General features: G+C 32.8%; 7 protein-coding genes across 9 annotated transcripts in view; 4 read left to right on the top strand and 3 right to left on the bottom strand.

Annotated features, from left to right (window-relative positions):
• LOC126825588 (nucleolar complex protein 4 homolog) overlaps window positions 1-7321 on the top strand; it is a 13321-nt gene extending 6000 nt beyond the window's left edge. Inside the window, exons 6-14 of the mRNA XM_050555252.2 lie at window positions 482-599; window positions 1637-1722; window positions 2115-2226; window positions 2922-2982; window positions 3241-3351; window positions 4294-4457; window positions 6095-6177; window positions 6691-6804; window positions 7176-7321. Of these exons, the coding sequence (XP_050411209.1) occupies window positions 482-599; window positions 1637-1722; window positions 2115-2226; window positions 2922-2982; window positions 3241-3351; window positions 4294-4457; window positions 6095-6177; window positions 6691-6804; window positions 7176-7298 (972 nt within the window). The 3' untranslated portion in view covers window positions 7299-7321. The remainder of the gene's footprint in view (window positions 1-481; window positions 600-1636; window positions 1723-2114; window positions 2227-2921; window positions 2983-3240; window positions 3352-4293; window positions 4458-6094; window positions 6178-6690; window positions 6805-7175) is intronic.
• A 1047-nt stretch (window positions 7322-8368) lies between these two features.
• On the bottom strand, window positions 8369-11120 carry LOC126823504 (succinate dehydrogenase assembly factor 2, mitochondrial). Its single transcript, XM_050552386.2, has 4 exons — window positions 10975-11120; window positions 9452-9642; window positions 9130-9239; window positions 8369-8650 (listed from the first exon to the last, which is right to left on the bottom strand). The coding sequence occupies exons 1-4, from the start codon at window positions 11029-11031 to the stop codon at window positions 8538-8540; spliced, it is 471 nt and encodes a 156-aa protein (XP_050408343.1). The 5' UTR covers window positions 11032-11120; the 3' UTR covers window positions 8369-8537.
• Window positions 11121-12743: 1623 nt separating this feature from the next.
• On the top strand, window positions 12744-15087 carry LOC126823842 (septin-2B). Its single transcript, XM_050552866.2, has one exon. It carries the CDS (start codon window positions 12779-12781, stop codon window positions 13880-13882), a length of 1104 nt encoding a protein of 367 aa, XP_050408823.1. The 5' UTR covers window positions 12744-12778; the 3' UTR covers window positions 13883-15087.
• An 822-nt stretch (window positions 15088-15909) lies between these two features.
• LOC126823460 (cilia- and flagella-associated protein 251) lies at window positions 15910-34094 on the bottom strand. The gene is made up of 25 exons (XM_050552321.1): window positions 33507-34094; window positions 32756-33225; window positions 32352-32498; window positions 31766-31869; window positions 30604-30712; window positions 30134-30292; window positions 29537-29705; window positions 28991-29081; window positions 28523-28591; window positions 28061-28129; window positions 27668-27797; window positions 27293-27348; window positions 26849-26908; window positions 26557-26636; window positions 26144-26283; window positions 24885-25055; window positions 24244-24387; window positions 23814-23896; window positions 23071-23221; window positions 22281-22372; window positions 20041-20169; window positions 19257-19362; window positions 18874-18964; window positions 17789-17923; window positions 15910-16811 (listed from the first exon to the last, which is right to left on the bottom strand). The coding sequence occupies exons 1-25, from the start codon at window positions 33985-33987 to the stop codon at window positions 16600-16602; spliced, it is 3648 nt and encodes a 1215-aa protein (XP_050408278.1). The 5' UTR covers window positions 33988-34094; the 3' UTR covers window positions 15910-16599.
• A 182-nt stretch (window positions 34095-34276) lies between these two features.
• LOC126823461 (N-acetylglucosaminyl-phosphatidylinositol de-N-acetylase) lies at window positions 34277-39995 on the top strand. 3 transcript variants are annotated; one of them, XM_050552323.2, is made up of 7 exons: window positions 34277-34634; window positions 35904-36003; window positions 36199-36289; window positions 36807-36874; window positions 38308-38339; window positions 38641-38783; window positions 39881-39995. In XM_050552323.2, the coding sequence occupies exons 1-7, from the start codon at window positions 34370-34372 to the stop codon at window positions 39986-39988; spliced, it is 807 nt and encodes a 268-aa protein (XP_050408280.1). In that variant the 5' UTR covers window positions 34277-34369; the 3' UTR covers window positions 39989-39995. The 3 variants fall into 3 exon arrangements, 2 of the variants coding, with proteins under 2 accessions (XP_050408280.1, XP_050408281.1); XM_050552324.2 differs by lacking the exon at window positions 34277-34634 and adding an exon at window positions 34668-34821; XR_008788453.1 differs by lacking the exon at window positions 34277-34634 and adding an exon at window positions 34853-35116.
• Window positions 39996-42089: 2094 nt separating this feature from the next.
• On the top strand, window positions 42090-69009 carry LOC126823459 (protein rogdi homolog). The gene is made up of 11 exons (XM_050552319.2): window positions 42090-42136; window positions 45546-45617; window positions 53162-53198; window positions 54114-54162; window positions 56326-56383; window positions 57439-57528; window positions 58690-58785; window positions 59677-59775; window positions 62007-62138; window positions 63259-63342; window positions 64101-69009. Exons 1-11 carry the CDS (start codon window positions 42104-42106, stop codon window positions 64134-64136), a joined length of 786 nt encoding a protein of 261 aa, XP_050408276.1. The 5' UTR covers window positions 42090-42103; the 3' UTR covers window positions 64137-69009.
• A 2173-nt stretch (window positions 69010-71182) lies between these two features.
• The window catches only part of LOC126824301 (WSCD family member CG9164), an 8465-nt gene continuing 7558 nt past the window's right edge, over window positions 71183-72089 (bottom strand). The window contains exon 3 of the mRNA XM_050553499.2: window positions 71183-71620. Within this exon, the coding sequence (XP_050409456.1) occupies window positions 71280-71620 (341 nt within the window). The 3' untranslated portion in view covers window positions 71183-71279. The remainder of the gene's footprint in view (window positions 71621-72089) is intronic.

Here is a 72089-nt window from a genome sequence, read left to right as displayed (position 1 = left end):
ACTGGGTCAGTGGTTTGAACAACACCACTAATAGAAAATGATAAGTTAAATGTTGGCTATTTAGTCTCACATCAAAATCCATCTGTATCAATATTTTATTATTCCATTGGCACGGCAGGTATATCGAGATATCTATCAGCGGGTTATTCGTTTGGAAACAAGAGTGGAAATTAAAGCCATTTGTAGGGTCATGAACTGTAGTCTTTTATGATAAAGTCTTGCTCTAGGCATTAGCCATTGCCTCTCTCTTATTTCATGAGAAATTGGTCTTGATTATCTCAAAATGAGCTAAGTAAAATGTTAACAAGACAATAACGATAATTTCTTTTCATTTCAAAACCATTCTCATAAATTCTGGAAATTTGTATATCTAATTGTTGTGTCTGTTTGTACTCTCATTGTTTATATGTGAAATTATCTTGCATTTTCAATTAAAGGAAAAAAATAAATTCTTTGTTCAATTATAATTAATCTGTTACAGGAAGTGAGTGATACATATGTCAAAAATGTTTTTAGTCTGCTAGAGAATCTCACCTTTAATTCGAAACCTAGGAAGATGTTACCAGGTGGAGAGCCACGCTGGTTGGCCAAATTACCAGGTTTGTTGACTGAATACATGACCATCAGAGCTTTATTAGAACACCTGTGTATTGACACCTGTTATATATCGTATCACATTTTATACTGAACAATTCTAAATGACACTTTATGATACAGAGAGATTTTTCCTTCTTGTTTATTATTAAAGATGCATTATGTAAGATGCAGATAAAGAGTTGGCAATCAGTCAAATTGCTTTATTCTGAGAAAAGATAAGAATATTTGAAGTTTTGACAAGAATATCATAGTCTCAATTGTCATTGCTACAATAATAAACAAAGTTTTGATTTTCCATTTTAACTGTAACCAATTAAAGGTTGTAGATTGTCTAATCCAGATAATATCCCAAGTCATCCGATAGTATAGAGAGTTGATTATCAGCTTGTCATGTGAATGAATGTATCTATACTAATATTTGTGACTGTCGTTTGTCTGTCTGTCCGGGGTTGGCGGCTACACTAGGTCTGCTCCGTGTCTGAAATTTGAGGTATAGGGGTAGCTTGGACCGGGGAGTAACATAGGCCAGGTGGCGTTAGTCTACCACTTCCGGTTTCGGGGTTATGACCCCCGAGCGAAGCCGGGCATTCTTCTAGTAAATAATAAATTTGAAGCCAAAATAAAGACCTGAAATATGCATATTTAGCTCTTACATAAAACATATTTAAATGCTATTAGGTGGTAGATAAACTTTAGTTATTTTTATAGATTCACCATCAGTATGGTCAGATACTATATCTCAATTCATACTGATCACTTGAGTCCCTTCCCCCATCCATTAGAAATTTCAGCAAATTTGCAAGTCTGAACATTTCAAGATTTGTCCTTGTAATATGACTATATAAAAAGTTTGTAAGCCCAACTACTGTAATTCTTTTTTTTTCATTTCAAGTACCTTCTTCATTAGCCTGGATGAAGCGGACATGTAGGACGTTATACCCCAATTCGTTTCGTTTTATTTCTGCATCAAACTTCTGTTGTAGAAATACACATCAACAAATGTTTAATATCATTTGAGTTGTCTTATCTGTTATTCCAGAAAATGAAGATGTTTTGAAATCAAGATCTGTAGATGAACAAAAGAAATTATTCTCCACCGTTTGGTTAAAATTCCTACGATTTAAAGTAAGTCTTTAATTATTGATGTTTGTAAGTTTGTGATATGTTTCATTGTTCTGGTAATAGTGCTAACATGTACCATATTTGAAGTTATAATTCTATACAAATGAGGGCGCTGACTACAACATATTCTGACCAAGCATGCCAGTTCTGTTACTTAGAATAAAACTGAAAAAGCCTTTATGAACAACTATTGTCACCAGGGCCAGATTTACCAACAGGCGTAGTAGCCCATTGGCCCAATGGTATCTGGGGGCCCAGTACCACTGAATCGAATTTGTCATGCAACATGTCAGTGTATAACCTTGTATTAAGTATTTATTCATATTTCTTTTAGGTCAGGAAGGTCCATTTGATGATAATGGTTTATTTTATATTTGTATATGTGTTACTTTCAGTTAAACACTAGTATGTATAAACGAGTACTAATGATGATGCATGATAAAGTCATCCCTAATATAACCAGTCCACTCTTTCTCTGTGATTTCTTAACAGATTCCTATAATATAGGTGAGTTGAAAACAATTATTTTTATTATGTGTGAGAGAGAGAATAGAGAAAACAAATGGGGGTTAACATCCATTTGACACAAATTATGTCATTTCGGGACTAACATATGCTTTAATTTTATTTCAATAATACACTTTCCCGTAGGAGTCTTTAGCTGTGGAAGGAAACCAGAGCCCCCTGAGAAAACCCACAAGGTTGGACAGACGACCCTTTTCCTCATCATGAAAAAGGAAGAAATCAAAACCATGCCACTTGACTCAATGATAGATCTTATGATCTAAAGTGCACACATTAGTTTATCTATGCTGTCAAATTGTAGTTTCAGCTTATTGTAATGAGAGGGGCACAGTGACTCAATGACAGTTACTCAGTGAATAAGACATTGGCTCGCTAACCTAGAGTTCCCATGGTTGATCCAGGTGTTAGCCGATAAAGTTCATCAGGATTTTCAAGCATGGTTCCCCCTTTTCAGTGTGTAGGACAGAGGGCCTGGCAGGGGACAACGTATAATGGTTTGGATAGGACGTAAAAACAAGATCCTGTGTACACGTTGGCGTGCAGGTAAAAGATCCCGTGTCAGTTGGAATTCGATATAAGAGTAGGTCTAGTTTCCCCAGGTCTTTGCTGCAGGATCGAGGGTTTGGCAAGGAACAATGATTAACAAATATTTCTTTATCTTACTTTGTGTATTTTAGGTGGTGCAATAAGTTTGTTGGCTTTAAACAGTATTTTCATACTAATAAATAACTACAACTTGTAAGTATCTCGTTTTTAATCTCTTTATTTAGAAAGTGAAGTATTACTATATGATTGATTAAAACTCACCAGAAAAGTCTTAATATCTCTTTGTAATAAAAGATAAAGATTTTTATAAATACATGGTTTAAGATGAGTTTGAACAGAATCCATGTGGAAATTCTCAAAAATGATAAAAATAATGGACCTAATCATTCTTGTTCTCAGTCGACTGTAAACAATTATTATACCCTGTATGATAAAATATGAATATTTCAGAGATTATCCAGATTTTTATAAGAAGTTGTATGCATTATTTGATCCCATCATTTTTCATGCTAAATACAGAGCTCGATTCTTTCATCTTGCAGATCTGTTTTTGTCATCAACGTAAGTAAAAATAGATTACAATTGAAACTTGTAGATTTGCAATACCAATAGCTCATTTTTCTTCATAAAAATAACAAAATTTGTTAATTAAATATTACCATTTAAAAATCCTTACAGACCTAGAGAATCCAAACATCTCAAAATATCATCTGACCTGTACAGATTTTCTAAAATGCCAAAATTTAACTTGTCACACATCAAATATTCAGAAAGATAAAATCGAGTTGTTAAAAAAAATAATGTAATTTTAAAGCTCAGTTCTTGTTAATAATTGTTGATCCTTCCTCCATCTTCTTTTGGGGGGGGGGATGGCTGAATGGTTAGCATGTGCACGTTGTATCATAAGGTCTGTCATTGAATCAACTGGCATGGTTTCGAATCCCCGGTTGTATGTAACAAGGAGTAGAGTCGTCTGTCCAACCTTGTGGGTTTTCTCCGGGTCCTCCAGTTTCTTCCCACTGCTAAAGACCCCTACGTGCAAGCAAAGTATTGAAATAAAATTGAGCTATATGTTAGTCCCAAAATGACCTAGTTTGTGTTGGGTGGACGTTAAACTCCATTTCTCTCTCCATCTTCTTTAGCTCAGTAGGTGCAGAAAAGTAAGATGTTAAACCCCATTTAATTTCGTTTGATCATTTCCTATAAGCTATTGGGATGATCGATTGTTAGTTCTGAATTGACAGAATTGCAGTCTAGTGACAAGGAGTTTAGTCCTGTCAACTGAGGTAGTGTGAGTAGAATCGTAACGTAATCAACCACAACGAACATGTTTCAGCTATTGAGGTATTTTCTTATTTAGTGCATGTGTTTTAGCCTAAAATACCATTTCACTCGATTGTCACAATTCGTGAGATTGAGAAAATTCAATTCCAGAACATTCAATTGAGTATATCCCATATATGAATTCATTAATTTTTACACATGCTCATTTTCTCATTTTAGACATTTGCCAGCCTACCTCGTTGCAGCATTTGCTAAGAAATTAGCCAGATTATGTTTAACTGGTCCAGCCAGTGGAATACGAATAGCTATCACCTTTATACTCAATCTGCTAAAAAGACATCCAAATTGTCAGGTTTTACTTGGGCGATTAGATGGTCCATCTGGTATGTAATAAATTATTTTATCTGTTAGCTTGACTTTTATGAATGGTAATAATGTTATTTGGGAAGGAATGAGATGTTCAATATTTAAAAAAAAAAACAGCTATGCATTCCAAATATCATACATTTATTGTCGCTCCTAAAAACTCACGCTCCAGGCAATGTATACTTCATCTCTCCAAAAAACATCTGGTCAGTGTGTCAAATTTTTAAAATTTTGTGACATCTGCAACAAATTACCCCAAGATAACTACTTTATTAGTGGTAGAACTGGTAAGACATTTTCCTGTCGCACTAGCTATAATTGTTTAATAGAAATATAGTCTACCTAATAAGTATTAACGTTCTCCCTTTGTAAAACAAAAATAGCTAGGAGAAAGCAAACATGCCTTTCCAAAAAGAATAAAGGAACACTATGCAGATATTAGACACAACAGTTCAAAACCGGTCGCAATACACTTCAATTTAAATAGACATACGAGTAGAAATCTCATGATTCAAATTTTAGAGCTTTTTAAGACTGACCCAGTTAATGGCAAGAACTTCATGGATTATGGCCCCTGATTGTACAAAAAATCATGTTTTTAGCCTGTGAACACTCTAGAGGATACAATTTTTATCTGATTTTGATGAAACTTGAAATATAGGTATATAATCCTACGATCTTGGTTCCATTCGATATTCACGCTTATCGGACGACAACTTCCTGGATTATGGCCCCTAATTTAGCGTGTGGTCCCCCCTAGAGGTCACAATTTTTATCTGATTTTAAAAAAACGTTTGAATATATCACCAATACATCAATATTATGGTTGAAAATTAGACCGAAACTCACAGATAAAATGGACGCTCCCTGTATGCAAATACTGTTAAAGTATGTAATATCAAGGTTGTGGACCATCTAGAGATCACAATTTTTATCCAATTTTGATGAAACTTAAAACATATGTTTATATCCTGAATTATGGCAATTTTACTTTGTGGACCCTCTAGAGATCACAGTTTTGATCTGATTTTGATGAAACTTAAAATATGTTTATATTCCAAAGATCTCAGTTCATTTGGATATTCGGACATATCAGACCATAACTTCCTGGATTATGCCCCCTGATTGTACAAAAAATCACATTATTAGCTTGTGGATGTCACAATTTTTATCAGATTTTAAAAAACGTTTAAATATATCATGTTCCACCAAAATGAAGGTTGAGTTCGAAACGAAACTGCCCGACAAAATGGATGCTCCATGTACGCAAATTGAGTAAAAGCATGTAATACGAAGGTGGTTGTTGACCCTCTAGATGTCACGATCTTTGTCCAATTTTGATAAAACTTAAAATGTATTTTTATATCTCAGTCCCTTTCGATACTCGCACATTTCAGACTAATACTTCTTGGATTATGGCCTCGATTGTACGAACAATCATGTGGTGTTTTTTTTTTAGCTTGTTCTCTATCCATCTCTTGCAAAATGTGGGCGTATCTTGCCTGGCAACTGCTGGTTCTGTTTTGGTGTTGTATTGCAGTATTCTCGAACCTGTATTTAACAAAATACTACATGAATTATTCTATATACCTGTCCTATTAAACTAATTAATAATACATGTGCATTACAAATTATTATTGGGGGTTTTCTTCAGAAATACCAAATGATCCGTATATATTTGAAGAAACTGATCCAGCTAAATGTAAAGCTATGGAGAGTTATTTGTGGGAAATTAAGGTAAATCTAAATTTTGGATGGTTGATATTGAAACCTTAATTTCTTGTGTATTTCAACTGAATTATATTATAATGTAAAACTAAATAAATCTTCTAAATTCACATTAACCCGTTAAGTGCGTAGGTCATTATATAACGTCCTGGACAACTGCTACTCATTGTGTGTGGGGCGTAATATAACGCCTTGGAGGTATTTCCCCCAACCTATTCTTAGAACATAGTTCATCACTTGGGGGAATCCCTTGGGAATTCCCCTACGATTGAGGCATGTATAGGACGTTATATTACTTCCGGGACAACTGCCACTCACTATGTGTATGGCGTAATATAACGCCTTAGAGGTATTTTTCCAAACCTATTTTAAGAACATAGTACATAGTTCTTCGTCACTTCGTCAAATTAATTACACAATAGGGAGTAGTTAACGTTTTAAAATATATTTCCAGTTTTATTCTTATGTATCCCTATAAATTATTATTAATACCTAAATCCAATATATATTTATTTTTTTCAGACACTTCAAACTCACTACTGTCCAGAAGTTGTTCTAGCAGCAAATAAAATAAATCACCAACTAGGTCAACAAGAAGAACTTTTGGGTGATGTTTTAGATCTCACAACAGATGAGGTACATATTTAACAACCTTATTTAGATTTTCAAGACTGGTCAAAAAATTATATGTTTGGAAAGTATTTGAATCAAAATGGTTTCAAATTTAAGAAATTTTGCAATGGATAGCTTAATGATACGATTTAGTGCCAAAGGGTCCCCGCCCTCTTCATTTACTTTAATCCTTAATGTAGACAAAGTCTCCCCTTCTCTTTATCACATATCTTGCTTTTAGTTATTTTATCTTTTTGGGGGGGGGGGGGCAATTTTTCCAAATTATGTGTTGGTTTTCAGTGTTTCACCCATTTGTCATACGTGTCGTGTAGCCACTATTTTCATTTGCTATTTTTTTTAAAACAAATTTTATAAAAACATATTTTTGTTTTCAGTTGATCGAGAAAGAATGTAAAAGAAGAAAGAAGGAAACAGCAATTAATTTTATACCTCCTACAGGATTATTTCAATCACAAAATGACAAATTTTCTTCATGTTGGACTCATATTGAATCTTAATTAAATTCCTTTTGTGTGTTTAATTTGATGTCTTTTTCTGTTCTCAACAGATAACAATGGCACAACATTGTTTACATTAGAATATCCAATATGCTTTCTAATTTGGGGGGTTGTCATTAAGTCAAAATCTATGGTTTCGATCCCATGCTTGTATGTGACAAGGTGTTTGGTTGCCTTCCTAACTATAATTTTTATTTCTAAAGACTCCTACGTACAACCAAATTACATTTATATGGAACTCTTTGAATTGACTGAAATGAAATGGTGTTTAACATCCTTGTTTTCTGCACCAACTGGGAATATAATATGACAGTGTACTATGAGGCAGTATGACCTACTGTTATTTTGAATTCCAAATGTCAAAAGTTCTTTTATGTACATGCCAATGTGTACACAGGCCCTTGGTTTTTTTTATCCCATCTGAACGATTAGATGCTGTTCCTTTCCAGGCACCACTGACAAGGGGAAACCACACTGAAAAATCCCAGCAAGCTTTCTCGGCCACCACCGGGAAGTAACCGCAGATCTTCTGGTTAGTGAGCCAGTGCCTTACTCAATTAGCCATCTTGCTCCCTTGGATTGACTGGAATTCAGTTAAATGTAAAGCAAAGATGTGGTAATGAGAACTACGTATGGTAAATCCATTAAATGTGATGCTTAAAAGATCTCTTTTGTGAATTCAAAGTACCCCACCCACATTATGGTGGTCTTTAAAATGTAGCCAAGCAAATGGTGACACAGGTTGAAAATTGTCTGAAGATTTTTTGGCATCTTATTTTCAATGCAACAATTCATAGCCTAAAAAGGCAGTACCAACCTACATAAAAAATGAAACAAGTAGACCTTGTCATCAGCATCTAATTCCTTGCACATTAAAAATTAAGTCAAATTTGTTTCCAAGGGTACACAAAAATTTGACAAATTTCCAATTAGAAAATGGCCCAACTACTTTAATAAGTTTCATAAAAATATCTTGAAAGATTTATGAGACACGTTCCGGAAACAAAAATGGCACGGAAGCAGCTTGGTCCAGTATCCCTCCCTTAACATTATTCAGTATGCAATAATAATAAATCTATTATACTATTTATTTACATCTTATAACAATCTTTATATTACATTTACATACAAAATTCTCAGTCACAATTATTGACATTTCTAAGTAACATTCACAGTTTCTCACAGTTTAAATATTAAGTCCAAAACACCTTAAATAGTTTGGTGCCTCACATGCATTTATTATGTGTAAAGAGCTGGTTGATGAAGACGAAGATCTTTATCTTTATTTTGAGTATGTTCTTTTAACATATCCATAACATGGTGATTATATTCATCAGGAGTTGGTTTAGCTCCTGAAACAATTAAAACAAGGCATGTAGCTTAGATTAAACCACAGTAGGTTTCATGACTTTTTATTGGCACTGAATAAGCTGAAAATCTAAAAGAGTTCTGATGCCCATACAAAATTCTAAACTTATCTACATAAAGTCGAAAATATTCACATTAAGACAGGACATTGCTCCTACCATTCCCATAATTAATAAATAACTTCAACTTGTATTTAGAGTATGGTATGAAAATCTATAGCTAGTTAAAGGTGTTAAAGTCAATATATTGAGCACGTAAAAGGACAGTTAAAGGCTTTTCACCTTAATTAAAAGTCACCATTTGACTTCAATCAACTTCAGTTAATTGAATCCATGAATAAGTGAGATTTTGTGGATATGGTTTAACCTCATGGCAACTTTGATTTAAATTAGATAAAACTGTATACATGTATATTAAAAGTGGGTGTATATTAAAAGTTAAAATGTACAATTTATAAGCTTACCTGTTACCCAGTAATATATTTCCCAGTCATTAGTAGGTTTATTGATTAATCTATCATACATAATTAATTGATCTTCATCTAATTTATCCAGATATTTAGAGGCAAAAGAACTGCAAAATAAATTTAGAGAATTAAAATCTTTTGCAGCTAAAGCATTTTCTGGACAAGCTTTTCCTTGAATACGGTCAAAAAATTTGACATCGTACCACTTCTTATTTATTTTATAAGTTCATATTTCAGTCTATCTGCATTTATTTCTGTGTATGTACATACCAAAGCTCGACTTTGACAATGGAAAACTAACTTAACAAATATATGCTACCTCAATAACAGACCATTTTCGGTCATCCCTCTCTTTCTGCTTTGATAAAGTAATCTTGCTCTCTTTAATTCTGTAGTTTCTCCTGACTTTTCTTGATAAACTGGAATTGGTGGTTCTGTGTCATCAGGAGTATAAATTCCACTGGATAATCTGGTAACTATGGGGACTGCCTTATATAACTGGTGTTTCACCTGGAAGGGTTCAGAAATTGTCAATAGGGCCTATATTCTTAAACAGGCACTGTCACTTTCATAATGGTATTGGCACAGTCTAGTCTTAGAAACAGCATAGGCTTGTACTGCACGAATGATGCAGTTGAATTACCAGATAAAAATTTGGCTCCTAGTTCTTGAAGAATCGAATAGTTCCTGCTAAAGCGTGGCTATGTTGAGTTTTTATGCGTATGGCTCACAGGTCCCATTTTACAAGGCACGTAAATTTACATACACGTTCAACAGGGTTGTATAAAATAATGTTCCATTTTCGTGCATAACTTATGATGGGTACTTTGTGAAACCTGAGCCGTGTGTTACAATAAGAGATTATCCTAGTACAGCCAAAACAAATTAATTTTTAGCTCATCATGGTCTAAATAAATAAACTTACAAATTTTGAACCAAAAGATTTTGAGAAAAGCAGACAAGTACTAGTACGGTAGGACTTTTTGTTTTAAAATTATTATTTTTTCAAAAAAAATGAGAGCAAAGTTTATATTAGGTTTTTCCCGAAGAAAATAAATACAAACTGGTCTGGCCGAAATAAAAGTCCACAAGAACCATAGAATTACGATGCATGCCATTGATGGTAATGATAGCACTGATGATAAATTCCAAAAGAAAACAGATTTCTTCAATAAAAAATGAAATGTAGATTTGATTAGATCCAATGTATCGATTTATTTACTTTAAAGGAGCTAAATCGCTAATACTTTTTACCTAGAAATTGACCCAAATGGGTCGCAACGAATATAATAATGTAATCGGATTGTATATTACCTGATTTACATTCAATTGTTTCCGTTTTGACTCTAATTTCAAATCAGTTATTTCCAGTGAAATACGGCATGAGTCTCAACCATGACAATTTATAGCGTCTGGTTATTCAATTCTTTTGTGCATGCTCTCCAGATAAGATATACGGTCATCGTTTGACATAAGTTGTTGCATATGTCTAGCCTCGTTCTTTCTGGTCACTTGTTGCAAGTGACGCTGAAACGCACTATGTTTATTTTGTCTTGAATTGACAAATAATTCATGTTTTTAATGTGTAAGATTTTGATGATATTGAGTTAGAGACTTAGCTACTTTAAGATACCTTTACAATCTACATTAAATTTTAAATTCATGATTCATATTGTTATTGTAAATAAATAACCATACATATCAACATAAATTATAGACTTATCCTGGCCTCATAAATAAACAGAATTTGTTCACCAGATTATTAATTTTTATATTAAAATATAAAAATAAGAGTAAAGAATAGAATATGGCATCCTGTAATATGTGTGTAAATCTACTTACTAACGAAAATTTTACTGGATTTGATGAATTTAAAACACGAAAGAAAACATTTGCCATGGTTAGATATGCCTATTGGAAATCAGATTTTGTTGTATAACTTTTCTGCAAGATTTGTCTCCCTTTTATTATCTTTGATTTGAAGGTCGAAACGGTATGAATAATGGAACGATTTATGGTATCATTGTATTTTTATAGATCTGTAAGGAACTGTCGATTACATGTTGACAATTTAGCGTGTATTACCTACAATTAATCACCAGAAACACCCAGTTTAATTACAGTCGGTGTTTTATTACCGACAAAATTACGACATTATACATTGAGTTACCTCCCTTTAACATTTTTTATCGCTCAGTCCCATTCCTTCGCATAAGACAATAAACATGAACACGATTGTTTGTAACGATGCTAGATGCTGCATTGGAAAGAAATATAGAATAATTGTGACAGGAATTCATTCATACGAAAATAATGACGATCTGGTATAGATTTAATGTGCTGTTTTAACCAAATTATGTAAACCGTTTATGACGTTATTTATTTGTGACGCTTATCGTTTGTTAATTGATTAGTCGGATTGATAGCGGTAAGTCGTAATTTTCACTTAATAATTATTAATTATTGATTGAGCCTTGTGTTAAATAGCCTTTAACAGCATTACACAGAAGTACGATGACCCAGGAGGCTCATTCGAAATTTAAAATAAGAATGTGTTAAACTCGGACCAATTTCCAAATAGGATATTATCGTCGATTCTCTGCAAGCAATTCGACCACTGCCTTTTGCTTTTATAAATATTATGTAGATGGTCAAGGGGTATCTTTAGTTTAAAAGATTGCGCTTTAAAGATACATTCTCACGAAAGTATTTATCAAGTGGTTATTTCCAATACATTACAAGTATGGCAAATTTGGTATATATGGAAAGTATAAACGCCCTATCTTACTAGACAAATACTGGATTACCCGAAAAACACCCATGGGGCAAGCACTGGGCAAAAATGTCAGGGTATCACTGCTGATCAATGTGGTTCATTAGGTGAATGTCTTGACTATTAACATTTCCCACTAAAGCTAAGCAGAGCATAAGCAGTTTCATTGGTCGATGCTTGGGACACGATAACCTTGATTCTATCTGATAGAGTGTGACGAAACTCGCGTACAATTGATAATCATCGATACAATTGAAAAAGATAGTGTGCAATTAATTAATATGTGTCATCTATTTATTTCGGGATTTCGGTGGGGGACATCAGCCTCACTGTTGGCTTGTATAATCTACTATTGTAAACGTACTATAACAAACTCTAATCGTACAAGGTAACAGAACACAAATACGACTAAGGAATCTACAGGAATACATCTTCAAAGAGATCATCAAATCCCTATTTGTCACCTGTTATAATTCGCTTTGAAAAAAATTGCAAAATCAAGATGTCATTTTTCCAAGTTCAAAATCTGAACGCCAAAGTTGAACAAAGGCAGCTGCCCCCCACCCCCAACACTATGGAATAGAAGTACTGCGTACCGTATTACTGGCCGACGTTTCGACTAGGCTTTTCTAGTCATTATCAAGCAAGGATAAAATATAATATATAACGAGACAATACTTGGTTAATGCTGACCAAGCAGAGATACCCATTGAAACAATTTAAATTTAGTGCAATTAATAAACGCGGAAAATGCAATTCATGATACATCGGTGGCCCGGACAAGCCTTCGTAGTTTTATTGGTAATGTGGAAAATATTTGGTCTGGATGTTAGCTGCTATAGCCCTGAACACTCAGGCAGCGTGGAAGAAAAGATGGCGGACTCGAGACAATTTGTGAACCCAGAACAACCCGGCTATGTTGGATTTGCTAATCTTCCTAATCAAGTTCACAGAAAATCGGTGAAGAAAGGGTTCGAGTTCACATTAATGGTTGTTGGTGAATCAGGTTTAGGCAAATCTACCCTAGTCAACAGCTTGTTTTTAACCGATCTTTATCCAGAAAGGCACATTCCAACAGCCTCTGATAAGATCAAGCAGACCGTGAAGATTGATGCCTCAACTGTAGAGATTGAAGAACGGGGTGTAAAACTTAGATTAACAGTTGTAGATACTCCAGGCTTTGGGGATCCTTTAAACTCTGAAGATTGTTTTAAACCCATAATTCAGTATATTGATGATCAATTTGAGAGGTATTTGAATGATGAGAGTGGCCTCAACAGAAGACATATCGTTGATAACCGAGTTCACTGTTGTTTTTATTTCATTAATCCATCTGGTCATGGCATGAAACCCCTTGACATCGCCTTCATGCGAGCAGTACATCATAAAGTCAATATCGTACCCGTCATAGCCAAAGCTGATACACTCACCAAACAGGAAGTTTTTAGTCTGAAGAGGAAGATATTGGATCAAATTGACGAATATGGCATCAATATTTACACTCTTCCTGATTGTGATTCTGATGAAGATGAAGACTATAAGGAACAATGCACACAGTTAAAAGGAGCAGTACCATTTGCTGTTATTGGTGCTAATACTGTCATCGAGGTGAAGGGTCGTAAAGTGAGAGGTCGAATGTATCCTTGGGGTGTCGTGGAAGTTGAGAATCCAGATCATTGCGATTTTATCAAACTTAGAACAATGTTGATCACGCACATGCAAGACCTTCAAGAAGTCACCCAAGAAATTCATTATGAAAATTACAGAGCTGAAAAATTGGCAACAGGTGGACCCATGAAGAAACCAAGTCGCCCTCGAAGACCAGACAGCCAAGATACGGATAAAGAAAGGGAGCTTCGAGATAAAGATGCCGAGATCCAAAGAATGCAACAGATGTTGGCTAAAATGCAGCAAGAGATGTCAGTGAAAAAGGCTGCTCAAAATGGTGACGGTAAATCTCACGATGTGCAAGTTTAATGCAGTATGGTGCTCATATTGTGTAGTGGTTATTTGACTTGATTAATGAGTAAACATAGTTTTCTGACACAGTGGACCATTAGTGAAAATGCCTTGAATTTATGTCATAGCATGAACCAATCAACCGTTTTTGTGTTAAAAAACTAAAAATTGATGTGGTTTTTTTCATTTACAGACATTCAATTAATTATTAATTTTGAATTAACTAAATAATGGCTAAGAGTAAGATAAAAGGATGTGTAGCTTTCATAAACATACTTTTCAATTTTAGCTTTATAAACATAGCCAAATGTAAATATTTTATTGTTGCCAACAACAAAATATTTACATAGGTCAATCTTGTCAAAGGAAGTTTTTTTTTAATAAAACAGGAAAAATCTCTATAAAATAATCATCTCTCAGTCTATATTTTATAAATCTGCAATCAGATTTTCTGTGAGGATCTGTAATAGGTTAGGTTTTTTGATTTTGTATATATATATTTAATTGTTTTTTTGTTTAACAACCCATCTACAATATCATTTTTCACTGCCCGTTTAATACAGCTTCATGATTAATCATTACATTATTATTTAATTTGAAATACTCAAATATAAAGTGCTCAGCATCCATCTTGCATTTACAACCCAAGAAAATTTTTTTTAATTTAGTTCTGGGATTATAGTAGATTATTTATTGGTTGTTTTTTTCTTCCTATGTATTGTCTTTTTCAACATTTGTATATTAAACTTGTCATGTAAAAAAAATACCCCAAATATTTAAATCAGAATCACATAACTGTGTGATTTGGTTTTAATCGAATAGGGCCTATTCAGCTTTTAAGTTCCCTAATAATAGTACAAGTAAACTTTTAAAATGGTGCCAATATCAAGTCCTGCATTAGCATTACCCTAATAAATGCCTTTTTGTATACTATATTGATAAACTAATGTCCAAGTGTATTATTTTCTAATTTACAAGTACTTGTTTTAGTACAGTTAGTATAGTGTCCCGTAGTGTAAAAGTTGAAACGTGTAAAAATTTGTACATTATTTTTCCTATCTTTTTTACTCATAAATTTATTGCGTCTTAGTGCTGAGTCTTTTGCTTAGTGATTATAGGTTGAGTTCTTTATACTTATTGCATGTGTTACTGTACGTTAGGTTAGTGATCAATTGTAGTAACAATTATTTACGCATGAAATAAAATTATCTTATGAATCGTTATAGATTTTTATATAATCAATATTTTGTTCAGGCTATCTGAATGGGATTGGGGAACCTATGTAAAAAAAACCCTGCTTATTATTTTGTTCCATCTTGGTCGTATTCCAGTAGTGTGCAGTTACTCGGTATTGCTATCAGGTTACATTTAGTAATAGCAATAGTACAGTTATTACAAGATACTAACTTTTCCCTATAGTTGATTTATTGGTACATACAAGCCAGAACCCAATCTGACTAGTTGTTCAGATGGGATGCAAATGCGAGGTCTACTCATATGTATACACATTGGCATTTACATAAAAACCCTTGAAAGTTGAAATTCAATCGGGTGGGAACACCACTGTCCACAGTCCATGCAATCTTCTATTTCCTGGTATTTTGCAAGTGACCATTGAAAAAAAAAAAAAAAAATTGTATGTTAGTTTCAAACTGATCAAAATATTGTGCCAACAATAAACAATTCTATTCCTTTCTTCTTTAAACAACATGCCATTGCCTCGTTTTAGGTATACAACTTAGAAAAGATTGATGGGGTTGGAGACCACATATTAAATGGCTAATTTAGTTATTAATCAAATCCAATCCCTGGTAATGAAAAGCTTGATAAAGCCTTTAGGGTAATCGGTTGATGAGTCACTTAAGATGACCTACATGTTTTCATAAATAATATAACTTTGAGTAATTGGTTATTAATAACCAATATATTCTCAAATTGTATAAAAAAAAAATTGATATCAAGTTCGGGGAAACTGGACTATTAAAGTTTCATACAAGCAATAACCCAGTTGAAAACAATTTGGAAAACAAACATAATTTTGGGTCCTTTAATAATGTAATTTATACATTAATATACTATAATAATATATCATTTTTACAATAAATATTATATAAGAAAATATATACAAAATATCACAGTCCTCAGGATAAAATTTATTAGTACATATACATATCCCATTCAAGGTTCTAAACAAACTGAATATACAGTACATGATAATATTTAAATGAATTCATAAGTAATGAAAATATGTTCGTAAAAACAATGAAACTTCTTTAAAATTACTTTATGTAATATTTAGTGTTGAAATAAAATCAGTCTGGGGAATGTTTCAGAAGATGATTTAACCATTTAAAAAAATATACATGTATTTCTAACCATGGTTCACGAACACTTAATTTATTTAAAGCACCATTAGGTGTAATCCATAGAACTGTGTCTTATATTACTTATAATTTTTATAAAACAATCAATGCCATGCAGGTCTCTAAAGAATGGTTTTAGATGTACCGGTACCTGAAAATATGTCACACACTACTGAACCCGTACTCCAACATTTTTAGCTTTGTGTATTAAAAGTATCAATAAAAACATTTAAAAATGAAATATGTGCCAGACATAATGACAGGCACCAGAGGGATTGTGCCTGACAGCCTATATTTATGCCTATTTCTAGACTTGCCATTCAAAGAATATGAAATTAACCCTGTTAGTTATCTCAGTAGTATAATTGTTGTTCATTGATCAGATACAGCATCGGTGTACATTGAGAATCCTAGTATTTGTTTAGAGAACATGTCTGCTGTAATTTGATGAGGTAAATTCTGATCTATTAATTCACCAGCTTCAACAGGATCTATATTATGTAATTCACTGCTTCCACCTTCTAAATTATGTCCCAACAATGTACTTAAATATTCTGCTAATTCATACTCGGTCATGTGTTCACCTGTAAAATAAATAGGAGAATATTTCAGATAATTAAGTGAAGTTTTCATTGAAAATAATGCTGATTTGATAAGGATTCTCAGAGATAAAAAAAACCTAACAATCTCATCGAAAATAATACTGATAAGGATTTCTTAGATATATAATATTGAGAATCTGAATGTCGCATTCAGAACTTGTGATGATGATAATTTGAGTCTAAAATGAAATTGTTGATTACATTGCATTTTGTAAGTTATATTGTATTGTGCGATGATATCATGTCTTCAAAAGAGAGAGAGAGAGAAATGGGGTTTAACGTCCACTCGACACAAACTAGGTCATTTCGGGATCAACAAATGGTTTAATTTTATTTCAATAATTCGCTTGCGCATAGGGGTCTTTAGCAGTGGGAGGAAACCGGAGGACCAGGAGAAAACCCACGAGGTTGGACAGACGACCCTACTCCTTGTCACGTACAACCGAAGATTTGAAACCACGCCAGTTGACTCAATGACAGGCTTTATGATACAGCACGCACGTGCTAACCATTCGGCCATCCAACCCCCCGCCTTCAAAAGGCATTTAGTGAAAGTATTATAATTTACATGTATATAATATAGACATCTTTATGAATAACATTCACTAAGTTTATTAACTGCAATGATTAACTTTCAATGAGGGTACTCTCAACATTATCAAGCAAGAGATGATGGTCTTAGTTACAGGCTTCAATCAAAATGAAAACAAACTAACATTAAGGAAATATTACCCAAATTGTATCATACAGTGCTACAAAGAAATCTCAATGGCAGCACATTGAAGAAAAACCTATTGTAAATAACAATTTTAAATAGGCAAGTTCTTTAACCAGAAGTATCCTTTAAATGAAATTGAATTAAGTGGGGTTTAACATTTCTGCTCAGACTGGGCAAATGAAGATAGGGTATCCTTTAAAAGTTCCAATCAATTATACTCAAACTATATTTGTGTACCTACCTTTACTCTGTAATATATCTAAAAGTTCTCCTCTTTCAACTGCACAACCTTCACTAGTAGGTATACCAAGTATATCAAATGCTTCTAATACTTTATCTGGTGACAAACCAAATGCTGGACGATGATTTACATATACTATTAAAATAAAATATAAAATATTTGATAAAATGGCATATAACAGAACCACTTTTATTTCAAAGCAGAACCTTCCAAAAATCTAAAAACTAAAAGAATTTTTATCTCATATTATAGCCTCTGTCCATCATTCCTCTAACTCTTAACAGCTGTCGATAGCCATCTGCATTTTTCAGACAATATCTAATTATCCACAGCTTTTAATCCACGCTAAAATGTACTCAAATTGATTATTTAAAATTTAAATAAGAAATCAATATATCAATAGATTATAGGTGGTGTTAATCAGATTGGTATATATGGATATAACTACTTAATATTTAACTGTACTTCTTGATGTCCTTTAAAGAATTGAAACATCAATATTGATTGAAATGGACCAATATTGAATTCTAATTTGTTTTTAATTTCTTATATTATGGAAAATATTCAGTTAGAGGTTTAGCTCTTTTAAAGCTACTTACCTGCGAACCAATTGAGTGATTTAATGATATATTTGGACTAAAAACATATTCAAACTCATTAATCTATCACAAATTCACTTCAAATCCCTCTCAAAACTTTGTTTTTGTGGGGAGATACCACAAGTTATAAATAAACTGTTCTTAGATGCCATGTCTGTCAGCTTAATTCATTGTTGAAGGGTCCATTTTTCAGAATGTATTTTTCATTACTTACTGTTCATTTATCATACATATTGAGTCCTAAGTAAATTCTTAATTATTTTTTGTCAACTTCCTTTTCTGCCCAGAGTCTTTTTAATATTGACACACCTCGATCAATGTTCCCCAAACCACCTAACCATTTGATCAAGAAATAACAACCGCTCCCTCAGTCAAGCTAGCACACAATAAGCTGGCAGACAACAGTCGTGTTGCCAGTTAGTGATACCCTGACATTTTGGCCATGGGTATTTTTCCGGTAATCCAGTATCTTTAAGTTTTACTTACATTTGATAAATTCTCCTAAATCTATTTCTTCAACATATTGACCTGTTTCTACATATTCACTAAATTTCACTTCATTCATCATATCTTCAATCTAGAAAATAAATTCAATAAATATTCATATTTTAATTTAAAATATTTCCTTTACTCATACAAAAACACAACAAAGGAGATACATCGGGTTTCATGTGTTAGATACATCAGGTGTTCTAGAAAGGTTCGTTTAGTCTGTTGCTGCTATATATAGCTAAATGGGGAGACAGTTTGCGATATCACTACAGGGAAAGCAGACACAAAATGCAATAGGTGGCCTAAATTGAACATATTTTATCTAAGAATACACCATTTATTATTATGAACTTGAACAAAAAATTCAAAATCTGTACCTCTTGTTCCGATGGGTAAAAACCTAAAGCTCTCATAACAAATGGCACTTCTGACAGCTGTATTTTAGTTGATACTTTTCTTATTTCTTGTGAATCAACACCTTGACTGAAATAAAATATAAATTTAAAAATATTGATATATTAAAAAATACTGATATAGTCTAATTTTTGAAGATACTCCAGCTAATATCTCCATTTCAAAAAGTATTCTTGAACAAACATTTCTGAGAGTATTGCCTGCTCCAACAACTTTTTTTACCATGCACATAATTATTTAACAGGCCAATTCTGCAAATACATTTCTGCAAACGTATAATTCAAATAGGTAGACATGGAATAAATTCTGTAAAACTAAATTTTCATTGAATTCGTAGGCCTAAATAAAACATTGCATTAAATTTCAATCAAATACGTCAAAGTTTAACGTAAAAAGTACAAAAGAGAACACAGGGGTCATGGAGAAGGGTTTTGCAAGTTTGGTCCTAATCCCAAAACGGTCCACCAAAGTGATGTGTTCTTGGGACTGGATTGAGTACAGTTCGCTTGAAATTATGGCAGTAAAAATTGATAATTGAGTGTGACCTGGTTATGTCAGTACATGCATTCAGTTAAGGCCTTATCCATAACAGCTTAAATTCTATAAAGAGTACTATATATACCTGTAATTGCACCAAGAACTGTTTTGACACAGAAAGAGCAAGAAATGTAAAACTCATTGAATTTTACCCGATATGGTATGTTTTATCAAGGTTGTTATAATTGTGTTAAAATTAAAGTAACTTACTTTCTAATCTGACCATAATAGAAATAATCTTCTAGTTCCGCAAATAATTCACCATCTCTACCACCATCTAACAAACCATAGAAAGGTAGTAAATCTTCGCCACCTAATCGAGATTGGGCTTCTAAAGCACTGGAAAAAAGTTTAAATTTGTTTAATTCATATAGGGAAAATTATTTTATTAACATCGTAACTAGCAGTTCCAAAACATTTATTATCAAAAACATCAGTTCCATCTTAAAATATCAGTACCATAGACAGATCTCAAAAACATCACTGCCAGTACCACAACTAAATGACATCATAGACAGATCTCAAAACATTACTACCAGAACTAAATGACATCATAAACAGATCTCAAAAAATCACTACACAATTAAATGACATCATAGACAGATCTCAAAACATCACTACACAACTAAATGATATAGAGAGATCTCAAAACATCACTACACAACTAAATGATATAGACAGATCTCAAAACATCACTACACAACTAAATGATATAGACAGATCTCAAAACATTACTACAGTACCACAACTAAATGACTTATATCGCAACTGGATGACATGATAGATACATATCTCAATAAGATGGTGGCACCATAGATACATATCACAACTAGATGGTGACCATAGATACATATCACAACTAGATGGTAACATCATAGATACATATCACAACTAGATGACATCATAAATACATATCACAACTAGATGGTGGCACCATAGATACATATCACAACTAGATGACATCATAGACACATATCACAACTAGATGACATCATAAATACATATCACAACTAGATGACATCATAAATACATATCACAACTAGATGACATCATAAATACATATCACAACTAGATGGTCACATCATAGATACATATCACAACTAGATGACATCATAGATACATATCACAACTAGATGACATCATAAATACATATCACAACTAGATGGTGGCACCATAGATACATATCACAACTAGATGACATCATAGACACACATCACAACTAGATGGTGGCACCATAGATACATATCACAACTAGATGGTCACATCATAGATACATATCACAACTAGATGACATCATAGATACATATCACAACTAGATGACATCATAGACACATATCACAACTAGATGACATCATAGACACATATCACAACTAGATGACATCATAAATACATATCACAACTAGATGACATCATAAATACATATCACAACTAGATGACATCATAAATACACATCACAACTAGATGGTCACATCATAGATACATATCACAACTAGATGACATCATAGATACATATCACAACTAGATGACATCATAAATACATATCACAACTAGATGGTAGCACCATAGATACATATCACAACTAGATGACATCATAGACACACATCACAACTAGATGGTGGCACCATAGATACATATCACAACTAGATGGTCACATCATAGATACATATCACAACTAGATGGTCACATCATAGATACATATCACAACTAGATGACATCATAGACACATATCACAACTAGATGGTGGCACCATAGATACATATCACAACTAGATGACATCATGGACACATATCACAACTAGATGACATCATGGACACATATCACAACTAGATGGTGGCCCCATAGATACATATCACAACTAGATGGTCACATCATAGATACATATCACAACTAGATGACATCATAGATACATATCACAACTAGATAGTGGCACCATAGATACATATCACTAGATGGTAACATCATACATACATATCACAAGATGGTAACATCATACATACATATTACAACTAGATGGTAACATAATACATACATATGACAACTAGATGGTAACATCATAGATACATATCACAACTAGATGGTGGCACCATAGATACATATGACAACTAGATGGTGACATCACAGATACATATCACAACTAGATGGTGAAATCTTAAACAGATATCACAATAAGATGGTAACATCATAGATACATATCACAACCAGATGGTAACCAATTAGTTTAAATTTAATGGGTAATTTCAATTAATTACAATTGCTAAAAAAAAGGGGTCATCAATTTAATAGTCATATATTAGAACTAGATGGATTCCCTGGATGAGATTCTTATTGAACCTGTATCTTTATGGGTTTTTTTTTTTACTATAACATAGCCATGTGGAGGGATGAAATAAAGCAGATTAGCTAGTATTAACCTGTTTTAACATGTAGATATACAACTAATATAAACATACTTGATATTAACTTCCCACATATGAACAGCCGAATCTGATCCACCTGCTGTAAACAGATATCTTCCATCATAACTACATACTAAGTTTGAAACCTAAATATAAATAAAATATAAATATTTAATAACTAACTTATGAAATATAGTAGAATATAAGTTAAAGGGGAAATTCTACATTATATCTCTCTCTCTATATATAAAACTACATCTTATATTCCAGTGAATAAAACTGGTTATTTGTATGTGAAAGGCTATTAGAAGCAACTGTCTTGATATGTTTTCAAACAAATACCAAATTGGTGCAGAAAAGCGGGATATTAAATCCCCATTTCATTCATTTTTGGCAATCATTTCCACACAGTTCATGTCCGACAAGGTAAATCTAGACGAGTTCTTTACATTTTGTCCTTTGACTAGCATGCTTAATCACATTTTATTTATTAGGGAACCATTGAAAATTGAAATGATAAAGTTATTGTAATAATTTAAAGCAAATGAAAATAAAAAGCTTTACAAGGCACTATTTATTATGGTATGCCAATCAAGAAAATTATCCAATTTTACTATTTCCATCTTTCAATTGCAGGATTTTGTGTAATTCTAGGAGCAAATTTTTTGAAGCACCTGTTCAAAGTTGGATCCGAGTATTAAGAAATATGTTACACAAAACAAATATTTCTATGTATTCACAACAGCACTATATGTAACTAAACTAGCTCACAGTATAAGTTCTATAAAAGCTATTTTTCAGTTTTAACCTATTTAACTAGATGAAAATGCAATAAATAACTTACACCATTAGGATGTGCTATTAAAGCCATTGAATTATGAGGATTACCATCAAGTGGTAAAATATGTAGACCAACTTTATCTTCTGTATGGTAAGCTAAATATCTTTTCTCCATACCATCTAATGTTTGTTCTTTTGTTGGTAAAATAGACACTCTAGAAAAAGAAAAAAATATATTTTCATAAATTTGTTTCAATAATTTAAAATTTGGTTATTTATCCAGGCCCTTATTTATGAAAACCCGAATTGATTGTAACATAAAAAAAATCATCACTTGGTTACCATTAGTTACCCAATAGTAAGCTGCAATTCTTTACAAAAAATATGATTTTAACTTGCTTTCGATTTTTAAAGACATAAGCTAGAAGGGAAAGCTCAAGACACTAAAAGTTCATTTTTTAACGGTTTAACCATGCCAATGTATGAATTCACTTAAAGCTTCTAATTGTCATTTGAATGATTTTGAATCCTGTGCAAACTAAACTACAACATGGAAGTTGAACATCTAAAATGGATGTCAGACCAAAGATGATTTAATTCCATTCAGTATTTACAAAGATATAATGAATTGAAAATATCACAACATTTAATATCCTCTTCAGACAATATAAAAAAAAACCAGCGTCATTTAATCAACATTGGGTCAAATCTTTTGATGGGCCTCTTTTCAATCCAATTAAATCAAAGCCAGGAGAGTATCTACCGATTTGAAGATTTATTAATAAGAATAAAAAAAATAATAATTACTTTAAAACTGGAGAACCATACGTTGGTCCTAATAATGTTCTGCGACACATCTTTGTTGTTGCATTAAATAATTTAAATTTGTACTGAAACATGAAAAAAAAGTACATTTTAAATTTATATATCCAAGTAAATAGTTTCAATAAATATATTTTAAATTTTATATTTATAAATCCCATTAAAAGAAAGCATTATCTTCTTTTGCACAAGCATGATATTTATTTATAGAAAACCTGATTTTTTTACGAAGTTCAGATGGCTAACATACAGGAATCAAGATGACAAGTTAATGAAAGAACAGAATAGAAAACTGAATATATATAATTAGCTATGATAGGTTTAGTGGCAAGTGTCATGCCAAAAGGCAGGATGATCTATCTCTTTCTGAACACCCGATACAATTTATTTATTGGGAAAGTATATAAGAGCTTACCTGATCATTAGCTGTTATAAGGAAATGTTCTTTAGTTATGGGTGGATACCATGCCATACATTTAGGTATACCACTTTGTTCTATTCTATCTGAACTAGCTATAACGAGATTATCACGAACTGATGCTACTAAATCATACTCAACCTAAAATAAATAATTTGATAAATAAATAATAGATTAGATTTTCACCCTTAAGTTAACTTTAACAAAATGTTGGGCATAATTCAATTTGTATGAAATGTGCATTCAAAATACCAATAAACCACAGAAAAGATAAAATTCTGTACTTGGCAGAATGACAGACAGCAGAGGAAGTGTGTCTGAAGCAGTTTGATTGTTACCCTACCCTATTGATATGTACAAATCACATGAAGGAAAAAGACTACCATGTTTTTCCCGATGGGTGGAAGTTTATATAGTTATGGATTTTGATGTGGTTACACTAAATTATATGACAGCCCACAGCAAACAGAATGCCATTTTTCAAACATTAACTCATTACCCATGTAAAGGGATTGCCTATTTACAAATAAATAATCACATTATAACAGCACCTTATTCTAATTTTTCTAATCAAAAATCTTATCTGGTCTTATATATATATACTACTATTTTTTGAGATATACATTAATATAACTTACCAAAAATCTGTCTTCACCTAATGTCATAAGGCGGGGAAGGTTAGAATCCAGGTGAATACCAAATAAAACATCATTAATAGGTTTATAATGAGCTCTATATCTTCCTAAATAATCAAAAGGATCTTCTGCACTGTTTTGTTTTTTATAAACTGTTAAAGAATGTTCTGCATCCTGTCAAAATAATAAATAAAGACATCAATACAAATTCATAAATAGTTTATTTTAAATAATATATTATACTTTTTAAAAAAAACAACAATAATTAACTAAGTAGGAAAAATCAAGACCTACTTAAAGGGGCATTAGGTAAGATTAGATAAAGGGCTGACAGTTCTCACTATAATAGTTAGAAAATAGATAATGAAAAGAGAATAATATGCTGAAAATTTCAGTCAAATTGCTTCACTCTTAACAGAGATATTAGCAATTCAATTTTAGGCTAGCCTTGATGGCCATTACTTCTGTTAGTATGATAATAAACAAAGTCTTGATTATCCATTTTTAGATTAAATTATCCAGCACAAAACTTATTCAAATCCACTAAATATTGCAGGCTAACGATGGCATCAAGAGTTGATTATGGTCTTGATAAGTTAATTAATGTCTAATTAATAATTTAGATAACATTTAAGGCCTAAAGGAAGACCTGCAATAGGCAGATATAGCTCTTGCATAATACATGTTTAAAGTAAGGTATTTTCAACACGTGTTCCTTACTCTCCTTGAAATCACTAACATACTTGTATATTAAAAATTTAAAATCTAAAAGTCTACATTTCAACAATGACTTGAAAGATTTTTCCTAAATTTGCATGTATTTTTATTTTTTATTTAAACTCACCAATATAAATGTAAATTAACATCAAATCAAAACTTATATTTTTTACTAACTGGTAAAGACATCAATTATGCCTCTTTAGATAACATTACATGACAGGACAGAATATATAGATAACACTACATGGTAGGACAGTAGGGGTCTACAGTGATAACACTACATGGTAGGACAGTAGGGGTCTACAGAGATAACACTACATGGTAGGACAGAATACAGAGATAACACTACATGTCAGGGCAGAATACAGAGATAACCGTAGGTTACATGACAGGACAGAATACAGAGATAATACTACATGGTAGAACAGAATAGAGATAACACTACATGGTAGGACAGAATACAGAGATAAAATTAAATGGCAGGATCAAATAGAGATAACACTACATAGCAGGTAGAATGCAGAAATAACAAATCAACTTACAGCTGCTGCTAAATAAACTGAATTATGGGAAAAAACTAAATGTGTTATGGCATCTCTTGAATAACGGAATGGTTCAGACATTTCATCATTTAATGTTATAGCATCCAAGATTCTAACTGTACCATTTGTAAATCCAACAGCTGAAAAAAATACAATTTTCGTTATTGAAATAAAAACAAAAATATCTGCTAAAATAATTTCTGTAAGACTATTTCATCATTTTTCCTGGGATAAGAGTCTACCCAGGAGCCATGGCTTCTGAAGACCAATTCCAAAAGACTGCTGAATTGATACCAGCTATTTATGTTAGATGTTTATAACAGTTTTTAAATGAGAGTTTTTGTAAAAGTCGGTCCCAGTGAAACATTGATACGACTTGATCATAACTATTGACGGGTGACCAATCAACAAACCTAAATATTCTCCTTTGGGATCAAAACTGCTACATCTGATGTGTAAACCTCTTTCAAATGTTCTTGATACCATCACAGTCCTGTAGAAAATAACATTAAACAAATCAAAAACATTTATATAGCTTTAAGTACCTGGACCAGTGGAAGTATAAACAAATAAACTGACTGAATTTGCAAAAAAAATTTGAATAAATTAATTTAAAGTTCTAGACTTGCAATTTGTTGCAATCAAAACACCATTTGACAATGATTTGCCTTGTTTTTCTTTAAAGTTTGCATTATTTCAACCAACCTTTTTTCATAATTCCAGATTTGTATCAGCCCTGAATAACTTCCAATAACAAGATAAGGCCTGAAAAGAAAATTTATTTAAAATATGAATATGAGAAAGTATCTATTGAACTCAACGGAAAATAACTCAATATTTGTACAAGAAGGTTTTTGACTGATCTGAATTACTTTATTAACATTCAACAATTTGCAATTTAGAGTGATAATTATTCATCTTGGAGTTCATCCTCATACGTTTTTGTGAAGAATAAAAAAAACGGATTCCAATTTTATCAGCAATAAATTTTGCAAAAGATAAATTTAAAACACGTCCTTATTTTGATGTAATCAGCTAAATCTCACAAACCCTTTAGGATTAAAGAAACTGAATTATTCAAAATTTGACAAAGGTGTATACCTTCATAGAATTATCTGGAACAATATAAAAAAAAGTGAAAATACTTACATTTTTGGATGAGTTGATAATGCATGAATAGCTGCATCATGTTCTCTGTGAATAACCTGGAAAAATATATTAAATTACATGTTTAAATCACATACAGTTTTAGATTTACCAGCAAACACAGAGAAATCTTACTTTTTAACCCATTAGCATGTAAATAATGATTACCCCAGTAAGCTGAAAAATTGAGAGAAAAGTAGCTCAGTTTCAAAATTGAACTAGTTCTCTGAGGTTTGATGCACTAAAGCCAGGAGCAGTAGTAGTTAAGGCGGTCCAAATGCTAAAGGGTTAAACCTTTATTGTTCTTTTTTAAAGATATATTCCCTCAAGCATAAAGTTTCAGTTAAGGTATATCTGAAGGATTCAGTTTGATATTACCTGAACTTTGGTTCCATCTGCTGTCACATTACCAAATATGGCAATGTTGGTTCCCACAACAAAATCTCTGATGACAAAGTTTTTGGCTGAAATGGTGGCGTCTCCAGGATATTTACTACCTTCTGGAGCACTAACAGAAGAAAAAGAATTCTCAAATTGAAAAATTAGATCTAGCTCCAATGAAATACATCTTTAAGTTAGTTTCAAGTCTGAATATTACAAATTTTTAAATAAAGAATGATAACTTGGCAGATTGGTTTACAGAATCTGCTGCATTATATTATACAATTATTGTTATTACAAATTACGCCATTTAAAAAATAAATCATGAACCTAGTTTTAAAAAATTGTGAAATTTTTTTTTAAATTTTTAAAAAAATATTTTTCACTTACATTGGAGCAAATTCTGGAATGTGTGAAAAAGAAACTGATGTTATTGGACCAAGGTGAAAATCTTGATACCTGGAAGACAGAAGAGAACAATCAAAGTATTGCTTGGGTCTAGAATAATATAAAATCCCACAATAAGGCCTTACCAATTTAATTTTTAGTTTTTAATCTTTGAGGGTATTGATCAATAAATAAAACTCTCAATTCCTGTGTGCAATGGTTTGTTAAAATTTCAAAACATACATATTTGGAACTAAAAGCTTTGGAGAAGAGCAACTAAATATTTTTGTTTTTTATATTATTTTTTTTTGCCTGAAGACCTTGGATGCCACATTTTTGATAGGTATTCCTGAAGAATAGAAAATCAAATTGGTATGGCCTAAACTGCTGGATAATAAAGTTGTGACAATCAAGGGATCTAATTTAAACTGTAAGGCTACTACTGTTAATAATTATTGTACTAACCAATAAATAAGTTTGAGCGTCTGATCAAAGAATTTAACATGTCCGGCCATATCTCCTACTACAATATACCTGGAAGAATAACAGCATAAACATTTAAGAGGATGGTAATTAAGTATTGATTTCCAGTTGAAATAAAGATTTAAGTGTCTATGAACACGGCTAATGAATAAAATTCTATCACCTGCACAAGTTTTAACCAGAAGATATCACACATTAATGAACATACTACTGTACATACTCCTATAGTTTCAATCATTGCATTTTATGTACTTCTACTAAATGCAAAAATTCACAATTTGAACCAAAACTAACTGATTGTTACATGTTTCTTTACTGATACAATCTCATTTATTTGCTTTTTGATAAAATTCAGGATTAAATGTTGATTCACTGAAAATCAGGAGAGTATTGAATTCAGTATAATATTGTGATTTTACTATAAAATTTTAAGATTTTTTGTGAACCTACTTGTCTGTTGTAGTAAGAACATTGATTCCTCGATCCTGTAATTTTATTATCTTTAAAGCTTTTTTATCAGCAGATTGTTCTGTACTCACAACTGTAACAGACAATAAATATTATTAGGTGATTATAACATCAACGATGACAAAGAAGAAATCTTTAAATAGGCCTATAGCTAATCAGAGAGAGAGAGAGAGAGAGAGAGAGAGAGGATGGACAGCCGACCTTAATCCTTTTACAAGCGGGGAATTGAAACCATGCCACTTGACTCAATGACAGACCCTATGAATATGATATTAATCTAACGTGAACATGTTAAACCATTCAGCCACCCAACCCCACTAGATGGAACTAATGACCACAAGCATACCTTGTATGGTGTTTCATTTATAGTTCATACCATAGACAATCAAAAGTACTTTTATTTAAAAATATCTGTGTCCAAAAGTTATTCAAATCTTCCATCTTTTAATGTTTTAGACACTAAAATACATTTCAAACTCTGACAGCGTTCTAGAAAAGTTGAATGGATGTACTGATTGGGACTTTTACCTTTTGTTAATGGTTTATTGTTATCCCATACAACCAGATTACCAATAGACGTTCCTGTTAATGCCCGGGAACTATTACTTTGAAATATAGACTGACTGTAATTTCCAACTTGTTTATTAAAATCTTGATCAGAGAGGGGTGGGGCAAAATATTCTAAATGTCTTTCATCCTGGAAAAATAGATAATTCATCAAATTTAATTCATTTCAAATCAAATAAATTTAATATAATATTTCATTAGATATTTTTGCATTAATGAGTTTGGTATTACTGGAAGTGGTAGTATAGTTTAGATAGTAAAAATAGATCTTCAAATTTTAAATAAGAGAGAGACAGAGGGAAATGGGTTTTAACGACACAAACTAGGTCATTTTGGGACAAAACAGATATTTCAATTTTATTTTAATAATTCGCTTGTGTATACTGGTCTGTGGGAGGACCGAGAGAAAACTCACAACATTGCACAGGCAACCCTAATCATTGTCACATACAAACTGTGAATCAAAGCCAAGCCACTTGACCCCCCCCCCCCCCATTTTACTCAGTAGTCTTATTCATGAAAACGCAGTAAATGATCAAATAAATAGTAAATACTAACCCAATGGCAGAATATAACTTGTGATGAGCTATTAGTAACCAGATAATGGAAATCTTCTGGATTAAAATAAATAAAATTCTGTACTCCATAATCTGGACTTAACTGAGCCGTACAGATTGGTGATTCACCATCAATGGTCCAATCCCATATGGACAATATCTGTAGGAAATAAATAAAACAAAATATACCTGATAATTAATAATTTTCCAAAGAAAATAGTTAGCTAGAAATAAGTCTATATTTATTATACCGTCCACATTTTTTAAATTCTAAATTTATTTGGAATCATTGCATCACTATAATTTATTCTTTTGACAATATGAAAAAGTATTCTTTTGTTGCAAGCATATTCAAAATAAAATTGATAATATCAGTAAAAAACAATTTTAGAAAACCAGTGTATATTCCCAAAAGATGATATCTTTAATTAATGGATCTCCAAACATATTTATAAAGATATAAATGAATACCTGGCTTCTGGCACTGCTCAATGTTGCTAGGTACCTAGCGTCAGGAGTAAGAGCTACAGCAACAACCCCTCCATCAGGATTCAGATCAAACAATGTTTGGATTGGTGTGCTGTAAGAAAATAAAGAAATGATCATAATTCAATAACTTAGATACATTATGGAAGATTAGATAAAGGGCTGGTAGTTCTCACTATAATATTAAAAAACTAGATAATGTAAAGGGAATTTGCTGAAAATTTCAGTCAAATTGATCCACCCTGAACCAAGTATTTAGCGATTGAATTCTGGGCCTAGCCTCGATCATCATTACCAAAGTCGGTACGATAAAAAACATAGTCTCGATTATCCATTTTTTGATTTAATCAGAAGCAGCAGACCAGGTTCTAATCCAGTAAATATCGCAGATTATCCATTTTTTGATTTAATCAGAAGCAGCAGACCAGGTTCTATTCCAGTAAATATCGCAGGCTAGCGATTCCATCGAGAGTTGATTATGGTCTGGATAAGTTAATTAATGTCTAATTAATAATTTAGATAACATTTCAGGCCTAAAGAAAGGCCTGCAATTGGCAGATTTAGCTTAGCTCTTGCATAATGCATGTTTAAATCATTTGATAGTGTGCCTAAGATTGGTGTTGGTGATACAATTTTCATGGTTAATAAACAAGAAATCATATTTACAACCAATGTATACTAGTAATAATTGGAGAGTTAACAGAAATGAAATGAAATGGGGTTTAAAGTTTAAGGTCCTACTGTTGAGAGTTGACAGTGTGGTGCCTTGGATTGATAAAAAAAAAAGAAGCTGTCTGTTTTACTAGCTACCTGTCTGAGTCCAAAATCACCTGTTGGCAACAAGTAGACATTTGTACATTTCAACCGTGTGTATCTGGTGTCAACTGTCTAAGTTCAGTGTGACAGGAGTGATTTACATAAAATCACATGCCCTAAGTATAACTTTGTCTTAATATTTGCTTGAAATATTTAAAAGCTTCAAAATCGAGGAAAAGGGAATTACTTCTTTAGCACTGCACTGGCCTTGATCTGAATATCTGATAATAAAAACAGATCCTGTCATTTTCAGTCTTCCAAATAAATTGCTAAGATTGAAAGCATAATTTTTCAAAATTTAAATTATGAAAATTTTAAAATAACTTCTTACCCTGTAGTGGTGTCCCATACAATTACCATAGCATCTTCACCTTTATCACCAGTTACTAACCATTTCTTATCTTCGCTTACACAACTACATGTTATAGCATTTGTCTGAAAATTAAAAACAAAATAATTTTTTATATATTAATAAAAACAAAATTAATTTCAGAACACTTTCAAATTCTTAAATTATTATTATTTCAATTGATGATAATAATTAAATATACAGAGAAGTGGGAGAATGTCCTTAAGGAAAATACAATTCATTGTTGTTGGATATTAATATTATGGCAACCTAATTGAAGAGCACTAACCAGAGAACACCATCTCTTAATGTCTGTGTCGTTAGTCATGTCCACAGGTTTGTATTAAGGGTTTGGTTTTGTGTGTAGTGCAGTCCTCCTGCACATACTATTACAGAAGATTCCTGAGACGAGTGGTTTGACATGTTTTAAAAAATAATAAGCATCTAGACTTTACCAAGCACAATATGCATCACAATCTGCAGCGATCAATTTTCAGGGTTAACTTGAAAGTAAGTACACCATTAAAAATTCACTGAAAACAATTCATCATAAGACTACAGAACTTACATGTCCTTGTAAAATGTGTTGTTTATTATTTTGAAAATCATATAAAACACCAACATGTGCACATGGATACAATATCATTTTACGATCTTTGTCTGTTAAATTTAAAACAGGAACATCTCGATTCAAACCAAACGACCAGATAATATTCTGAAAAGACAAAAATATTTATACATGTATTTGGTAAAGAGAAAAGTTGATTTTTCAACAATATTCCACTCAAACACAATTTTTCATTCAAGTTTAACTGCAGAATGCTTCTTTAGACAATACTATGACTGCCTTGATGAGCTAACGTAATAATTCTCAAAAACTCTCCAGTCATGAAACAAGGGCAAGTTATTTTGGCAGAATCTCTGCTTTTAATCTGTTTATTTTAAAAGAAAATAAATCATGGAGAAACATACTAATGCAGAATTTGACATTGTTCCTTCCATTGAGGTTTCAGTTCCATCTTGATCAGGTGAAAGGAGTCGAGATACTGATGGTAACATGTTCTGATTGACAGGCGGTGCAACAGGAATTTGAGGTGAAGTTGTTTCACGTGTTTCTAATTCTCCCTCAGTTGCTTCAGCACTAACAACTGGATTTTCTTCTATCCCTGGCACAACTCCATCTTGTGTTTTCTCTTTCTCTGGTTCAACTTCATCTTGTGTTTTCTCTTCTCCTGGTTCAACTTCATCCTGTGTTTTTTCTTTCTCTAGTTCAACCTCGCCTTCTGTTTTCTCTTTCTCTGATTCATCTTCATCTTGTGTTTTCTCTTCTCCTGGTTCAACTTCATCCTGTGTTTTTTCTTTCTCTAGTTCAACCTCGCCTTCTGTTTTCTCTTTCTCTAGTTCAATTTCATTTTCCTTATTTTCTTCATTTGCTGTCTGATCTGAAAATGAAAATAATTTTTGCTAAGTGGTGAAAACTATCAAGATTTGACTGGCTCTGAAAGTACTTTTAAGTAATAAGCTTAAAGGATGTATAGGTGAATATAAAGGCCTGAATTGGGTTGATATGATGTGTTTCGTGGGACAAGTCTTGAAAAGATTAAGCAGTAGTAGTAGTCAGCTTTTTACCAATTTACTAATCAGCTGAATTATGAATACCCAAAACTCAAAATCGGATAGATTGTATTCAGTATTACCACCCCAATAATTTCAATATTGATACCTTGTTGTTCATCATCTTGCTCTTTTGGTTCATCCACTTGTTCAGGTTGTTCTTCAGTCAAGGCCTCAACCGGAGCTTCTGTTTCTTCTTGATCACCTTGTCCTGCATTTTCTGCTGGAGGTTCAACTGACTGTTCATTAGCAGCCTCTCCATTCTCCACATCCTGATCAGCATTTTGATTCTGAATTACATTCACAGATTCAGACAAGTTCGAACCACTATTTTCAAAAGGATCACCCCTTTCCTCTGGTTCACTGCTAGTGGTGCCGTCATTTTCTTGCTTTACAGATTCATCAGGTTTAACATCCGCATCATTTTCAACTGCTTCCGTTTCGCCACTGTTTACATTTTGTTCTGCCATTGGCTGTGCATTTTCTGTCAATGAATTCTCTTGGTCCTGCTCAGCTGATACTTGATTCGCATTTTCCATAGGTGGATCACCAGCCTCGGGTATCTTTGGTGATTCGGGTTTATCAGACATTTCAAATTTTCAAGCAATAATTCGTCAAAAAAAGATTTAAAATGAGGGAAATCAACTTCTCCGATAATCAGTCCATTTCGACTTGACGCCGTTGCTATGCAACTATGTTATTGTCTACTTTTTTATGTTAGTCGTAAATCAACACTTTTTACTTCCGTTTTGTATGCTTTTCATGAATCTATCCAGAAGTATTTCAAATATTATTAATATCGCTTTCAATTGATTGACAAGTAATTAAATTATGGCTTGATTGTCTTATGATATTACTAAATCAAAATAACCTTCTCAAATTTAACGACACTGCACTCATTTACAGCAAACATGGCGGCTTCCATGAATTATTTTTTGTAAACGAAAAGACAGAACACTTTCACAAAAAGAAATGTTGAATAATGTCTGTTTGAGTGAAGTGCTCTCTCAGATTCCACACCCCTTTACTATTATATATACCGCCCTATCCGTTTCGTGTTTTCTTTACATTTTGTTAAAGTATTTTGAGATTGGCGGAGATGTATTATTATGGAAAATTCGCGATAAAAACATTCTGTTGATAATTGCACATCCAGACGACGAATGTATGTTCTTTGGGCCGTCTTTATTGAACTTACTTGAAGAAAATAAAATATCTATCCTGTGTATGACATCAGGTGTTTATATTCTCGCTCTTCTCATTTATTTTCCGCCCAGGCCAATATTCCGTCCATTGAGGCTTACCCAATATAAATATTCGGTAAATGTGATCACCATGAGAACTATTGCATATTATAAAGTCCATGTGAGTCCTTACACCGCACCTATATCAGGTCTCTCATCTTCTTCCTCATATCATGAGGGGTACGTGATCAAATACTTGTTTTCCTTCTATAATGTGCCTCATCTTTTCCAACGTTTGCAGAAATAAGCTGATGATTACAATGTAAAAAGATTAAAGATTTATCTAAATTTCCCTGTTTGCATAATTTGACTATTTTTTTAAACAGATCTAGTTGGAAGATTGCGAATAATTTCTATTTTTGAAATGTCAGTCTGGCAGTATAATGCGAACTTCAGTGGCTTTTTATGTGTTTTTCATTGAACACAAAACATTCATTTGGTAGCCTATGCTAAGTGTTTGGGAAATAGAAAAACAGTGAGTTCTAAAAATATCATTTCATATAATTTTCAATGAGTTACATATAAGGAGTTATCTGTATGTCAAACGTTATGTGACACAATAACTGTTTCTTATTGAGGTAGAATGATCGAACTTGCCATATGTCGTGTTCATTAGCTAAGTGCCTTGGTCATGTTCACTGATAAGCATTTTCTGCTCGGACTCAGCGGAGATAGCAATTTTATTGTTCAATGCTATGGGGGGGGGGGGTTGGATGGCTGAATGGTAAGTGTGCGCGCGCTGTATCATAAAGTCTGTCATTGAGTCGACTGGTGTGGTTTCGAATCTCCGGTTGTATGTGACAAGGAGTAGGGTCGCCTGTCCAACCTTGTGGGTTTTCTCCGGGTCTTCCGGTTTCCTCCCACTGCTAAAGACCCCTATGCGCAAGCGAATTATTGAAATAAAATTGAACCATATGTTAGTCCCGAAATGACCTAGTTTGTGTCGAGTGGACGTTAAACCCCATTTCTCTCTATCTCTCAATGCTTTGGGTCTGATAACTTTGATTCTAATAATATGGGACTGATGATACTTGGTGCATAGTTACACTACATCAATACCATGACTGAGCTAAGGCGAGTGATAAGTAATTTGATTGTTTTAAACATTGGAGCAGATCAATTTTGATTCTAATTGAGGGAGAGTGGTGAAACTTGATGCATAGTTCCATTCATCAGTACCTTGTCTAACTGAGTGAGAGTTTCAATAAATCAATACCTGAATTTACTTTAAAACATAACTAGATTTATCATTATCTTTTCAGGCAATTTCTATGACATTGGTAAAGTCAGAAAAACAGAATTATTAGCAAGTGCATCTGTTTTAGGTATTTCTACAAATGATGTGGTTATCATTGACAAGAAGTAAGCTCATTATGTTCATCTCTATAAACATGTAGATTATGGTACTAAACTTGCAAATTTCCAAAAGGATGATTATAATTCAGAACTTATAAGTAGCAAGAACTTTAGTCTAAATATTGTAAAGTAAACATATCATTTCTCATCAGTTATACTGCTAAACACAAGCCCCCATTACTTGATGTCTCTTTAATTTAGGGCACTACCTGATAATCCCAGTATCCAGTGGGATAATGATTTGGTTTGTAAAGAAATACTAGATGTATGTACTAAAATAGTTCCAGATATGGTAAGAGAGTTTTAAATTAATTTTTAGTGTTTAATATGGAAAAATGCGGATGTTGTGTCATCAAGGGTTAAATCTAACCCGTTAAAATGTTATTGATTAACCGGTTGGCAATCAACTTTTGTCGAGTGATCATATATCAATTTTTTCGTTGATTCCTTTATCAAGTAAAAAATGTGTGGGGACCAACTGATATCATATAGAAATTTGACAAGCATATTGATAACTCTTTATCACTTATGCAATTGTGGTATGTCCCCTCTCCATTATCTCAGTTGGTGCAGAACAGTGGGACATTAAACCCCATTTCTTTTCGTTATGGTCGTGAAATTCGATTGCATTGCATGGAGTTATTTTTCCGTTCACAATTTGACTTTCAAAGCTTAGTATAAAATTGAAAGAGATTTTTTAAAACTAGTTCTGTGGAATGTCTTGAGAGAATGATTCTAAAGTTAGCACTGCCAACCTTGCTGCTGGTGAACGTTCAGGGTTTCTGTATACCGGTATATTTATTTTTCAGATAATAACATTTGATGATTATGGTGTTAGTGGTCATCAGAATCATATATCTTTATTTCATGCTATCAGGTATGTATCAAATATATTTAAACACAATGATTGAAGTATAAAGGTGAAATGACATTTCTTGTGAACACTCTACAGACTACATTTATCATCTGATTGTTTTGAAGTTGATATATGTTGTTTACGTTACTGAAATAAAGATGCCTATTGAAATATCAATAATTTCTGTTAATTTCTTTTGGAGTTCTGGCCCTTGTTTCACTTTATTGCACCTTGTGAGTGCTCTAACAACAAAAATTATTATCCGATCTGTATGAAATTTATGTGCATCCTTTAAATTAGTGAAACGACGAAGCCTATTGAATTTCAGCAATTTCTAGAGTTATGACCCTTGTTTCACTTTGTCGAATCCTGTGAACACTTTAACAACAAAAGTTATCATCCGATCTGTATTATATTTATATGCATTATTTAGATTAGTGAAATAAAGAAGTATGTTGACTTTCAACAATTTCCATTTATGACGTCTAGGGTTATGGCCCTTGTTTCACTTTATTGAACCTTGTGAACGTTTGAACAACAAAATTTATCATCTGATCTGTATGAAATTATATACATCATTTAAATTAGTGAAACATAGATCCTACTGAATTTCAGCAATTTCCATTACCGGGTAATTACGTCGAAAGTTATGGTCCTTGTTTCAGTTTATTGAACCTTGTGAATGCTAGAATGACAAAAGTTGGCTGCTGATCTGTATGGAATTTATATTCATCATTTAAATTAGTGAAACAAAGAATCCTATTGAATTTCAGCAATTTCATTAATTTCTTCTGGAGTTATGACCCTTGTTTCACATTGTTGCACTTTGTGAACAATTATCATCCGATCTGTATGAAATTCTTACACAAAATGCAAATTAGTAAAACAAAGAAATCTATTAAATTTCAGCAATTACTAATAATTACTTCTAGACTTATCAACCTTGTTTAACTTTGTTGAACCTTGTGAACGCTCGATTGACGAAAGTTATCATCTGTTCTGTATGAAATTTATATGCGTCATTTGAATTAGTGAAACATAGAAGCCTGTTGAATTCCAGCAATTTCCAATAATTACTTCTCGAGTTCTGGGCCTTGTTTTACTCTGTTGAACAATATGAATGCTTGAATGACAAGTCATCGTCTGATCTGTATGAAATTTTTATGCATTATTTAAATTAGTAAAAGACTAAATATGCAACAACTCTCGTTGATCGCTCAGACGATTTAGCTGCTTTTGGTGTATGTTTTGTTGCCTGGCAACCAGTCTTCTCAATATGTTTTAATGACTGTTAACAGTCAATCTTTTAAATAGTTTTGTTTTCATTTGATATCACTATTATTATTCATTTTGTGTGGATTTTACATGTATACGGATCGAAAGTAATTTATTGCCAGGAATTTAAAAGCTCTATACAACATTGATTATTTTTAAAACCATTTATTTATTTACAGAACAATTCTTAAAGACAGGGTCTGGAAAAATAGTGAGTTTTTATATTAATATTTCTGATATTTCTGAATAATCAAGGACAACAGCAGTTAAAATTAAATTTAGTTCATTACTCATCAGATAAATCTGCAGTCCCTTACTTAGATGGTTTACTTTGCAATGAAATAAAGTACATGTATATGTGGAATCAAGAATTTTGAGTAGGTCGGGAACAAAAAAGGGGGAGCACACCTGAGTACCCCTCTTCTGGATCCATGCTTGTATTATGCTATGTCTCTGTATCGTCCCCTTTAAATTATGTTTCTTTGATATAAAATGTGTTTATTTAATTTCAGAATTACCAACCATACCAGTTGTTTATAGTTTAGATAGTATATCAGTATGGAGAAAATATATATCTGTATTAGATCTACTAGTAACATTATTAAAACACAGAAAACTATATCTCTCTTCATTAAAGCAGGCTTTATTAACACAGGTATTTTCAACTTTAATACCATATTCTCCAGGGGCTTGTTCAGGAATCAGAAGAGCAGGGCGTGTTTGTGTGTGTGTTGGGGTGGGTGGGAGGGCTTCGAAGGTGGAGAAAACTTCAAGTTCTAGAGGATCACCCAAACATTATATAAAATCAGAATTCGGAGAGTGGGGCCAAAAACGGCAGCAATGCTCCACACATTTGTTTGTTCATCATTATTTCATTGAATGTAGGAGAAAAAAGTATGCTCTGCAGGGATCATTCCTGATCTCTGGAATGTTGTCTGTTCTCTCATGTACAAGACAGACAGGAATACTATCATTTTGCCCAGAGAAAATATTAAGGGCATTTTTCGTTCTTGTTTGACCCAGGGATCTCATACTATTTATGCTTGTAAGTCCTGATTGACTGGCTGTAAAATTTACATACTCTAAAATTAGGTCTTTCTAAGATTTTAACACAATAAATCCTGTTAAATTTATACTTTTTTTCAGTAAAAATACCTGAACATTTTATATATACTGGTAAAACTTTTAAAAGTGAGAGCCCGAAATTGGCACTGTGGTAGCTGAACTCCCTTAGTATATCCCTCTTTACAACACTGTTGATTTGGACAGCTAACTTCAGATGTATTTATCATAAAGTAAAATTAATGTAAATTTAATGCCCTTTTCCCTGGCTCCTGTGATGGGGGATTGGGTAATTGAATGGTCTAAGGTGTGTGCTTTAGATCATAAGGTGTAGTTTCGATTCTCCTCTTGTATGTGACAAGGTGTGGGGTTTCCAGCCTCATGCATTTTCTCTGGGTCTTCTGGATTTTTCCCACTGCCAAAGACTCGTACACACAAGCGAATTATTGAAAGAAAATTAAACCATTCAGTCCTGAAATGTGTTGAGTGGACTGTAAATTCGATTTCTCTCTCTCTCCCTCACCCCACCCCTGATAAAGTGGCTTATGAACAGATAAAAACACAAAGACTCAAGCTGCCAGATTGAGAATCAAACATGCCAGCTGGTAGTCACAGATTCAGCTCAGTCTGTGTCGTTTTATCAGAAGTATTAAACAGACTGTTTTAAATGTAACATTTTTTCTGTTTCAGAAAGCCATGTTTGCCCATAGAAGTCAACTGATGTGGTTTAGAAGATTGTATATTATATTTTCTAGATATATGTTTATAAATACTTTTACACAAATAAAACCAGATTAACACCTTATGATTCATTTCATTCCAATACTCTTTCCCCAACATCCTTTCAGTCATGACTCATGAGTGGCCTTTTTATGGTAGCTGGCAGTTCAATTGTATGAATAATCCACATTAATGATTGTTGAGTATTTTGAGTTTACCCTTCTTCATGCTGGTGATTCAGCCATATGAACAAACACCAATGAAGTTGCAAATATTTTTCTTGTGTCGGTTATTGTTGGTCCGTATTGTGTGTCGTTACTCAGGAAATGTGTTATACAAAAATAATAATACATTACATACCACATATTTTCTTACTGCATGGACATTGTCAATGCCAGTAGGGGGGATAGGGGACTTGAGCCCCCCCTTGTGCAAATAGCATGATTGTGCGATGCCTAGAGTTGGATTGGACCACAAGCCCCTCCATATCGAAATTATGGCTACAGCGCAGGATTTGGACATTCAGTTACAGTGCATCATAGAAAGGGGACACCGGTTTAAGCAAGGACATAATTATTTATACATTCTTGGTTCAATTGGAAATAGCAACACATAGTAGGGAGGGAAACCATCATTACCCCATATTCCTAAGTTCATTTCTTATTTACAAGAGGAAACAATTTTGTCTAATGAAAAACTTGAAAAACACAGTACACCTTTTAAAATATTGAAATCCTCTTAAAAAGAGTTTGCTCCCTTAGTTGGCATATCAATTTATATAATAATTTATATTATTAAAAGAAAAAAATGGCCACAAAACATGGATTACAAAATTCAGTTTGGTTACAAACCAATGATCAATATTTATTACATTCTTTATTTACGGATACAGGCACTACTTATCCAACATAAGAAAAAGGTTCTCTCAAATAAACCTTAAAAAAAATCACCTACAGGTTGGTCGACATTCAAAGCATTGTGCAAAAACTTATGAAACAGACACTAAATAATCGCAAGTGGTTACCTTTTAACTGGTTATATGTAGATTGGGAAGTGAATATCGATACAAATTTTGACAAAAAAAGATTTGGGCACAGGAGAAATTGTGTTTTATAATTGAGGTTATAGACAAATAAAATTATGGTGACAATACTTAGGGAGATTATTTACTATTATTATTAGCCTATAAAATCCTAGATCAGAAAAAAATCTTAATTTTTGGACTGGCTAGTCATTCCCAGACTAAAAGAGATGAATTTCATGTTTATTTATGGAGGAGGTTTACTTTTTGTGGTTAAAGGTAAATCAGTATCTATATATTTGTTATCCGAGAAACAAATTACCAGTACCCAAATAAAGTCTTACACAATTAGGAATATTGTATGTGATCTAATAATCCTGTGATTCTCAAAACTGGATCCACAATGAATTTTTTTTGCATTTTTGGCATTTCAATATAGTGTTATTAAAGACATAGGGTCCAAAGACAGATCCATATAGAAAGTCAAAGCAGTAAAAATAAACAAAAAAGTGGTAGAAACTGAGTTCATCTGTCATTTATATTAGCCATAAGATCTTAAGAGGACATTTTAGATTTTGGCTTCAATTGAAGATAAAATAACCTCAAAAAAACAACAACAAAATATAAAAAACAACTACAAACTTCAGTAGGTTAAAACTTCAGCTAGAGTCCAATATAAAATTCAATTCTAAATATTATATAACCAAACTTCTCAAAACCTAATTATGCGAGTAGATATATAATTAATCTATTTCGCTTTGAAAATATAACCAAAGGAAACTTAGCTAAAGAAAGTTTGAAATAATCTAATGTGATGGTGGTTAATATACATGTACTTCTTCGTATATTTTTTTGTTATCCATTAAACTATACGAAGAATTAGACAATATTCACAGGCATATCGCATCAAATTCGAAAAGGGATTTATATTGTAACCACGAATCGCCGTTTTTTCATGAACCAAGCGTGTACGTTTAGTTGTTGGATTTTTTTTTTTTAATAAATATTTATACAAATGTAAGACATTTTAAACGTCAAAACCTCTATTTTTTATATATATAACACACATACAGAAAACGACAGCCAAGCGTGCGCTCACTGTTCGCACGATCTTATCAACAACTGATATTTCCTGACCCCGTAACCTTTCAACTTTGTGCCAGTTGACCGACATGGCGACAGAAGAAGACGAGATCAGTGTTCTAGTAAGTAAAATTGCTGTTGACGAGCTTATAAAAGTAGCAATGACTACGTTACTTTGTAGTATTTTGACTAAGTGTGTGGTGTATGTATAGAATGGTTTACATATTAATCAAGTTCAGCTTGTAAGCGTAATGCAAAGCTTTGCTAGCCATATTATTATAAAGTTACGATACAAGTTCCCCTTTTCCTTTTCACTCTGACTGAGTCTCAGTGCACAGTCACTGTATCTGTTATATTATTATAACTGTTATAATATAATCCATCTGTATATTATGTTTATGTCTTGTTGAAGTTATTTATTTCATACATTTACTGCTGTAAAATTGAATAGATGATACATCTTCTTTTACCTTCCATTGAATGGCTTATTTTCATGCCTGATTATATTGGCTGCATAATACATTACTAAAACTACTAGTGACAAGATTGTTTTATTATTTTAAAGGAGTTTGTCCCATATTTCACAAGGTATATATATTGATGAAAGTAGCTTTAAAAGTTTAAGTATCAGCACACAATTAAATGTCAGCATGTGAAGAAATAGTCCAAATGGCTTGTCTGAATATTTCGGTTGAAAAAAATATTGAACCATTCTGAATCAGTGATCAGTAGATTTGACAAGCATGGTTACCTAACTCATTTATGGAATTTGGCTGTTCAGTTGTATGAGTGACATTATGATTGTTGTGATCACTGACCACTATAACTCAGCCAAGTATATAAATAAGGCCCTTAAGTGGAATTTGGGAACCTTATCTAAAACAACATGGAAACTGAATGTTTGTATTTCATCAAACGTACGAACGAAGCGTTTTATATGATCAAGGATGTCATTGCAGCAGTTTTGGAATTGTGAAATCATGTTAAACATCGAAGTCTGTCCATCAATGCGCATTTTTCCAAAGCCTGAGGATTACCAAGTGTATGCAACCAGTTCATTGTTCAAGTGAGGGAGTGGGTGGTCTACGTATCTAATACATGTGCTTTAGATCATAAGGTCTGTAATTGAATCAATTGTTGTGGTTTCTATCCCACACTTGTACATGACAAGGAGTCGAGTCGCCTGTCTAACCTCCTGGGTTTTCTCCATGTCCTCCAGTTTCCTTCCACTGCTAAAGACACAAGAAAAGAATTGAAATAAAATTAAACTATATGTTAGTCCCGAAATGACCAAGTTGTGTCAATTGGACGTTCAACCCCATTTCTTTCTCTCTGTCTGGTTAAGAAAGTACCACAGAGATTGAATTCAGATAGTTAAAAGGGACTAGGATATATATTTCACTTGGATGTAGATTTCAATTTATTTTTTTCAGTAAGCTTACATTTTTTTTAGTGGTTTTCAGCAAGATTTACAAATTATTGTGATAAATATTCGGACAGTCAAATTTCTCACCTTTACGAAAGCTTCTAATTAAACATGCATTATGCAAGAGCAAAATCTGCTTATTACAAGTCTTTTTTTAGGCCTGAAATGTTATCTAAATTATCAATTAGACATTAATTAACTTATCCAGACCATAATAACCTCTCGATGTCAAGGCTAGCCTTCGATGTAGGCTGGATTAGATTCCTATATGCCGCTAATGGCCAAAGATAATTAAATCAGAAAAAGTGGATAATCGAGACTATGCTGTTTATATTAATGATTCTAGTAATGATAACCGAGACTATGCAAAAATTTCACCGGCTTCTTTCTCGGCTCATAGTGGATCAATTTGACTGAAATTTTCAGCAAATTACCTTTACACTATCTAGTTTTTAACTATTATAGCGAGAACTGCCATCTCGTTATCTTATCTCCCATAATGTATCTTTAAGTAAACATTGTACATTAATAATGAATTAATATACCGATAGCATATTTAAAAGTGTTAGGACCAGTCTAAGTCTAAGCTTTTATTATGTAGTCTCTTATATTTAAAATGAATTTTAATGATTAAAGATAATTTTATCCTATAGAAACAGTCATGAAATGAAATGGGGTTTAATTTAACATCATACTTTTTTGTTCCAACTAGGCTAGTGAAGATAAGCATTTACCATACCAGTATAGTGTGCTATGAGGGAAATTTTGCCTGGACATTGGCGTTAGCGTAAAAATATGGTATATCAAGGTTGTGGACCCTATTGAGGTCATAATTTTTATCCGATGTTTTTGAAACTTGAAATGTAAGTTTATAACCCAAAGATCATGGTTCCTCTCGATATTCGCGCATATCGGACTGTAACTTCCTGAATTATGGCCCCTGATTGTACGAAAAATCGTGTTTTTAGCTTGTGGACCCTATAGAGGTCATAATTTTTATCCGATTTAAAAAAACGTATTATTATAACACCGTTACACCCTGAGAACGGTTAAGTTCGAATTTCATGAGAATCGGCCCAAAACTGACAGACAAAATGGCCGCCCTTCGTTCTCAAATAGCTTAAAAATATGGTATATCAAGATTGTGAACCCTATAGAGGTCACAATTTTAATCCTATTTTGATGAAACTTGAAATGTAAGTTTATAACCCAAAGATCTCGGTTCCTGTCGATACTCGCGCATATCGGATCAAAACTTCCTGAATTATGGCCCCTGATTGTACGAAAAATCGCAATTTTAGCTTGTGGACCCTATAGAGGTCATAATTTTTATCCGATTTAAAAAAACGTATTATTATATCACCGTTAGACCTTAAGGACGACCAAGTTCGAATTTCGTGAAAATCGGTCCAAAACTGACAGACAAAATGGCCGCCCTTCGTTCTCAAATAGTGTAAAAATATGGTATATCAAGGTTGTGGAACCTATAGAGGTCACAATTGTTATCCGATTTTGTTGAAACTTGAAATGTAAGTTTATAACCCAAAGATCTCGGTTCCTTTCGATATTCGCGCATATCGGACCGTAACTTCCTGAATTATGGCCTCTGATTGTACGAAAAATCAATTTCTTGTTAGCTTGTTCTCTATTCATCTCTCGAAAATGTGGGTGTATCCTGCCTGGCAGCCGCTGGTTTGTTCAATCAGAACCATTTAGCATACAAATACATAATAAAAACGCAGAAACAGAATATGTAATTTCAAAATAGAAATACAAAATACATAATATTGTTATTATTGCAATGAAAATTGTAAAAATAGGTTACTTATTTACGTATGAAGACATAGCATTGATTAAGAACAATTCTGGGGATGGGTCAAATGGGATGTTGAAAATCAGGAGATGAGAATGAAGTGGGGTTTAAGTTCTACTTTTCTGCACAGACTGGGCTAATGAAGACACTCAAGAGACAAGAGCATATATGATTGCTGGAATGCTTGTCGACAACTCAAATGTTTTTGTAACTAAAACAAGAAGGTACGAGTAATACCGAGACAGTATCAAACTTTTCTCAAAATTTACTTTGTTGAATTACTGTTTTCCAGCACCAAGAATTAAAATGGTTACTTAGAGAAGAAGTCCATCATGTATTTGAAGATATTAGGCATACATTACAGGTTTGTATTTCATAGTTATTGATAATACTCATTATTATTGTATGTTGGTAGCCAAGTTGATATGTAGCAATGACTTCAGATCATTGGATTGCCTCTGGTGTGGATGTCGGCTCAATCAGCCAGAAAAATGATTTAGCTGAGAAAATGTCAAATATCGAGACAGTGTCATACACCATGAGAATTTGGTTCAGTTCCTTGTGCATTGGACCAAGGCCATCATAACAACATTATAGGCCTCCGGGCAAAGCAGTGCACTTGGGCCCGTACCTACACAACCACTCACAGGGAAAAAATTAAATGGTTGATAAATTAAAAATATATTGATTGAATTGGTACTTCCAACAAAACCAGTGTTGAAGTATTAAAAAACAGGCTGTACAGCAAAGATTATTCAACACAAACATTTGAACAAGTATAGATTAGCATGGGGCCCTATGCTTGTGGGGTAACCGGGCAACTGCCAATTGTTCCCATGTAGCCCTGCATGGGACTCAAATGAGGCCCTATATGGGAATGTCTGCATGTCCTGCTTGTGAACCTTTTGTAACTTGGAAAAGAAGGTTTTCTTTAGGCAAATACACTAATATTATAAACTAATATTATAAACTTTGTGTTAAATTTTGCCCAGACAGCGGCTCTATGGCCTACTCTGATTTCGAATTCCAATTGTCTAAGGTCCTTGAACTTGCATGCCAATGTGCACATGAGACCTCAAATTTTTGTTCCATCTGAACAACTAGATGCTATCCTTACCAGTCCTGCACTTCGACAAAAACTAGGTCATTTCAGAACTAACATATGGTTCAATTTTATTTCAATGTTCTGATTGCCTATGGGCCTATAGCAGTAGGGGACAACCAGAGGACCCCAGAAGGACGAATGAATCCTGTATCAATATCTCTCCCTAACTTCGTTTGCCACAGAATATCAGTCTCATAATTAGGTGATTAGTAATATTTAATAGATATTCCCAATGATATTAGATTTGATATTATCTATCTGTCTGTCTGTAAATAATATACTCCCGTGTCCTATATTGATTACTGGTAACAAATGGAAAAAGTTTGGTGGGGTTTTTTGTCATTATTTAAATCCACAACATGTGTGATTTTATTATAATTTATTTTATGATTAAAATCCACACCAAATGTTGTTGTAGAATAGAAATGTGATTGTGAACAAACTGGTAATTAACTTTGAACAGAAGTTATGTAGATAGATTCACCATTTCTAGATCGTTGTTATATATGCCACTTAACAACTAGAATCAAAGTACATGTATTGTCTCTAGTCATTTAGATGCAGCAATACTATATACAGGAAAACACCAGAAAACGCAGGAAAACACTGGAAAACAACCGGAAAACACCATTTTATACTGAATACTGGAAAAACACTAAATACCGGAAAACACACTAAATACCGGAAACTACCCTACATAGGTAACCTGGAGACTGGCACCCTAAATAGGTAACCGGGAGCCTGGTCCTCTGTGTGCCTGGGTTAGGGTTAGGTTCCGGTTTATAGTATAGCCCTTCTCCGGGTTACCTATTTAGGGTGATTTCCGGTATTTAGTGTGTTTTCCGGTATTTAGTGTTTTTCCGGTGTTTTCCGGTTTTCAGTATAACATGGTGTTTTTCGGTTGTTTTCCGGTGTTTTTCGGTGTGTTCCGGTGTTTTCCGGTATATAGTATAGCCCTTTTAGTTTAGATGGGACGGAAAAAAAACAAGTAGTATACTTTGGAATGCATGTTGAAGGACTCTTGGCAGTTGGCAAAAACATAACTGTCTGGACCAATTTCTTTGTGTTGATCTTAAAATTAACGTAGTATTGTGTGAATTCCGAGGTATAATTACCTTTCGTATCAACTTGTTTCATTAAATGGTCATTTCAGTAGGCCTACTAACATATGGTTAAATTTTATTTAAAAATTTCAATCCATGTAAGGGTCTTTAACAGTGGGAGCAAGCCAGACGAACTGGAGAAAGCCCACAAGGATGGACAGACGACAAGTGGGAAATCACGTGTTAGACCATACCGCTAGTCAACCGACTAAATAGATAGTAGTGATAGACTGTTAGTAAAACAAAAAAAGCACCTTATAACTTACAATTTTAAATAGATGTATTGAAATAAATTTGATATCGGCAACCCAGATCTTGAGTTAGAAAATGTTTTTTGAGAATGGTCTGCTTTATTGAAATATTGCAATGCTGACTTGTCATTAACATGTTCATGAGAAACAAAAAAAAGACAGAGTAGTACTTCAAATGTATCAACATTCAACCTGAAAACAGTATTCTAAAATATAATTGTTCTTTAAATCTGTCCAATCAATGCTGAGCTATAGTAGTTTAAAGAGCTTCATTCTCCTTTGTGGAGTATTATTAATGCAGCATTCATGACATTAATCTAGTTTATTTGGTCTAATAGGATTTTTCCTAACCAAAATGCTTCCATTGAAATATTTTGCATGAACATCAAGGGATTATTTAAGCTACATTTTCTTGGTGATAATCTTTTCAGTTGATAAATGAATAGTAGGCTACTTTTTAACCAAATGACAATTTTTATACGCTTCTGTCTTTTTGGTTAAAAGGGGGAAGAGGCTAAGGAACTTGAGACATGCTCTCCTTAGGCCCGAAAAAGGTTGTGGTTTGAGCCCTGTTCCCCTCCCTTAAATTGCTTGTAATAAAGCCAAGATTTCCTCATACTCCTGGCAGTGTTTCGTTTGATTAGAGCTGATCCCACTTAACACTGCTGTAAAAGAAACAAATTTATGTTCCAAATTATAACTGGTCAATAGTCCGATTAACAACCAATAGCTAACTGCGTAACAATATCATTACACTTTAAACAGAGTTCCAAATTGGACCAAATATGTTTACTTAACGTTACATCATGACTCACGATTTTATTATGCCCAATTAACCAGTGCATAGCAGAATATTGCAGAAAAGCTAATTGCGTGACAAACGAGGCTATCAACACGGATACAATGTAAACAATACTGTATGGAGACGAACAATACTTTCACCGTTTTTAATACCTTAAATCACTGTTCAAAGTTTTAGGAAAGACCCCATATTAAACGAAGGGCTGTCATGTTGCTGTACTTGGGATAGATTTGATTGAACGAGAAGAATAGATACACTCCCTCAAAAGCTCAAGTATCAGAAGCCAATCCAGCAATAGCCAGAGAGGGATTTCTCGGGCCAATGAGACAAACAATCAAATTTTTGCATTTCGGTATTTCATTATTTGAATCAATTTTACCCTTTCTTATACAATATCCAATTATAAATAAAAAAATAGATATTGGTACCCAATGAACTATAAGATTGAACTAATAAATAAAAGCCCAAATTTAAAAAATCTACCCAAAGCCCCCCTCCCCTCCCTGCACCCTCCCCACCCCAACAAAGCCAAATCACTCCTCTGATGCTTGGTCATTCCAACACCTGAACAATCCACCCCCCTCCAATGGCCAATTACTGACTCCGCCACTGGTCATACAAATTAAACTGATGAATTGTAGTTGGCAGTATTCCAGTAAATCCTGTTGACTGCGATTAATTTTCTTAATTAAAACTGTCATTACATGAAAATTATAATCTCATTTGAAACTAGGATTATTTGTAATCTAATACAAGTTGATTTTATTAAAGTAGCTAATTCTTTAACTCAATATCATCCAAAGTCTTCGACATTGAAAACACAAATTATTTGTCAATTTAAATCAACATTGATGTTGTGGTCTTACCAGGAAAAGATCGGCTTCTTATATCCAATTTTTAAGACAAAATAAACATTTTACCATTGGTACACGAATCGGATGCCATAATGCATTTCAGCGTCATTTATAACAATGGACTCAAAGAACTAGGCTAGACATTTTCTTATAGTCGTGTCAAACGATGACACCATATTCTTATCTGGCGAGCATGCGCAATAAATACTGTCGGTGTAGACTAGAATACCCAGACACTAGAGCTTGCCATTCGATTGAGACTGGGGGGTTGGGTGGCCGAATGGTTAGCACGCTCGCGCTGTATCATAAGGCCTGCCATTGAGTCAACTGGCGTGGTTTTGAATCCCCTGTTGTACGTGACAAGGAGTAGGGTTGCCTGTCCAACCTCGTGGGTTTTCTCCAGGTCGTCCGGTTTCCTCCCACTGCTAAAGACCCCTACGCGCAAGCAAATTATTGAAATAAAATTAAACCATATGTTAGTCCCGAAATGACCTAGTTTTTGTCGAGTGGACGTTAAACCCCATTTCTCTCTCTCTCTCTCTCTCTCTCTCTCTCGATTGAAACTTCTGGCGTATTTTGCCAAACATAAATGATTTGAAATTAGAGTAAAACCAGAAACAATTGAATGTAAATAAATCAGTTAATGTACATTCATATTACATTATTATATGCATTGCGACCCATTTGTGTCAATTTCTGGGTCCCAAATATTAGCGATTTAGCTCCTTTAAAATACATTAAATATTCATGTGAATAATATTACAATAATACTCATATTATAAATGGTTATACATCACATTCTTTTCATGCAATTGAAGGTAGTCATGCAGATTTAAATATTAGATTACACTAACTAACATTTAATTTCCTGTAACACTGTCAGTATTTCATTGTATTGAACAGTATTGGTTTACGAAACATACCCAACAAATTGGCTCCAAAAATATGCTGTGCTCTAAATAAATATTGGCAAACAAATAGACAACTATTTGCAGGTAATAGAAAATCATTGACAAAAAATCTTTGGTCCTAAATTAATACAAAAAACTTTCCCTTGGGGGGAACCAATTTAATTTTAGTTCTTCGGGTGTGTTGATAAATAGATAGCCCACTCAAGTCTCATGAACAATGTTTCGTTTCAAATTTCAAGACTAAAAGATTTGGAACTGAAAGATTTTGAGAAGAGCTGCTAAGTACTTTTTGCTTTTGTTTCCAAAGAGATTGAAAGCAAAGTTTTAATAAGTGTTCCCGATGAACAGAAATTCAAATTGGTTTGGCCTGGAGGCAATTGAAATATAGGAGCGAAATCTTTTGAAGAGATCTCTGAATAATGAATACAAGTGTACAATGAGTCACAGAAAGCATGCAACATGGAATAGGAAATCGATCTGATTTGATTGAGTATTTGAAAACTGGACAGAAGTTGATAATGACCTGCGTGTAGCTGATAGGAGATAACCCATTGTTTGGTGGTTTGGTGGTAAAACTCATGTTGAACATAGAACTATTACAATGTAAGGCCACACCAATTTGATTTTCTACTCTTCGGGAACACCTGTTAAAAATTTTCATCTTATTTCTTCAGGAAAAAGACTAATTTAAAAATCAAAATTACTTGGTTGTCCTGTTCAAAAGCTTTTAGTTCCAATTTTAAACTAAACATCTTTCGCGGGATTCGAGTCGCTATATATTTATCAAGACCCTGAAGAAATGAAAAAAAAATGGGCTTTAACATCCTACTTTTCTGTACTGTCTGGGCTAATGAAGACGGGAAGACTCCAGCTAACTGAAATTTAAATTCGTTTGGCCTAGTTGCTGGATCATTCGGGTTAAACACCTTGTTTCATTCGCTTCCTATAAAAGACTTGAAATGTAAACAATATTAGTTGTATCTTGTCTATTGATTTTCCATCATGTTAGAGCTATTTTTGAACTGGAGTTGAATGTCGTTTCTTTTATATGGTGTGTGTATTATATAGACTGGGTAAAAGTGAACTTCAGTGAACGATATTAACCTCATTTTTTTCGGTTAGTGTTGGATAAAACATCGTGATTGATCTATATGTCCTACATGGTTATTGACATTCTGACAAATAAAAAAATTGAAGCCTTTCAGCTTATCACAGATGATTACATAAAGAGGAAATGAAATGGGGTTTAACATCCTACTTTTCACACCAACTGGATGAAAATAGATATTAGTTTCTTCCAAACATCATCTTATAAATTTCACCATATTCTGATAGTGTTTAAACATGAATTATGCAATAGCTAAATCTGCTCATTGCAGGCCTTTCTTTAGCCCTGAAATGTTATGTAATTTATTAATTAGACATTAATTAACTTACCAAGACCACAATCAACTCTTGATGCCATCAGATAGCTGCGATATAAGTAGATTTAAATATGCAGTTTTACCATAAAAATGGATAATCAAGAAATTGTTTATTTTCATAATGACAATCGAGGCTAAACTATAATTGTATCGCTGATATCTAGACTCAGAGTGAAGTAATTTGACTGAAATTTTCAGTATATTCTCTTTTACATTATCTATTTTTTATACGCCCACATTAAAATATGGTCGTATATTGTGGTCACTCCTGTCCGTCTGTCCGTCCATCCGTCCATCCGTCCGGCGCTCTAGAGGCTAAAGTTAATAACCGATTGACTTTAAATTTATACACAGTGGTTAAGGTCATGAGACGAAGAAGTCTATTGATTTTCACCGATTTCCGATAATTACTGCCAGAGTTTTGGCCCTTGATCACTTTAAAAAATCTTGTGGACGTTCTAGAGGCTAAAGTTAATATCTGATTGACTTTAAATTTATACACATCAGACAAAGAAGCCTATTGATTTGCAACGATTTCTGTTAATTACTGCCAGAGTTATAGCCCTTGATCACTTTGAAAAATCTTGTGGATGCTTTAGAGACCATAGTTATCATCTGATTGATTTGATATTTATACCACGTGTTTAGGCCTATATATAATTATTTCTATTGACTTTAAATTGATACACAGAGTGTAAGGTCTTGAGACGAACAAATACATTGATTTTCAATGATTTTTGACAACTTCAGCAGCTAAATCCATGATATTCTAAACATTAGCATCTGCCAAACCAATTCTAATGATTTTCTGATAATTACTTAATGAGTTGTTACTCTTAATCAGATTTTAGTGCAACCTATCTTTAACTATTATAGCAAGAAATGTATTTATCTAAATCTTACATAATGCTGCCTTAATTAAAAAATTCTCTAGACAATGTACTTTGGATTTAAATAATTCCTTGGGGGCAGGGGGAGTTATCTAATGAGTGAGGTTTAGATGATAAGGTCTGTTACAGAGTCAAATGTCGTGGTTTCAATCACAGAACCCATACTCGCAAGCAATTGATTGAAATAGAAATGTGCCATGTCAGTCCAGAAATTACCTAATGGTTGTTGAATGTGTGTTAAACTCAAGTCTTATATATAATTGGTAAAGGATTCCTTGTTAGTTTGAATTCATAGAAGAATGGAGGAATCAGTGTTGTTCAGGCTAAATTCCTTGTCGCATTTCACATGAAATGTAGAGAATAAAACTTACAATTATGTGTTCAGCTATTATCTATTATATTTCCCGTATTTTATCAAATATTATTCATAACCATTTTAGCTCTAACTAATCGGGATCAATTTGTTTATAAAACTATTAGAAATTAAGTGATTTCAATCAGATATTATTAGTGTTTGTTTATTAATTGAATTTGGTATAACTAATGAAATATTATTGATTTTTTGTAGGAATGTAGTGAAAGATTTCCTATACAGACAGGTGCAGGTAGGTTATTATCATTATACCTCCATTGATTTTATGATAGAAAAAAATAGATTAATGAAATTGACATTTCCTGGAATCTTGTATGCTCACAGATTTTGTTATATCAAAATACCAACTTTACAATACCAGCTTTAGATAATGTCTGAGTTTGGATAAATCGGATTTAGAAAAAGGCCTATCAATAAAATTTTGCAGACAGCAAAAATAGGCAGGCTTATTAAAATTGGGAACACCATCTATGAAATTTCAATTCCACATATCTTTGTAAATACTGAATGGAATTGAACCATTTTTGGACTGATATACCTTTTGGAGATTGATCTTTCACAATATTGTAATTTGCAAGTCGTTTCTATCATGCTAAATGACACATCAATGCTTTAATTAGACATATTTAATTTAACATATAATATCTTTTGCACAGAGGTTGGATTTACACTCCAACCTCGTGGGTTTTCTCCGGGTCCTCCGGTTTTCTCCCACTGCTAAAGACCTCTATGCGCAAGCGAATTATTGAAATAAAATTAAACCATATGTTAGTCCCGAAATGACCTAGTTTGTGTCGAGTGGACGTTAAACCCCATTTATCTCTCTCTTTCTGGATTTACACTGTATATTTGGTCATCATTTTTTAAATTGTTGATTTTGTGTTACTGACAGAAGACCAGTTCCATTACTATTGCAAATCATTGCTAAGGAATATTTCACTTGACTTAAATCAGCAGGTCATGTCAATAAGTAACATATTTGAAAATATCAATCACTATGGAAGATTCCACTGAAGATCGGTTTTCTGATTTCCGGGTCCAGTCTGTAAAAATAGAAGAAACATGTACGATGAGCTGTATGTATTGTGTAGCATCTTGATATTATTAGCAAACTGATGAAATAACTCATCTTTTGTTTTCTTTTCAGTTCATGATAGTGAAATAAAACAGCAACGAATGATTTTATCCAGTCCGAAGTGAGACTTCTATTAATTATTAATAAACCTTTATTTATACAATTGATTGGTAACCAAAGATTTCCTGGTTGTTCATCTGAAATGTTTTAAGGGAGCATTCATAAGAAAATAAATGAAATTAATTAGATTCATAAAATTCAAGCACCGATCAACTTAAAGGAAGATATATGACGTGTGTCCAGAGCAGAACATATAATTTTCTCCTACATTCTTCGAAATAATGTGCAAAGCATTGTAACCATTTTGGCCTCATTCTACTCTGAATCCTATACAGCTAAATGAGCAGAAATATTGTCTTAAAATTTCTGATTTTATAAAATACTTGGGTAATTCCCTTAACCTTATGCCAGACTTGACATTGTCTCTACCCGGCACTGATCAAATTCCTTAACACACCTAGGGGGGTTGGATGGCCGAGTGGTTAGCTCGTGCACCCGCTGTATCACACGGTCTGTCATTGAGTCAACTGGCGGGGTTTCGATTCCACGGGTGTACTTGACAAGGAGTAAGGTCGCCTGTCCAACCTCGTGGGTTTTCTCCGGGTCCTCCAGTTTCCTCCCACTGCTAAAGACCCCTACGCGCAAGCGAATTATTGAAATAAAAAATTGAACCATGTGTTACTCCCGATACGGACCTAGTTTGTGTCGAGTGGACGTTAAACCTCATTTCTCTCTCTCTCTTAACACACCTCTGGATATTTTTCACTGAGAAGCTTAAGTCCGTTTGACAGGCCTAGAATGTAATAGTATCAATATTGACATTAACCCACTAAACCACCATTTACATCTTTATGACAGTAGGACGTTAAACCCCATTTCATTTCATTTCATTTACATCTTTATGATTATTTGTAGTTAATATTTATTAAGATAGTTGACATTTTCTGCATCAACCAGGATATTAAAGACGGCATATGTCATGCAGTATGCTATGAGGGCAATTTTGCATGAACAGTGATGCTATGTCCTACTCTTATTTCATAATCCAACAATCAAGGGTTCTTGTATGTGCATGGATTTTTGTCCCATCTGAACAACAAGATATTTTTTCTTGCCAGGCCCTTCATCCTACACCACTGTCACAGTGATGACATTCATTAATTAGCTATATGATAATTACTTTCAATATTTTTTTAAACTCCATACAAACTGTTGGTTTTAATATTTCATTAAGTTTGACTCTACTTAAAGAAAACCAGTATCTGTGGTCCTTCTGAAGAGGTCTTCAATATTTTATAGTTGAGATATATATGGCATTTCAGCATATTTGCGTTCATTCTACTCCAGTAAAACTTGATTCTCAACTCTGACTTGACATCTCATTAAAGTTTGACTTCAGTTGAAATACGACTCCCATTAGGTATACATGTATAATATATTAGAAAGAGATCTTGGAGTATACTGAAGTACCAACATTGAGTGAAGTAATACTATAGAGCAAAAACAATGAGATGAACTTTCCTTGATTGGTTTTGAAAGTCGGCAATTCTTTAGTCTAATAGAATTATCTAATTTAAATTTAACAAGAGTTTTGCTTTATATTTCTAGACATAATTTGACAAGAAACTAGAGAAATCTTGATATTGTTAAAAGAATTTGTGAAGCATAATAAATAGGCAGTATATTTGTACAAATAAAGCACATAGAAAACTGGTCAGGGCAAGTGACATTGGCAAACAAATGTACATCTTGTCTGTTGTGAATTACATAAAAATACGGGGATGATTTATTCTTATCTTGCATAGGAGATGTTTGATTTAATCTAAAATTTGAATTTTGAATATATCTTTTATCTTATTATGGGACATGGAAGTAAAGTGGGCTGAGTGGAGACAGTCAACTAGAATGTCTCGGGGTTTGTAACAAGGCATTAATCTACATGAGTGGCATGGGGCTGGCAAGGAACGTGTTCCTAGTCATTAAGATGGGCCCAAAAGAAAAGTGCAACCCCATGTACACATTAGTGTGGTCCTTAAAGAACCCTTGGCAGTTGGTTATCGAGGAAGAGTGGGTGGAAATGCCGCTGTCTACGCAGAATTGTACACATAACCATAGAAATAAAAGCTACCATTTATGTTTGCAAAAAATATTTTGTTCACAAGACAATAAATTAAACCCCATTCCATTTGATGAATCAGTTATAAATTTATATTTATTAATACAGTGGTTCCTCACAGATGAAATGTATGGTGACGTTACGTGGTGATAGTATATGTGAAGCTGTAAGTAATATCATTATTAACCTTCTAAGGCCGAACTGATCTGATTTTTAGTTCGTTTGGAATCATGAATTGTTGAATTTAAAATCTGTTAAATATGCAGCAAAATTTTAATAGGTGTTCCCAAATAAATAAAATTCAAATCGATATCAATCTTGTAAATATATCATATATCATCATCAATCTTCTTAGAATTATGATTATAATACACCAAATTCAAACCTCGCCCACCACAAGTGAATTTGGCAGTGTTTTTGCACCTTGCAGACACTTCAAAATACAACTTGAGGTGAAGAAGCTGGGTATTGCACAGATGACAAAGCTGGTGATCGCCATATGCAACCTTTGTTGATCATAGAAATCTGATTAAAACACAGATCCTAATTTGTTTCATTTTTTTATAGTTCAAAATTTTGCTTTGCTTGTCTTTACTACACTAGGATCTGGAAGAGTTGTTATAGAATGGCGTTCTGGTTGAACGGTCTGTTACGGCAAGCTCTTGTTGTGCGATGCACGGAACTATGGGAAAACCACTAGAAACACTGATTGATTAATCAATGTCTGATGTCATAGGGACAAAAGCCACTCGTACAACCGCTGCGGCCACCTTCCAGTACAACCGGTCAGATCTTCATGTAGTGTAGGCCATCGAAAGTATAAAAAAAAAAACGAAACGAAATATAGATCTGTATTTTAATCAGATTGTTGATCATAGCTATCTTTAATAAATAAAAATTCACAATTTAACTGAGAAAAGCCTAATAGCTCCTTGACAGGAGAGTTGGGAACTGTTTAACAATGTTTTTTAAAAGTTCAAATAATGGTACAGGCAATGTGCAAAGCCTACATTATTTATACTAGTTGAAATATTGGACACCTTTGACATATTTCATTGAAAATGCACGTACTGGATAGTGTCTTTATGTTTCTTGTATGCATTTTCGCTTGTAAGTTAGTTCCCTGTCCTTTGGTAATTTGCCTAGAACAGTGCTGCTAATTAGATTACCTTTATGTCAGAATCTTAAACTATGAGACATATCTTGATTTTTTTTTACCAGGATGTAAATTTTAAACATAAACATGTCAAAGATCAGCATCATATATTTAAAACAAGTTTTAATCCTGACAGACAGTGGAAATTACAACAAGTAAGATATTTTATTAGCTTTCTACTTTCATTTATTATCTCTGAAGTTTATATCCTGATTTTGAAACCTAACAGGACCTCGAAGAATCATTTAGGCTCTATTTGTCATGGCTGACAAAGATAGTGTGCTTTATTGTTTGATTGTTTGTAGCACTGTGAAGATTATGTTGCCATGGTAAATAAAAATAACCATGTGTTGATATTAAAATGACCTGTGTATTACGATATCATAATGACTGGACTGATGATTTGGTTTAAAAACGTGAAGTTGTCATCAGTTTGATTAAATTTTATACTCTGATTTTTTTTTTATATTTTCATATTTGTCTGCATTTAAAATTTAATGTCCACACAACAGATCGAGTCAATGTTGAGAGAAACTTGATTTTGTGTTCAGTATGAGACAGTTTAAGCCAAAAATAAAAATAAAATTAATTTATAAACAGACCTTAAAGGGCTAATCCCGATAATTTTTTGGAGAATAAAACTGTTTAATTTTGTTTTAAAATCCCTTAAAATCCTCTACCTAAGGGGCGAGCAACTAACTCAATATTTGTGATGAGTTTTCAGATAACTTAAACCCGGCAGTCTCCATCTGGAAATGGAGACCGGTGTCCCAAGCTGTATTATTCGGTGTCTAGATAAAACCAGACATTTTTTGTATAAAAATAATGTGTAGGTGACATTTACCTTTCATTATCAAGTACAGCATTTGGGTCATTCAATGTATAGACCTCTCAATGAACAGGAATCGATTATCAGGTCTCCCAACGAAAAAATTGACCCGAAATCTTAAAAAGGTTACGTGTCCGGATAAGCAGTTTTGACTGTCACGTCCAAACGACTCAATATCTTGAGCTGAAATTTTGAGATACGGTCAATTCACCATTCCTCTATATTTTGGCGTTTAAATTTCATACATACTCAGACTTTTATTTTTGAGACTCTGTTCAAATAAGGGACAGTCCCTTTAACTTAATCAACTAATATTTTGAAAATTAAAATTTTAATTAATCATTAAGAGCTTTCCCACTACTAATCAAAATAACCCATCAGATCAACTCAAATCAAAACTTTATTTTTAACTTTTAAGTTATTCCATTCTTTGACTCAAATCAATTTTTATGCTGGATTATTTCTACACTTTATGTTCTAATTTTAGATACAAGATGCAGGTAACCATTTATGTAATGCTTTATTTATACTGAGTAAAAGAGATGCCACATACGAATTTAAATCGGCCCAAGAAGTTTTATTAGTAAGTTTGATTACTTATTGATTATGATTATAATGTCAGACATCTATCCTTGCAGAAAAATTTAAAAAAGCCTTAAGTATTTAATGCAGGAGTGTCAGATAACGAGGCTTTCAGAAAAATGACCTTAAGTCTCTACAATTATTTTACTTGAAGAAGGACATTTACATGTTATACCAACACATTATGTTTTAAAAACCACAGAGTAATACAAGTACATGATTATTATTTTACAATGGTCTGCCCCCCCCCCTCCCCCATGGATACAATTAATTTACACCCCAACAACCCCACACCACTCCAGTAATACGTTTTTGGGATCAATGAATATAGTTATGTATAAATATATATATATCAAGTAAATTTAATTATAGTCTTCTATTGTGCTCTATATTCTTGCAACCTAGTGGCCTATAAAATCATTTATCATCAATACATCAATCATGATTGTTGATAATAGGATTATAGGAAGACCTTTTTTGTGAGAACTTGATACCACATAAAGGTATTTATAAGAGATAAATGGATTAACCCCCATCTAAAAAAATATAAATCTTCCGAAATGATTTTTAAATCATCTGATTCCCTACCAGATGGACAGTGTTCTTATTTGAATTTTTTTATAACTTCCTCTATCAAGATTTTATAGCTAGCATGGAAAACTTTGCTGCTAGTTAGTTGGGATGATGTAGCTGATGAAATTGGATGTTATATTCGGGTCCAAATGTCATAAATCACCATTGACACCCCAATTTTTCAAAATAATCTTGAAGGATTTATCATAATTCTTACTTAGTATTATATTTTAGTCGGTGGTTGAATATTTGTTGGCTGGCAACCCTATATTTGAAGTGTAAACAGTGTTTTAACATAATTCTTACTGTCTTGTTTTAGTTGTTAGATGAATTAATGGCTTGTTTAATGAAATGTAGAACAAGTTTAGCCATGCCTAAAAGAAAAACTTTACAAGATCTAATTACTAATAAAAATATGGTAAGTTTATAAGGATAAGTATGATATGTGTATGTTGTACTTGCTTTTTACTGTATATAGATTAATTATTTAATAGCTTCCTAGCAAATAGAATTCAGTGAGACATCAAATTTCGACAATACCTGAAAATTTATATTTCCAAAGATATGGACAAGCTTTTTCAAACATCAAGCCGCTGAAGAAAACTATAATCAGCTTCTTAATATCATTGGTGTAGGTTATAAGACTATTATCTTTATATTTAACCTTTATTCTGACATGTTTCTCGTTAAAGATACCTTCCTGCGTTCAAACTGGGTGATTTGATAATATATTTGTACTAAAAACATGTTCAAACTAATTAATCTATCAAAAATTTTCTTCAAATTCATCTCAAAACATTGTATTCGCAAGGAAATACCACAAACTATAAAAAAATCTATTAAGAGAAGTCATGTTTTATGTCACATGACTTGGCTGTCGCTGTAACTAGCAATGTTTTCTTTAATCGCTGTCCATTTATCATGAATATCGAAGCCTAACTAAATTCTCGGAGTATCTCTGTCCACGTCTTTTTCCATGGTTTTTATCTCAGAAACTGTTGTACGTTTAAGTCTCTCACTTTTTCCACCTCCGCTCATCATCAAGTTTATCAATATATACATCAAGCACTCCCTAACACCAAGAGGTCAGACAATCTACACATGTAACCTTTGACCTCACTCGAGCAGACTGCCCTTAATTTTCAGGTTGCCAATTAGTGACACCCTCTCATTTTTGTCCTGTTCTCTGTGTTTTTCAAGGAATCCAGTATTTTTTTAGTAAGATTGGGGGTATCTACTTTCCATATATACTAAAATTACCATACTTTTATTGGAAATAACCACCAGATAAATACTTTTGTGGGACCGTATCTTTAAGGTACATAAAATAATGCAGATTTATTTTCATATATTTATATTGTACCTAACTAACGCTTGAAAACTAAATGATAGCTAACTATATTTTCTCCACAGTTAGTGCATCTCTTGTGTTCAGAATGATATTTATATATACAGACAATGACATTTTTTGTGTGTCGGTCTTCTATAAATTATTCTGAATAAATTATTGATCTGAGAATGTACAGTCTGAAATACAGATGTAAAATTCATTTGTTTATTTATATTTACTTTTAATGGCCTCTACGTCTACACCATATAGATCTGACTGGTTTACAAGGGAGGTAACACCAGATTGAACATGGACTGATATATAGACTATTATGGTGAAAGTTTTATGGCCTTAGTGAGTTATGTGGCAGAACACTAATTGTCCCCCGCCTTTCGAAGAAAGCAGGGGACTATTAAAATGGGTTCGTCCGTCTGTCTGTCTGTCTGTCTGTCTTTCCGTCCGTCCGTCCGTCCGTCCGTCTGTCTGTCTGTCTGTCTGTCTGTCTGTCTGTCTGTCCGTCCGTCTGTCTGTCCGTCACACTTTTTGGGACACAATAACTCTCTTCCTAATTGAGCTAGAATGTTCAAACTTGGTGTATGTGTTGATTAGGTCAATGCCTTGATGGAGTTCGAAGATGAGCATTTTCCGCTTAGGGTAAGCAGAGATAAGCAATTTGATTGGTTGATGCTTTGGGACACGATAACTTTTAATTGAGCTAGAATGTTCAAACTTGGTGTATGTGTTTATTAGGTCAATGCCTTGATGGAGTTCGAAGATGAGCATTTTCCGCTTAGGGTAAGCAGAGATAAGCAATTTGATTGGTTGATACTTTGGGGCACGATAACTCTCTTCCTAATTGAGCTAGAATGTTCAAACTTGGTGTATGTGTTGATTAGGTCAATGCCTTGCTGGAGTTCGAAGATGAGCATTTTCCGCTTAGGGTAAGCAGAGATAAGCAATTTGATTGGTTGATGCTTTGGGACACGATAACTTTAGTTCTAATTAAGTGAGATTGATGAAACTTGGTGTATAGTTTCATTACAGTAATACCTTGACTAAGTTTGATAATGAGCATTTTCTGCTCAGGGTAAGCAGAGCGATACGCAATTTGATTGGTCGAGACTTTGGAAAACAATAACTCTCCTACTTTGATTGTTAGACTATAAGTAAAGATATACTGTTTGATTGTTCAATACTTTGTAAAAGATAATTTGTGATAAATTTATATGTGTCCTCTAATTATTTTCCTATTTCGGCGGGGGACATCAGCCTCACTGTTGGCTTGTTTGTCATTAATATGTTTTTTTTTCTGTTATTAGCAAATATTTTATCCGGTTCTGCCCAATGATGTAGCCTTGTCTTTTTATGTCCATGCCTCCAAGTTAATATTAGCTATGTATCATCTACATACTAATAATCAACAGAAGGTGGAAATAACAGCTAGATTTCAGGTAATTATTAATTTTATATACACATCTTATTCTCCTATTGTTCTAGTCATTTCTTTTAGTTAAATTACACTTAAACATACATTATGCAAGAGCTAAATCTGTCTATTGTTTAGGCCTGAAATGTTATCTAAATTATTAATTAGACATTAATTAACCTATCCAGACCATAATCAACTCTAGATGGCATCGCTAGCCTGCGATCTTTAGTGGATTGTGAGCCGATTTACTGTATAACAGTCCTTCACGATTTAACAATTAAATGGATAATCAAGATTATGCTGTTTATCGTACTGACCTTAGTAATGATGATCAAGGCTAGGCGAAAATTCAATCACTTTGTTCTCGATTCATAGTGGATCAATTTGAATTAAATTTTCAGCAAATTGCCTTTATATTATCTAGTTTTTTAACTATTATAGTGAGAACTGCCAACTCGTTATCGAATCTCCCATAATGTATCTTTAAGACTAGAGATATGCCTTATAAAGATCAAAGGTATTATTTTGTTTTTATCACAGACCCAGAATACACTTTTCTTAAATATGTCTTTAGACTTTAAATTAGATTGGAATCATGTCATTTTTTTACAAATAAATCATGGAATCCTGAAACATGCCAATCAGAGTTATATCTCTTGATGCAGTATATCACAAGGCTGAAGATCTTTCTCGTCTGCTCATTGAACTGAAGAAGCAGGAGAAATGAGATAATTGTTGTTTTCTAATACAATTTACCTTCCTTAATGCAAGAAGTCAATTAAATCCTGTTTGATTAGCAAGAAGTCTTCTTTTAACTGGACACAGCGAACTGGCTAATATTATGCACTGTTTTCATTTAGGCCTATATTATACAAAGAAATTTATTCAAAGATGTCTTGCTGCATGCAAACTGGGTGATTTGTGATATATTTGGACTAAAATCATATTCAAACTAATTAAGAGGTGACAATTTGGAGTTTCAAGAAAATGTGACTCAAGCTGCTATGAAATTAATGTTATTTGAGATAGCATGCAATTTTTCTTCTACTTTACCTATAGAGACTAGCAGCTTTGTTGAATATGGAGAAAGTTAATTAAAAGTAGCAATATTTTATCTGTTGTGTCTTCTTGTATTCTAACAGGTTGAATCTGTAGTCCAGTGGTTAAACGAAGCAATAGTATTCTTTACCTTGGCCTTACAACAGTGTCAACAGTTGAAAGATAAGGTAAATATTGAATTTTGTCAAAAATGCTTGTTTTCTTAGGTGTGACTAAATTTAGAGAGTAAATATGGATACATATGGATTGATGCTAACATAGAACTCTTAGAAAACCCACAAAGGGGGGGGGGGGGAGTGGGTGCAAATCATATTTAAAGTTATGTACAATAGAGTTGTATTGTAAAATGTTTGATTAGCGTGTGTTTTATGATATGGAACAACGGTTGCAGAGAAATATACAATGGTAGACAGAAGTAAATCTTTTCTGTTGTGGGTTACTTGATGTAACTTTCTTGAATTGAATCAAGGCAATGGTATATGGCCTACATGCACAAATTGAATAAGAAAATATATCCACCAATCATCACATTTGAAGATCATGGTGCTGTTCTACCCAGAGCACATCAGTTGTTGGGATTGACAAAACTCGATTCTGTGTCACTCTATTGAAATTACGAATGTTCTTGTCAGCCAATTAAGCCGTCTCTAGATTTTCATATCTTTGGGTATCACTGATCATTATTATGGAAACCTATTAATTTATCAGATGAAATCAAGAACTCCATTTACCTCACTTCCTAATTTCCACATACACTTGTGGACATCTATAATTGTGAAGTCAGTTGCATTTTGACATCATATTTATGGCTACAGTACATCGCATTCCTGACAATTTCCTCCTGGTCTAGAACCCAACTCATCTAGAAAATATCTATTCATATATCCATGGCAATATTTAGTAAAGAAGAACAAATTTATTTCAGATTATTGCCTTGTGTCAGTATGATGGTATGTGCTAGAGTTCTCCCCCTTTATTGTGATAACCATTCCAGTGAAATAGACAGCTCAACAATTGAGAGAAGATTTTTGTCACATTGTAAAATATGTAAAATATTTTAATTAGGAGTTACAATCAAAAACGGTTTTAGGTGGTAATTTATTTAGTACCTCCTGCAACAAGGTCTTGACACATTTTATAGCTTTTCAAGATTTATTACCAAGTCTGCTTGAAGGTTTCAACACTGCTTTCTTAGTGAGCCAAGGAAGACTTACACCAGTTGGCTGCTGCAAAGAATTAATTGCAAGTATTGAATGAATGAGGATAGTGTTTGTTTTAGATGTTTGTTTTGTAATTCTCTTGTTCTTAAAGTTTGCTTTTTGTCAAGAACTTAGATTCGTATTCAATTGTTCCCCACCAGGACCGTCTTTCAAAGAAAGCAAGAGACTGTTAAAATGGATTTGCCTGTCTGCTCATCTGTTCGTGGGACACAATAACTCTGCATTTAATTTAATTAGAGTGTTCCAACTTGGTGTACATGTTTTGATTAGGTGCTTTGATGACTATTTTCTTCCCAGGCTATGCAGACAAGCAATTTGATTTGTCATTACTTTGGAACATGATAACTCCGATTCTAATTGAGTGAAAGTGATGAAACTTTGTGTATAATTTCATTACATCAATACCTTGATAATGAGCATTTTTCCCAGGTTAAGCAGAGTGATCGGTGATGACCTATTTCATTGGTCGATGTTTTGTAACTCTGATTCTAATTGAGTGAAAGTGATTGAACTTTTTGTATAGTTTCATTACATTAATAGCTTGACTATGTTCGATAATAAGTATATTCTGCTTAGGGTAAGGATAATGATGCTTGATAATTTGATTGCTTGATGAGTAAGTAATTATGACTGTCATCTATTTATTTTGGAATTGGGGTCGTGACATCAGCATTCAGCCTCGCTGTTGGCTTGTTATTTATGTTCTAGTAACAAATCAAAAGTAGAGAATTGTATAATTTAGGCCATGAAAAAAAAAATATTCTGGTTCTGCATCACTTAAATATAAAAACAATCCCATTAATTGTTGCACGTTCATTTTACCCCTGGTAATAGGAACTAACTCAATGTGATAGATGTAGAACCCTGAAATGTGATGTTTGTGATACGTCAATTTAACAAAATAAAAACACAAAAATAAAAACGTCCCTCTCACATCAGATTTTTGCAAATGATTATCTGAGAACCAGAATTTTTTTTTTGCATGGCCTTATTATTCAGTTATTATATACTAACTTATGTCTTGTAAAATGTAATGATGTTAAATCTATGAAATGATTGTCTCAGGAAAGATTCATATTTATTTAAATATTGATTCAGTGTAAAGTAATGAATTCCAGTTTAATCATTTGTAAAATGAGTTATAAATTCTAACTTGAGAGATTTAGATTTATTGACAGATTAATTGCTCAGTAATCTACATCAAACCAATCTAGAATGCAATATCCTCCATCCTAAAAGTTATTCTAATGCAAAATTATGGATTCTGGTGGTTTCATACAATCTAATGTGATTATTTAAACTTAGGTTAATGGTATATTAAAACTATGTACATCTAACTAAAGCTTAGATATGGGAATTTTAAAGAGGGAGATGAAAAAGAAGAATATTTGATGAAACTGAATGGACATCTATTCAAAGCTTCTGTGATTAGCAAATGGATATTTGATGATGAATAATTAAACTTGGCAATAGTTTGTGCTTTATAGTATTTCTTTTATTGTTTCCTTTAATTGTGATTGATTAAATTATCAATTAGTGAGGCTTTTATAATTAAAACTTAAAATAATAATATGGAACCGCCTGCTTTTTTTTTTTTTTTAGAAATTTAGAACTAATTTAAAGTTTAAGCAAAACATAACGATGTTAATTTGTTATGTTAACATAAACATATAATGTTTTTAATCTCTTTACATCTACATTATTGTCCCCCCCCCCCCAAAGTATTTGTTTATATACACAAAATTATTTATTATTATGAAATGGAATTAATATTCAAAGATGCATTATATAAGATTGAGATAAAGAGCTGGTTATTCTTGTTTTAGTATTTTAAAAATAGATAATGAAAAATGAATATGTTGAAAATTTCAGTCAAATTACTTTATTCTGAGCAAAGTTAGGAGTGTTTGAAGTTTTGAGTTAATAATCTCAGTTGTCAAGTACCATTTCTACGATAATAAACAAAGTCTCAATTATCCATTTTAACGTAGCATTATTAAATGGCTTGGCTTATCTAATGCATTTAATATCTAGACCATCCGGTTGTCAGAAAGTTGATTATAGGATGGTCATGTGAATAAATGTCTAATAATAATTTATATAACATTTGAAGCCAGAAAAAAGACCTGCAATAGGCATATTTAGCTCTTACTTAATGCATCTTTAAAATAAATTGTAAAATTATTATTAATATTATATTCATTTATATTTCTACACGAAAATATATGATGGGCAATTTATGCCCACATATTATTCTTAATAACTTATAAATAATTATTTCTATCATAAAATATTTCTTTGTATTAAGAGTTTAATATTAAAGTTTGCTTATCTGCAGTCTTTTATTAATTGTGGCCTTATGGTCAAAAGGGTAGCGGTCAACATGGCTGGGTAGCTTGGACTAACTTTAGTCTTTAATTGACGATTTTCTTCTAACATTTTGACTCTTTTATTAACTTGACGATATTTAACTTTATTGTTATTTAGAACCAAAATACATCATTACATGTTCTAATTTTCCTTTCTACTTAAAATTGTTCAACTTCCAATGGCTATAATAAGTTGAATAATTATCACACAATTCCTTTTTATCTTCCCTGTATTTAATATATTAAATGAGTCAATGAGTTAACCTTTTTATTGCTGTGTGATTAATTTCGCTGCACAACATCACCACAACTGATCACCTGACTGTATTTACAGTCACTGAATTTTACCTAAGGATGGTAACTCTAAATTGTTTAAGCGGCATTTAGTAACTGAATGAGAATAACACGTGACCCAATTCTATGGAATACAAGTTACTTAAAAGATTCATTTCTGGCGACATTTCGACAAGGGTTCTCTTGTCTTTGCTTGATAAAAATGACAGATCCCTCGTTGAAACGTCGCCATTTATAAATCTTCTAAGTAACTTGTATTCCAAAGAATTCTGTCATGTGCTGGTAACTCTAGTCTTGTGACATATTTGCCTGTTATTTGACAATATGTTTGAACAAAAAAAATATGGAAGAAATGTGAATGTAACTTGTGTTAAGTCAAATGGGGACATTTTAACAGATTTAACATAATTTGTTAACAACAAATATACATACCGGTAGAATTGTAACACAATAATAAAGAAAGACAATTGGACAGTTGTCATAAACTTTTGATAAATATGTTGCAAGAGCCAAGAACTTAGCTGTTGTAGTTAGTCAGCGTTAACATTGACATTATGTAACAATATGAGGTCACTGAGAATAAAGTTAATATATTATGAATTACAACATGGTAACTTTTACATGTATTAAGAAGAGTAGGTCCACAATGACGTGCATGAAGTCAAGAAATATTGTAAATAGTAAAATACCTGTATATATTTTTAAGAAAGGAAATTTTCATTTGACAGATTCAGATTTACATTAGAGGTTAATATTTTAATAACTCTGATGTTTATAGAACGCTGACATCATGGAGAAATAGACGAACTAACCTAGGTGCTTTGTACAATATTGAATGGTTAAAGGAGAACTTTGTAATTAAAGATTTTGTTAAAGATGCTGAGTATCTGTACAATGCCTGTATAGATTTACATGGGGTGTAAGCAAGTTATGATTGTTGCTGTAACGGTCACATCATTTTAGTTTTGTTTATATATGAAGAGCTTTTTGCCAAAATGTGATAATCATCTTGCTAGATTATTGGTAAACAGGGGATTTTTCTTTGAAAATACCAGAATGATAAAAGAGCAAATGTAGAATACTAAAGGTAGAATGATAAAATAAAATGCTAAAATACTAAAAGCAGCATGCTAAAATAGTAAAAGCAGAATATGATCAAATACTAAAGGAAGAATGATAATAATAATTAATTTATATAGCGCTCTCGGGTACTTTACATAAGTACAACTAATATAAAATCACAACACATTAATCCATAAAAAAAGACATAAACAAAAAACATTATTTAGTACACATGGTAAAAGTCTGACACAAACACAGCTAGAACATTATTCAATCAGTTGTATATTTAAAAAGTTCAGTTTCAAGATACTTTTTAAAACCTTTAATAGAATTTGCACTTTTGGTTTCGTTTGATATTGAATTCCATAACTTTGGAGGACCGAGTTGGTTTTTGAAAAAGGCTGAAAATACTAAAGGCTGATTGTTAAAATATCAAAGATAGAATAATAAAATACCAAATGCAGAATTATAAAAGAACAATTGTAGAATGATAAAATACTAAAGTTGAAATGATAAAATACCAAAGATAGAATGATAAAAGTATACATTATATCTGTTATTTTAAAATATTGATGCAGTAGGTGTATGGAATATGATGATGGACGGATATAATCATGTTTCAACATATTTCGGAAAGAGCTCTTCATTTAATGACATTAATTTTTATTGTTTGTTTATACATTTATTAATATTTAATACATGTAGCTGTGTTATTTTTATAACTATGTAAATTATTATGTAATTATATTTTATCTTAGTTAAAGGACCAATGTTATAAAATATAGTCTCATCTTTATCATGATATGTATATTATAAATCTTTATAAATGAATTTGATTCATAAGTTTACTATTAAAGAATAAATACAATTGGTGAAAAATAACAATGTTTTTTTGTGTAAACTGTAATATAAGCAAATCAGCAAGTTAATTTGTCTTTATATTAAATTTGATAAGGTATTGTCTGTAATATTATTTTACTTCATGTCTTCATCCAGAAAAACATACGCCCACAGTAGCAAAGTTGTTCAGGACTGCAACTTGACAAAGTTGGCTGGAAACCACAGAATTGTTCTAGATGGAGTTGAACTATTCTTTTGTAGGTAATAGAAGCACTAAAACTGATTAATGGCAGCAATGGAGTAATTATCAGAAATAGTTAAATTTTAGTAAACTTCTAGTTCTTCCTAGTGAAAACATAAACAAAACAGAGCCTCAGATGTTTGAGTTATCATTAATGCTAAAAATCAATAGAAACATTGTGTTTAAATTTTAAATCAATCTGATAACCTTATGGTCCATAAGATTTTTTAAAGCAATCAAGGGCAATAACTTCTTCGTCTCATGAATGTAATCAATGTATGTATATATTTCGAATTAATCTTTAGGGAGCTTTCAAGATGGTTGAAGATGATTAAGGACAATACTATTCAGAATCACTGAAAACTATTCAGATGTTCAATTTAGCCTCTAGAGCATCCACAAGCAGATGTGGACGTATGGACCGATGGGAGGAAAACGATATATTACTACAATTCAAAGTGGTTGAATAATAAAGGGTTATCACTTTCAAAATCATATTTTAAATAACTTTAATAACAGAAAACACTGAACTACTTAAAGTAAGGTACATAACATGAGGGTTCGTTAAACTCTGACAATCACTGAAATTTATGAGAAGATCTCCAAAATGCTAATGCATCTTTAATTACATGCTTAAGTCCTTGATCATCATTTGCATTTTTCGAACACCATCTAATTCTGAATAGCTTATTCCACACTAAAATGTACTTAAATGGATAATTAACATTTAATTAAGGTAACAAAATTAAAATATCAACTTTAGACAATCACCTGGTTTAGATTCAATCAGATTAAAATTATTTAAAATGAGCTCCATCAAAAGATTTTAGCAAAGATTACCGGTTTTGTATAAATGGTTCTACTACTGATGTTATCCTCCATACTTCGTCGCTACAATATTACAGCTAAGATTATAGGTGGTGCTGGCTTGTATTCACCATTATTCCACATGTAGCATCTGTTCACAAATTTGAAATTCACCATATCTTTGTATATACTGAACAGATTTGAACCATTTTTGGACTGATATTACCTTTAGAGATTAAAATTTCCCATGTGGTAGTTTGCAAGGAATTAATAATCCCCCAAATGACCTTTAGCCTATTCACTTGAAATGTACTGTAGATTCAGTTGTGTGTCAAACAGGTAAGGATAAATCAATTTGATTCTCTGTTCTTCGTGAAAATCAAATTGGTGTGGCCTAATCTAAATTTTATCCTTGAAGGAATATTATTTTTTGAACAATACATAAAAACAGTTGCAGAAAGATAGTACTTTTCCATACCCCATAACTTATGATATATCTATCAAATGGAAACATTTTATGAAAAAATCATAACAAACTGCATCTTGAAGGAGTTGTCTCCCATGACGCATTATTTTGGATGCAACCCCATCATCCAATTATTATAAACAAAAATATTAAAATTTATTTTGATACATTACAAAAGATATGTGCAAATATCAAAATCTTGCCACTTATTAGTCACTCAATAACATCCACCTTATATCCACTAGATCTATAATTTTATAATAAAAATTCTTAACCCATTCTACCATTCAATCATAAGGCCAAACCAATTTAATTTAAGTACTTTGGGGGTCTTGATTAATAAATAACCCATTCAATTCATGTGTGTGATGCCTTGTTAAGTTTCAATACTTAAATATTTGGAAAAAAAGATTTTGATAAAAGCAATAAATACTATTTCGTTGGTGAAATGTCAAAAGGGTTTATCTAAGAATTTCTAAAGATTAAGAAACAGAATCTTTTGCATTTCAAAATTTCCACAAATCAAGATACAACATTTGGACACACACATGATACCCAGGACAGTTGTAATTGGTGTAGAGATACACAGCTTAGACAGAAATGTGCATATTAATTGGGAGATTTTAAAAATGCTAAAAAGTGTATTCCCAGAATACCCTTTTGACACTTCACCAACGATTTGTTTCTAAATTAGTTTTTTTTCTTGAAGAAATTGGAGGCAGCTTTTTTAATAGATGTTCCTGTACAACATAAATTCAAATTGGTGTGTCCTTATCTACACATGTATTCTATAAATATCACAATATCAGCTTGATCTGGACTTGTGTAATACTGTTTCTAATTCTTTGGTAATCATGTCTTTATAAGTTTTTATTGAGTTTTTCATGTGAAAAGTAAATCTCTGTGGCCTTTTTAATACTTTTGATGTCCGTCTTTTAAAGCGGCCATTTCTGTTTCTCATCATACATTTGACATCACTGTCAGTAACTGGAAGATTGAGAAACTTTAAGAGCTGCTGGATTTCAAACAAAGGATTTGTTTCTAAACTTTCGAAATTGATGATATGTACAGGTCCTTTAAATTGAAACCAGTCAGTGTAAAGTCTGGGCCATAATGCTGCATTGTCGTAGACAAAGTGGTGCCAATCTGAAAATAGATGGAAACAGTATTATCAAACTATTTTAACCCTTTAGCAAATAGACCGTCCTAACTAGGTATCCTTAGACCGCCCCATCACGTACACAGCAGAGCTGTGGTGGCCCCACAAATTAGTAATTAGTCCTATAATACGGAAAGCTTTTCACATATGAGACTGTCTAAGGAACAGTCATTTCGGTCTGTTCAGGGATGAATCGGTATAATATATCACCTTTCTCTAATTTTCTTCAATTAACTGGTGTAGTCAATATTAACATGTACCAAGTGCTAAAGGGTTAACTGGAGTTTTGTATCGGCACTGACTTACTCTTGATAGATTGTATTAGTTTATTTTTCATTCCATCTTTTTTATAAATTCAAGAATGCGACCACGCGAAAAGATGTTATTTGATTAAATAAAATTGTTGTAGAATTGAAAAGAGAAGTGCAGTAACAGCTCTACCTTATACAAATAAAC

Source organism: Patella vulgata, chromosome 6, assembly GCF_932274485.2.
Source record: "Patella vulgata chromosome 6, xgPatVulg1.2, whole genome shotgun sequence".
In the NCBI taxonomy this organism is placed as follows: Eukaryota; Metazoa; Mollusca; class Gastropoda; family Patellidae; genus Patella; species Patella vulgata.
The sequence above is the reverse complement of the archived record's forward strand: the minus strand, read 5'-3'. Positions and strand labels throughout refer to the sequence as shown.

Bases quoted from the DNA above. Each gene is read 5' to 3' on its own strand.
- LOC126823459 (XM_050552319.2), top strand. From the start codon at position 42,104: ATGGCGACAGAAGAAGACGAGATCAGTGTTCTA. The intron at 53,199-54,113 runs GTAGGTTATTAT...TTTTCTTTTCAG, and splicing joins TCCTATACAGACAGGTGCAG to TTCATGATAGTGAAATAAAA. The intron at 58,786-59,676 runs GTAAGTTTGATT...GTCTTGTTTTAG, and splicing joins CGGCCCAAGAAGTTTTATTA to TTGTTAGATGAATTAATGGC.
- LOC126823460 (XM_050552321.1), bottom strand. From the start codon at position 33,987: ATGTCTGATAAACCCGAATCACCAAAGATACCCGAGGCTGGTGATCCA. The intron at 23,222-23,813 runs GTAATTATTATT...TTCTTTTTCTAG, and splicing joins TATGGTTCTCCAGTTTTAAA to AGTGTCTATTTTACCAACAA. The intron at 17,924-18,873 runs GTAAGTAAAACT...TTATTTTAATAG, and splicing joins TTTAGGAGAATTTATCAAAT to TATATGTAAATCATCGTCCA.
- LOC126823461 (XM_050552323.2), top strand. From the start codon at position 34,370: ATGTTGAATAATGTCTGTTTGAGTGAAGTGCTCTCTCAGATTCCACAC. The intron at 36,004-36,198 runs GTAAGCTCATTA...TCTTTAATTTAG, and splicing joins GTGGTTATCATTGACAAGAA to GGCACTACCTGATAATCCCA. The intron at 38,784-39,880 runs GTATTTTCAACT...TTTCTGTTTCAG, and splicing joins AGCAGGCTTTATTAACACAG to AAAGCCATGTTTGCCCATAG.
- LOC126823842 (XM_050552866.2), top strand. From the start codon at position 12,779: ATGGCGGACTCGAGACAATTTGTGAACCCAGAACAACCCGGCTATGTT.
- LOC126823504 (XM_050552386.2), bottom strand. From the start codon at position 11,031: ATGGCAAATGTTTTCTTTCGTGTTTTAAATTCATCAAATCCAGTAAAA. The intron at 9,240-9,451 runs GTAGCATATATT...TTTATTTTGCAG, and splicing joins GAAAATGGTCTGTTATTGAG to TTCTTTTGCCTCTAAATATC. The intron at 8,651-9,129 runs GTAAGCTTATAA...TAATTGTTTCAG, and splicing joins AATATATTACTGGGTAACAG to GAGCTAAACCAACTCCTGAT.